This window comes from Mangifera indica, chromosome 2 (assembly GCF_011075055.1).
Source record: "Mangifera indica cultivar Alphonso chromosome 2, CATAS_Mindica_2.1, whole genome shotgun sequence".
In the NCBI taxonomy this organism is placed as follows: domain Eukaryota; kingdom Viridiplantae; phylum Streptophyta; class Magnoliopsida; order Sapindales; family Anacardiaceae; genus Mangifera; species Mangifera indica.
This window is the reverse complement of record NC_058138.1, coordinates 15,579,809-15,650,807: the sequence shown is the minus strand read 5'-3', so window position 1 is coordinate 15,650,807 and position 70,999 is coordinate 15,579,809. Positions and strand designations below refer to the sequence as shown.

General features: G+C 32.3%; 8 protein-coding genes, 1 long non-coding RNA gene and 2 pseudogenes across 12 annotated transcripts in view; 7 read left to right on the top strand and 4 right to left on the bottom strand.

Moving 5' to 3' along the window:
- LOC123203323 (dirigent protein 19-like) overlaps positions 1-632 on the top strand; it is a 744-nt gene extending 112 nt beyond the window's left edge. The window contains exon 1 of the mRNA XM_044619655.1: positions 1-632. This exon is cut by the window's left edge and continues 112 nt beyond it. Coding sequence (XP_044475590.1) covers positions 1-505 — 505 coding nt within the window. The 3' untranslated portion in view covers positions 506-632.
- Positions 633-5,712: 5,080 nt separating this feature from the next.
- On the top strand, positions 5,713-7,643 carry LOC123208602 (annotated as a pseudogene).
- Positions 7,644-13,184: 5,541 nt separating this feature from the next.
- On the top strand, positions 13,185-13,699 carry LOC123209467. The gene is made up of 2 exons (XR_006501070.1): positions 13,185-13,380; positions 13,487-13,699. It is a non-coding gene; the product is annotated as an uncharacterized LOC123209467 (long non-coding RNA).
- A 416-nt stretch (positions 13,700-14,115) lies between these two features.
- Positions 14,116-16,897, bottom strand: LOC123209550 (DNA (cytosine-5)-methyltransferase CMT3-like). The gene is made up of 10 exons (XM_044627645.1): positions 16,554-16,897; positions 16,409-16,477; positions 16,238-16,324; positions 16,071-16,158; positions 15,326-15,441; positions 15,120-15,224; positions 14,997-15,040; positions 14,846-14,915; positions 14,654-14,757; positions 14,116-14,440 (listed from the first exon to the last, which is right to left on the bottom strand). The coding sequence occupies exons 1-6, from the start codon at positions 16,773-16,775 to the stop codon at positions 15,138-15,140; spliced, it is 669 nt and encodes a 222-aa protein (XP_044483580.1). The 5' UTR covers positions 16,776-16,897; the 3' UTR covers positions 14,116-14,440; positions 14,654-14,757; positions 14,846-14,915; positions 14,997-15,040; positions 15,120-15,137.
- LOC123208601 (DNA (cytosine-5)-methyltransferase CMT3-like) lies at positions 14,269-15,025 on the bottom strand. The gene is made up of 4 exons (XM_044626135.1): positions 14,997-15,025; positions 14,846-14,915; positions 14,654-14,757; positions 14,269-14,440 (listed from the first exon to the last, which is right to left on the bottom strand). The coding sequence occupies exons 1-4, from the start codon at positions 15,023-15,025 to the stop codon at positions 14,269-14,271; spliced, it is 375 nt and encodes a 124-aa protein (XP_044482070.1).
- A 3,513-nt stretch (positions 16,898-20,410) lies between the features above and the next one.
- Positions 20,411-21,030, top strand: LOC123209551 (dirigent protein 19-like). The gene has a single exon (XM_044627646.1). It carries the CDS (start codon positions 20,424-20,426, stop codon positions 21,006-21,008), a length of 585 nt encoding a protein of 194 aa, XP_044483581.1. The 5' UTR covers positions 20,411-20,423; the 3' UTR covers positions 21,009-21,030.
- Positions 21,031-26,211: 5,181 nt separating this feature from the next.
- On the top strand, positions 26,212-28,170 carry LOC123208600 (annotated as a pseudogene).
- Positions 28,171-33,504: 5,334 nt separating this feature from the next.
- Positions 33,505-34,055, top strand: LOC123209552. Its single transcript, XM_044627648.1, has 2 exons — positions 33,505-33,692; positions 33,799-34,055. Exons 1-2 carry the CDS (start codon positions 33,558-33,560, stop codon positions 33,871-33,873), a joined length of 210 nt encoding a protein of 69 aa, XP_044483583.1. The 5' UTR covers positions 33,505-33,557; the 3' UTR covers positions 33,874-34,055.
- A 374-nt stretch (positions 34,056-34,429) lies between these two features.
- LOC123209549 (DNA (cytosine-5)-methyltransferase CMT3-like) lies at positions 34,430-42,184 on the bottom strand. The gene is made up of 21 exons (XM_044627644.1): positions 41,746-42,184; positions 40,638-40,675; positions 40,392-40,494; positions 39,194-39,301; positions 38,918-39,037; positions 38,735-38,834; positions 38,352-38,533; positions 38,135-38,200; positions 37,777-38,046; positions 37,464-37,522; positions 37,294-37,360; positions 36,866-37,195; positions 36,721-36,789; positions 36,548-36,634; positions 36,379-36,466; positions 35,634-35,749; positions 35,434-35,538; positions 35,311-35,354; positions 35,160-35,229; positions 34,968-35,071; positions 34,430-34,754 (listed from the first exon to the last, which is right to left on the bottom strand). Exons 1-21 carry the CDS (start codon positions 42,067-42,069, stop codon positions 34,583-34,585), a joined length of 2,622 nt encoding a protein of 873 aa, XP_044483579.1. The 5' UTR covers positions 42,070-42,184; the 3' UTR covers positions 34,430-34,582.
- Positions 42,185-49,985: 7,801 nt separating this feature from the next.
- Positions 49,986-57,645, top strand: LOC123208519 (casein kinase 1-like protein HD16). Of its 3 annotated transcripts, XR_006500797.1 has the most exons (18): positions 49,986-50,692; positions 51,412-51,540; positions 51,646-51,719; positions 51,834-51,903; positions 51,983-52,038; positions 53,020-53,091; positions 53,186-53,280; positions 53,368-53,434; positions 53,752-53,881; positions 54,016-54,234; positions 54,312-54,454; positions 55,125-55,299; positions 55,402-55,492; positions 55,877-56,034; positions 56,117-56,305; positions 56,798-56,970; positions 57,094-57,125; positions 57,398-57,645. XR_006500797.1 is itself a non-coding variant. In XM_044626053.1 (16 exons), exons 1-16 carry the CDS (start codon positions 50,273-50,275, stop codon positions 56,855-56,857), a joined length of 2,148 nt encoding a protein of 715 aa, XP_044481988.1. In that variant the 5' UTR covers positions 49,986-50,272; the 3' UTR covers positions 56,858-57,064. The 3 variants fall into 3 exon arrangements, 1 of the variants encoding a protein (XP_044481988.1); XR_006500796.1 differs by having other exon boundaries at positions 57,094-57,645; XM_044626053.1 differs by lacking the exons at positions 57,094-57,125; positions 57,398-57,645 and having other exon boundaries at positions 56,798-57,064.
- Positions 57,646-58,628: 983 nt separating this feature from the next.
- Positions 58,629-66,577, bottom strand: LOC123209602 (metal tolerance protein 4-like). Of its 2 annotated transcripts, XM_044627709.1 has the most exons (8): positions 66,265-66,577; positions 65,283-65,449; positions 64,679-64,877; positions 64,418-64,596; positions 64,173-64,323; positions 59,217-59,347; positions 58,917-59,108; positions 58,629-58,827 (listed from the first exon to the last, which is right to left on the bottom strand). In XM_044627709.1, exons 1-7 carry the CDS (start codon positions 66,473-66,475, stop codon positions 58,929-58,931), a joined length of 1,218 nt encoding a protein of 405 aa, XP_044483644.1. In that variant the 5' UTR covers positions 66,476-66,577; the 3' UTR covers positions 58,629-58,827; positions 58,917-58,928. The 2 variants fall into 2 exon arrangements, with proteins under 2 accessions (XP_044483644.1, XP_044483643.1); XM_044627708.1 differs by having other exon boundaries at positions 58,629-59,108.
- Between the last annotated feature and the right edge of the window lie 4,422 nt (positions 66,578-70,999).

The following is a 70,999-nucleotide window of genomic DNA, read 5'->3' as shown; positions in this document are numbered from 1 at the left end:
TGAGCACCATGGCTATGCAAATACCATAAACAAAAAAGTTCCTGATCTTTCTAAAGAAAAGCTTAGCCAATTTCGATTTTATTGGCATGACACTCTTTCTGGCTCTAAGCCTACTTCAATGCAAGTTATGCCACCGGTTTCTAATTATTCATCAACCACAACTTTTGGTTTGATGAACATGATCGACAATCCCCTGACTGAAGGTCCTCGTTTAAGCTCGAAACTGATTGGTAAAGCACAAGGGTTTTATGTTTCGACATCCCAAGAAGAAGTAGTCTTACTCATGGCGATGAATTTTGCTTTTGTTCAAGGTAAGTATAATGGTAGTACTATAACTGTGTTAGGGAGGAATCCCGTATTTTCAAAGATGAGAGAGATGCCGGTGATCGGAGGATCGGGACTTTTTAGATTTGCTAGAGGGTATGTCAAGCTTAAAACTTACAAAGTGGATAATAATACAAGAAATGCTATAGTTGAGTATAATTGTTATGTTCTACATTATTGAATTTGGTGGCCATCATCCTAAGGGGGCGTTTGGTTTCTGTATTTAAAGATTACCTTGGTAATCTATATTTTTTTTCCCTTATTTGGATTATCAGTAATAAAAAATTACAGTAATCTTCTATTATCAATGCTGACGTGACAGATAATATAGGTGGTAATTTGATTACCACTTTCACCTTAGGTATTTAAAGATTATCAAGGTAATCTTGATTTTATTATAATTATATTATAATTTATTAATTTTTTGAGACAAAAATAAATTTATTTTTAATTAATATGAAAAATAATATAAAAAATATTTAAAAATAATTATATTAAAGGGCATTTAAGTAAAATAATTTACTAGTAATCTTTTATTACCTTTAATCAAACATAATAATTATTTATACTTATCAAATTTTATCAAACATAGTAATTATTTATACCCAGTAATATTCTAAATAATCTATCTTGAAGGTAATTTTTCTGTTTTGGTAATAAAACATTACCCAAACCAAACGCCTCCTAAATGTCATTACTTTTGCTTACTTTTTTGGCTTTAATTGTTTCTCCAGTTATAATAATTTCATCCACTTTTATTATTGACCCATAACCTAAATATGGTTGTAATTGCTATCTGTGTGGCTTACTATCAATTTTGCCTGCTTATATTTGATTCCACAAATAATTGAGAAATTAACAAAGCCTCCCATACCTTTTAAAAAATTAGTAATTTAAAAAGGATATAAATTATAAAGCTATTAAAATTATTCTTTTAGTTCTAAGTATTATTTAAAAAAGGTTTAAGTGATAAATGTAGCATGTCAGTATTTGAATAAAATAAATAATTAAGTTAATTTTGATTATTTAATATAAAAATAAATCATAAATAAACCTTATATAATTGTATTAAGAAGAGAAGCATTTGTCATAAAGAATTTTTATAACATAAGGAAGAAAAAATCACAACTAAACTTCTTCCCTATTTTACAAAGTTAAAATCCTTTCAAATATTTGAAATGGTAAATGGAGCAAAAAGAAATATTTTAAAAATGATGCTCGAAATAGAAAAAAAATAGAAGAGAATATTTAAATATTAAGCAACTTAAACAAAATGTTTTATAAGGTAAAAAGCATCATCAAAATTGCTATAGTGGGAGGACACTATGTTTGAATACTAATTAATTAATAATAAGGTTTTATGTATTTAAAATGAGTATTAAATTAAGTATTAATGATAATATATTGTTATAAATTATTTTAAATTAAAAATAAAATAATATTTAATATATTATCATTAATATTTAAATTTAAATACGTAATATTATTTGTTAAAGAATAAAATAATAAAGGAAAAAGTTTTCCGTTAGTTAATCAGTCATGTAATTATGCATTTAAGAGGCTTACATGGAATGGAACAACAATTTCCATTCACACTCGAGGATTGTTCTCAACATATGGCACACCCACCCTCTAGTCCATGGGAAAACTCCATTTTGCCGTGCCTAGCCCACACAATGAAGCCAAGAGACATCCTAAAAATGTGCAAGGCAACAACCCAAAATTTCTAGATTCGAGTTGAGATGGTTGAAAGTTTTTTATATGCACTATAAAATTAAGTGTATATATCTAGATATATGGGGACTCTTTTAAAAGATAATTATTGCACACACCTGGATGGAAAGGTTAACTTAGCTCAGGTTTTAGCCAAGTGTCACGCAAGAACACCGTTTGAGCGACAAGTTTGTGATAGTCGGTATTAGAGACACATTCAAAGATGGTTAATTGGTGTTCTAGTCGATGTTAGATTCAAGTTTTAATCATGACCAATAAGGAGATGACAAGTTAATTTTGGTGAAATTATCCTGCACGAAGGAAGGGAATGGGAACCAAAGGCTTTAGAAGGTGGAAGAGAACGAAAGAAGAAGTCGAGAGGCACATTGACTGACATAAATGCAAGACTCACAAGGCCAAAGCTTGTAATGGTAGACAGAATTGACCAGTTTAGGGAGTTGTGTAAGACCAACGAGAAGCTTAAGAGCTACCAATAGGAGCTGCGGGAGGAGATGCAAGGGACTCTAGCTTAATGTCATTGTCGAATCATGTGACAACAAGAGGGTAAGGATCTCATGGACTCTCTGTTTGCTCATCTTAATACCTTTAGACAAGAGATTGTGACCTGACAAGATGAGGCCACAAGGCTGAATTTCACGTTGGGTGAGGTTAAAAGTGACCCGGGACTCTACAAAATGATAGTCACACAAGGGAGGCTTGTTGCCACATCCACATAACCAATTCCTTAATGAGGTCAAGGTTAACGAGCCAATGTTATATAAAGAAGATAGGAATGCCAAGGAAATCGAAAACTTCCTCTGATGTCTAGAGCAGTATTTTCAAGATGCTAAGATCGATGAGGATGCCAAAAAAATTAAAACCATGATACGTGCGTGTTACTTGGAGGACAACACCATGGTTCGGTGGTGAGGCGACATAAAGAGAGTGATAAAGGCAATAGCAGTATCTAAAGAATGTCGAGCAAGAGGCCAAGGCCAAGTTAAGACGTCTCACTCATGAGATTAGTTGAGGGATTATAGCAGAGAGTTGTAAGAGAGATTTCAGAGCTGTTGCTAGAGATTATATATTGGGGTATTCAAATTTTTGGCTTTATTTTAATTCATATATACATATATATCACTCATTTTAAACTCTAAATAAAAATACTACAACAATATTCTTTTTTCTTAAAATACCCTCTTAATACTATCCATACAAAGGGATTCTCTCTCTTTTCTTTACAATTTTGGAAAACATCTTGTATCAATGAAAAATAATTGAAGCATTGAGAAACTTCGAAAAATAATTGAATCATTTGGGATTGATGCGACACATGATAATTTTTAATAATTAAATTCAGAGAAAGAGGGTTGGCGTACACCAACCCTTCATTCCCACTCACTAATCACTTCCAGTTAAACCCCATACTCCAAATGATCTTCTAAATTAATGTTATACTATATTTGATTTTTCATATCACTTTGACAGAGATATTAATAACTATTTTACTATTTTAATTTTTAATTATTTTCATATTATATATTATATTATCATTTTACTGTTTTAATTATTTTTTATTGACACAAAATATTTTCTAAAATTACAGAGAAAAAAGAGAGAGAAACTCTCTGTATGAGTCACGTCAAAAGAAACATTTTAGAGAAATTGATAATTGTTATAGTATATTTGTTTAGAGTTTGAGATAAATGATATATATGTATATACGAATTAAAATAAAACTAAAAAATTGAATATTCCTTATATATTTTCCTGAAAAAGAAACACGCAATACACCTTTGAAGTCCGCATATGATGAAGGAATGCCTTTGGCAGAACAAGCTGACTGCTAATTGAGGAGCGAGACAAGCAAGAGTGACAGCAGAAGACTAATATGGATTCCTTGTAGATTTTGCGTGCAATCAAGGCCAAAGTGAAGGTGTCAAAGTCAAAGAAGAAGGGGTAATTTCTGCTGAATACAATCCTCTGACATTTTGCATGCGGTCAAGGCCAAGGCCAAAGGGAAATAATACGGAAAAAATAATAATAGCACATTAATTTCATTGTATCCTACCGCACTTAATCTTATTGAGCAATTCTTGGCTTCTTGCTATATGTATCAATTAAAGGCAATTACATTCACTAATTCTAATACATCAGCACAAGGCAAATTTTTATTTCCTATGAGAAATTTCATCAAGTCAAATTATATTTTTTATCAAAATTAATCACATCGAATTAACAAAAATATTGAATTTAACTATTTATATAATTTAATTTCAAAATATTATTAAAAAAATTAAATTCATATTTTCTTATATATATAATTTCTTTTATTATTACTCAAACTATTCCTTCGAAATGAGCACATAATATATTAGTTTATACATTCCAAACATTCAAACACTAATTTATATCTTATAATTTATAAAAATATTTAAATAAAATAATATATTAATATTTTCTAATTAATATCAATAAAATATAATAATTATTTATAATAAAATATTAATAAATATATTGATAATTTATATCCAAATATCGTCTTACAATATAAAGGGAAAATCAAATTTGATGCATTTAATTCATAATATTATAATACATATCATATATTCTTATCAGATTTATTACATTTAATTCATAATATGATAGTACAACTCATATATTTTTTATCTATCTTCTTACATTAATCTTGTTGGAGTAATGTTATGTATATCCATTTTTTGTACACAATTCATATACACAGTGATATATCATCATATAATTAGGTGATTTTAAAATATGTATCATCATATGATAAAGAAATATTCAATCACATGATAACACCTCATTTGTGTATATAAATTATGTATCAAAAATAGATATACATAGTTTTATTGAATCTTGTTGAGTAATTTCTGCTGAATGTATCCAGCAAAGGCAACTGCATTCACTGATTCCAATATATAATTTGCTGTAATGCCAAAGATACAGAAGGTTACTAAACATAAACTTATTCTATTAAGGCCAAAGGACTATTTCCCACCCAAACCATGTTGAACTTCCGAAGTTCCCTTATTAATTATGAAAATACCGTTTACCTACCTATGGTCGGTTAAATTTAACGAAACTCTAACCCCTGAAAATTTAATCTCATTTTCCTCCCTAAAAATTTAAAAACTAACATTTTTTTCCTAAGTTAAGTTTGAAAAGATCTCATTTTCCCCCCTTAGGGTTTAGTTTCAAAATCCGTTCACTTTCTCCGACGCTATCATCGGCCGTCTCTCTCTCCTGACAGTTTCTCTTCCACCGACGGCCCTTCTCAACTCCAGCCCAATCCATCCGGCGTTGAGAGACGTCCTCTAGGAAGAGAAATCGTTTTCCCAGACGACGAATACAAGATCGATCAATCTTGTCTTCGTTATCTGAGAAGATGATCGTCTTCCCAGATGAAGATAACTAGTCTTCCCAGAGGACGACGAGTCGTCTCGTCTTCGTTTGGGAAGACGATCGTCTTCCTAGACGCAATCTCGTCTTCGTCGTCTAGGAAGACAATTTCTTTTGGTGGAGTTGAGGCAGGCCGTTGGTGGAAGAGAAACCGTCGGGAGGGAGAGACAGCCGGCATGAAGGGGTTTGGAAACTAAACTTGCATCCTTTACTTTGTTTACTTTACTAAGTGAGGTGTTCTGGCCGGTTTCGATGTACCGGCCAGGTTGTAACCTTACTTTACTAAGCGAGTTGTTCTCTCGGCGACAGGTTGTAGCAGAGCAGATGTACTGGCCGGTTTCCATGATGCTATTGCTGATGGAGTTGACCTCTTATCAGTCTCATTAGGAGGGGCTGCATCCGGTTTCAGTGATGATCCCATTGCCATCGGCTCTTTTCATGCAATGGCTAAAGGTATATTGACTTTAAATTCTGCTGGCAATTCCGGTCCATATTCTGGGTCAACAGCAAGTGTAGCTCCATGGATGTTCTCAGTAGCTGCTGCCACAACCGATCGCCTTTTCATTGACAGAGTTGTTCTTGGAAATGGAACGGCGGTAGTGGTATGTATCATTATTCCTTCAATAGGTACATGTTCTGATTTTAAATCATGAATAATCTAATGATTTGTTAACCAAAATAGGGATTTTCAATTAATGGCTTCACTCAAAATGGAAAAAAATTTCCTCTGGTAATTGGAAATTAAGTCCCAGGCAATTGCGTTGGATCGGAGGAATTGTATGTTCCTCTTTAAAACTATATTAACTCATAACTTGGTGAGCAAATAATAAATATATTATAGTAGTTTGAAACGTTGTTGCTTTCCAGGACTTGTTCTCGCAGTTGTCTCGATAGAAATGCAGTAAAGGGAAAGATTGTTTTATGTGAACAGCCTGAAGGGACTATTGTAGCTCATCGAGCAGGTGCTGCAGGATCCATCATCCAAAAAGATGAAGCATCTGGCTCGGTTTTCTTTGTCGTTTCTTGGCCATCATCGTTACTGAGCATTAAGGATTACAACAGTATCATCTCCTACATAGATTCAACAAGGTATTGGTAACTTTAAGTAGCCGTTTCTGTGTATTTTTCTGTTTTATCACAGAAAATGATAAAATATTTGCATTTGGTCTTTCAGAAATCCTCGAGCGGAGATGCTAGAAGACTGAAAGCATCAAGGATTCTGATGCTCTTACTGTTGCTTATTTCTCTTCTCGTAGTCCAAATACTATAGTGCCTGAGATTCTAAAGGTATATGTTACTCTCTTCTTAAATATACGTTATCTCTTCAATGGATATTGATCAATTTACTTTTGTAATTTGGTGATAAAATGTCATTCAGCCTGATATAAGAGCTCCTGGCGTTGACATATTGGCTATAAAAGGCAAGCTAAATTCAATATAGTATCTGGAACCTCAATGGCATGCCCTCATGTTGCTGGTGTAGCTGCATATGTTAAAACATTTCATTCTACTTGGTCACCTTCCACCAGCAAATCTGCTATAATGACTACTGGTAATAATTTTTTATAGTAAATTGAATGTCCAGATGATTTTCTTAAGTTGAATGTTTCTAAATCAACAATTTTTTCTTCTGTCCCTAGCATGGCCAATGAATTTTACCAAGGATTCACTAGCTGAATTTTCATATGGATCCGGGTATGTCAATCCAATGAAAGCTATCAATCCAGGACTTGTATACGATGCTTCTGGAGAAGACTACATAAGAATGCTCTGCAGTATAGGTTATAGTTCGGAAAAACTTACTTGTTACAAGAGATATCACCACTTGTCCTGAAGGCTCAGAAAAGACATCACCAAAGGATCTCAATTACCCTTCATTGGCATCCCAAGTTTCAGCAGACAAGCCTTTCATGATCAACTTTCATAGAACAGTCACAAATGTTGGTCGTCCAAACTCCACATATAAAGTGCATATCTTTTCATGGTCTAGAATTAGAATCAAAGTAGTACCTGAAGTTCTCTTCTTAAAGTCATTAAGCGAGAAGAAATCTTTCAAGGTGACTGTAACTGGTACAGGTGTTTCGTTGAGTGTAGATTTATTATCTGTATCTATTGTGTGGTCTGATGGGAAGCACAGGGTGAGAAGTCCAATTGTTCTCACCCCCACGGAGGTTTCAATATGAAGTTGTTAGTGGCTCAAGAAGGATGATGAACTGATACTGAGAAAACTACTTTAATCTTTGTGTTTGCCCTTATATATTAATCACAATTATCATTGCATTGACCTTGGGTTGTATATCATCACCATTCATCACAAGGATGCATTAATCCCTTGTGATTTATTCTTTGTATTTGTCCTTATATATTAATCACAATTATCATTAATGATTCTGATATTTCAACCAAAAATACAAGCCAATGTCATAGCATCACTTATGAAACTCAAGGCGAGAGATGATATTCCTTCCTTGTTTTATATCTCTATGCAACCAGAAACATTGATGGTTTGTTGAAAGAATTTGAAGAAATGTTCAAACAAACAATGGCATTACCTCTTAATGGAGACTTTGATCATGAGATTCACTTGTAGCCCGATGTAGCTCCGGCCAATGTCAAGTTATATAGATGCCCTTATTTCCAAATGGGTGAGATTGAAAAGTTGGTTTCAGATGCTTCAATCATGTATTGTTAGTTCAAGTCCATTTTCGTCTACAGTTTTGTGAGTTAAAAAAAATGACAGGATCTGGAGATTTTGAATAGATTATAGAGATTTGAATAATATCACAATTAAAGATAGATTATCTATTCATATTATTGATGTATTATTGGATGAATTATAAGGTGAGAAGTATTTTTTTAAGCTAGTTTTGTGAGCTAGCTATCCTCAAATCTAAGTTAAATCTTTCGATAAGCATAAGATAATATTTAAAAAACATTAAGGTTATTATAAGTTCTTAATCATATTCTTCAATTTAATGTATCTGTATCTCAAAAAACTATGAATGTGTTCTGATAACGTCTTATATCTCAAAAATATAAACATTGTATAAAAAGACCTTTCACACTTAACATCAATAAAAGTGACGAGCCAACTATAAGAGGATCATAAATCCTCATTAACACTCTAACCTTGTTAGCTCTTGGTTTAGATCCTTAACTCTATTTATCAATTAAAAGCATTTTAAAGCACTAGCAACTATGACGAGCTCTTTCTAGACTACGCTCTGGGCAAACACTTGTAATCCCCAAAGCTTACAAATCTAATAATGCTTTGACATCAACTAATAATGGGAGAAGTAGTCATGCCTACCCAACTCCAACGACATCAACACATGACCACTAGAATGTCCATCAGGCCTCATCAAAGAAGGTGGCCAATAGTGCCTCAATGTTTATTCTTGCTCAAGTAACAAGTTCTGCTCCTTGCATTCCTAGTCTAACTTATCAACTATGGTAGCAAACCGTTTTGTTGTTTATTTACAACATGCGAGATACTGAGTAGATGTTATTCATCAAGTAATCAAACTTGTAAACCAAATGTGCACGATTGATTCATCCTTGTGATTAATGGTGATGATATACAAACCATCTTATTGAAATTGAATTATCTAATTAGACAAGTATTACCAATTGATTTAATTATCTAATATGCCTTGTAATATTCATTTTTTTTTTTTGTGTTTTCAATTATATTCAAAGAGAAAGAAACACGAGATTGTAAATGTTGTCTGTTCACAATATGCTAAACACAATTTCAATTTCAAGTGTGCAAAGTATGTGAAGAGGTTCTTCAAAAATGAAAAAGATGGAATATTTTTCCATGCACAGGCCACCACTTGACCTAATAGAAATCTTACACGTAAAAGACATAGGAATATGCAAATCCCATTCATCTCTTACCAAAATTGAGTCATAAAGCCAAGAAAAAAACAAACATTGAACTATCATGTAGAATCTAGAGATAACTTTCCCAATAATATATGTTCCCCTTTTGCTTTATCTCTTTGTTTATTTTTCACTAAATTCTAGCTTTTTCTCCATTGTTCTTCTCATCTTTCTATGGCACTGTCAATGGCCGGTGACACAAGGCACTTTCCCATTTGTTAATATCTTTCCAGCTACAAATCTAGACAACTAAATATTCTCAGTTCCTGGGAATTATCCTGAAGGATCTTCAAAAAGGAGAACACCATTGGCCAAATAAAGACAGCGAAAGGCATATTTAAACATTCTTTCTATTTCTTTATGGAATCACTTTAAACATATATTTGATATATATCATTATATGATTAAATAATTTTAAATTAAAAATAAAATAATATTTAATCACATAATAATATATATAAATATATATTCATTTATATACTCAAAATAAATACACATAATATCACTCTTTTGATAAAAGTAATTTTCAAATTATACATGCATCTGATTTTCATTTTATCAAAGAGTTGTTTAGATTAACATAAAAATTATAATTAACCATAATAATGCAAACAACCATGGAGAAAACCCACTAACTGTTTCATCTATTTTTAGAAGGAGCCATACTACATATTTTAATTTGTTTTAGCAAATTCAAAGCTTTATTATTATTATTATTATTTTCAAAGTTAACAAGTTAAATCCTATATGATGATGCTCTTAGGGCTGGATTCGAGCCGAGCCGAGCTCGGCTCGCAGCCAGCTCGGGCTCGGCTCGGCTTTTTAAGGGCTGGCTCGAGTTCGGCTCGAGCTCGACTCGAGCCGAATTCGGCTCGGCTCGAGTTCGGCTCGTTTTCAGCTCGGCTCGGTAACGGCTCGGCTCGGCTCGTTTTTTATATCAAAACGACACCGTTTTGTATATATATATGGATTAAAACGACGCCGTTTTGTATAAAAAAATTTTAAAAAAAATATACCGAGCCAACCCGAGCCAGCTCGGGCTCGGCTCGAGCTCGATCGAGCCGGGCTGAGCCCGGCTCGTTTCGGGCTCGAACCGAGCCGAGCCGAGCTCGAGCTCGAGCTGGCTCGGCTCGAATCCAGCCCTAGATGCTCTAGTAATTCCTAGTAGTATTTTTTGTTCCACTAAAAGACTAAAAATAGAAAAAGAATAGGGCTACCTCTTTCATGTTTACTGAATCTTTTAGAATGTTGCTTCTAATCCTTTCCTTTTGTTTTTTTCTTTCCTGTGAACCAAGTCTCTTCATTATCACCAAGTGCTCTCTCACTTTTTAAAGCCAATGTGGGGTAGCAAAGAGCATCCTCTATATATATAAATAAAATAAATGTCTACATAACATAAGAAACAAACTAAAATATTAAATAACCCTTTAATGGGGAGAGAGATTGAAGCAGCCCTATATAATCCACCATCACTCACATTATTTGTCTAAAACAAACAAGGCTATTACAGAAAACCTCAAGCTCAAATCTTCTTCTTCTTTTCTTCTTCAATATCTTCAACCATGGCGAGGTACCAAAACTATTCATATTTAGAATATCTCAAGTACTTCTCCCTTCCTCACCATCTCTTCTTCTTCATCCTGATTCTCTTCTTCGTCCTCGGCCTCTCCTGGTACATCAACTACCAGTCAAAACTTGAGGAAATGGTCAACCAAGTCAAGCTATTTCTCATGCTCTCCCCTCTGCTTCTCCTGCTTCTGCTTCACTGTTTATCTGGAGGGCTGCCCTTCTTTCTTCCCCTTCCTACAGAAAAAGACTCTCTTCACCGAGCCGGGGGCTCTCCCTGGGGCGTTGCGGCGCTGCTTGTGTTCCTTTTCTTCATGATTTCTCATCAGTCTTCTCTGCATGAGCGATGGTTCCCACTAATCACTAAATGATGACTGTAAAAATTATGTTAATTAATTACTAATATTTGTAAAGAAGTATCCTGATATTGCTGTGATTAACTATTGTTGTAGTTTGCCTGTACTTTTAATTACTAGACACTACAGAATATGTCATGTTATTATAATAGAAATGAGATATATGGTTATTTTGATTGATAGCGTTTGAGATACTGTCAAAGGGGGATTAAAGCAGTTGATGCCCATCAGGAAATGTTCCCTGCGATATTACCGCCTTATTGTCCTTCTCTTTTACCAAACAATAAAATTATATGTATATATTTATATATATTATTATATGATTAAGTGATTTTAAATATAAAATAATACTCAATTATATAGTAACACATATAAATGTATACACATTTGTATATATAAAATAGGTGCATACAATATTATCCTTTACAAAAAGACAATAATAACTCAATAATTACATCATTATCTGACTTGGATTTAAAGATGACATGAAAATTTTTAATATACATATGATGTTTCTAAGATATAAATGTTTATTAGAAAGAGTACTTAAGAAAGTAAAACATGTATGAAAAATCTTGAAAAACCCAACACATCCCACTTGAACTTGTTGATTTCTAATGTAATCCTCTTTCACAACAAGTTGTTCCACCTTTGTAGTGACATGACCTGTTTAAATAGTTTTGTTGTTCCACCTTTGCAGTGACATAATCTCTTTAAATTGTTTTGAATTTTTATTCAAACTGCCTTTTTCTACAAATATATGAAAATTTCTTAAAAGAAATAACTAAATGAATAAAATTTGAATCTTTTTACAAATTACTTTCACTAATTTTTGACAATTAGCGTAATAAGCTGCTAATTGGATAAAATATGTTAATTGTCCAAAATCAATAAAAATTTTTGAAACCTTGTCCAATTCAACTGACCTCAATTTTTACTCGCTTCAATCACAATTTTATTCACTTATAACTAAAGGGCACAACAATAATTTCCATCAAAATATACTATAGATTTTAAAAACCTAACTTTGTTAAAACACATTCAAGTATATGTTGATGAAAACATTGAATGTAAATAATACACCGATACAAAGAATGAATCAATGCTAGAGTGAAGCATAATATGGTCTGTTTTTGCGATACCTTTTTTTTTTGGCCAAAATATTAGATAGTGATTGAGATGAATTTTCAAAATTGTATGAGAAAAAATAAGTGAAAATCGACTTTATATGTAGGGTATTTCCGTCAAAACTTTAAGGAAGCGTTTGGTTAAAGGGTTTAAAAGATTATTATAATAATCTAGTTCTTATTACTTACATTATTTTATTTAATTTATAAGTAATAAAATATTTCGGTAATTTTCTATTATCAATAGTGATGTGATAGGTAATATAAGAGATAATCTGATTACCTCATTTACCTTAAGTATTAAAATATTATTAGGACAATATTGATTTTATTATAATTATATCTTTATTTATTAATTTTTTAAATTAAAAATATTCTTATTTTCAATTAATATAATAAATAACATAAAAAATATTTTAAAATAATATACTAATATTCTTTTATTACCTTTAACCAAATACAATAATTATTTATACTTACTCATTTTTATCAAATTTTATCAAATAAAGTAATCATTTATACCGAATAATCTTTATGATAATTTATCTTCAAAATAATCTTTTAATTTTAATGATAAAATATTCTTTAAACCAAACACCCCCTAATATTTTAACTACAATTGTATAGGCCATAAGTTGTTCGTTATTTTTTACTCATCCCTCAAAAATAGTTATTGTATTAATTATCCTAAAAAAATTAGATAAAACACATTTACTTTAACCTCACTAAAATTGGATTGGAGGATGTCTCCACTTAAACAGGCCGGGTCAGCACATTTTAGCCCGGCCCGTCTACTTTTATATTGTTTTGATTATTCAGATTGACGAACAATTTGTATTGTGAAGAGAAAAATGAAAGCTTCAGAGACATCAATCAAAAGTAGCGGCAATAGCGTTCAAAGCCAGGGCCAAGCTTCGAAGATTCAAAATGAGAAACCCCATTTTAAACCTGCTCAAGATGACACAAAACCTCCATTTCAAGATCCGGTAACTTGTCTCTCTCTTCTCTACTTCCCTTTTTGTATGTTGGGTTTAGTATATTTATGTGGTCGATGCTCTGTTTTTGTTTTGTTTTGTTTTGTGTTAATGGTAGATACTTAGATCAGATCCCATTGAAACAGAGGAAGCTGTGCTGAAATTGCCGCCTTTTTCTATTAAAAGATTGTGATCTTTTAGTGCCCATGATCTAATATCGATGGAATTTTTTTCTTTATTTGTTTGGATTTTTCATGGATTATTTATGGTTCTGTTTTTGACTTGATTCGTGTTAAATTATGCAATGATGTAATGTGATTCTGCTACTCAATTTATTTTTTCTATGGCTAGATTCAAGCAGATTCAAATTTGAATGCATCTCAAACTAATTTAAACTCAACTTGTTTGAAGAGAGGTAAACTCAAATTGAATTTTAAACTAGACTAGATACTATAGCAAAGAAAGGAAAAAGTGACCTAAAATGACATCTTTAAGGACAAAAACCCTAACATTTACAGAGTTGAATATTAATTTATCCCTATATTTTATTAAATTTTTTTTTTCATCCTTAATTTATATTAATTTCAGAATTAATAATTATATAAAATAAAATAAAAATGTAGTCATCGAGTGGCTAATGGAGAAATGCTACAAATTTAGCAATGGGTTGGTCATTGGTGACTCAATCGCAAGCCCGACGAACTAGCGGAGATGATTACAAAGATAAAACATGCATGACTTCAATGATTAAGTTAACTTGGTTCATATTCAATAGAGTTTTTGTGAACATAGATGATGTTGGCGCAAATAATGAAGTAGGGAAAGAATACTAAATATTGTACAATTACAGTTACAAATATGAATTGCTCTAAAATTATCCGTGTGTTCTGAGTACAACACTTAAGCATTATCTACAGATGATGCAGAGGCAAGTCGTTCTAAGATGTTTGGGAATTTCTGAGGTATTGTAAATAAAGGTTCATGAGTTGCCGATCCTTGAATAGCTAGACTTAATCCATATCCTAACGCTCGAGCCACCGGCACAGCCACTGCATTTCCTACTTGAACATACCTAATACAAAACCAACAAAACAAGATCATAATCCATGCTCTTAGACTCTGGCTCATGGTTTTTCTTAGTTACATTGATTCAACCTGAGGAAATGATCAAGCTTTGAGAAATAGCTAATGTCTAATGGTATTGCAGATATACAAATGTGAATTTCATACATGATTCCTAACTTACTGAATATTAACTACTAAACTTATATTTACATAAACGTACCTTTCTTTGATAGGTCCACAAAGCTTGTAATAGTCGGGAAAACCTTGCAGCCTTGCATTTTCACGAACTGTAAGCACCCGGTCTTGTTCTGGGTGTAAAATGGCCTATAAAAGAAGTGCTGGTTTGATCAAAACAATGCGTTTGTCTAAGCAAATATGAATATGCTTAAACAGAAGCAACGGTATATTTTACCTGATTGTGCGGTTCTGCTCTGGTAACTACTGTTGGCACTGTCTCATCCCACCAAAGACGAGCAAAAGGTCTAAATTAAGTTTAGAAGGATTGTCAGAATCTGCTATATAATTAAACTGAAACATTATATGTAAAATTATAAATCACTTACTTAGATGATGTTCCATCCACAAAGGTCATTGCATAATTAGGGACCTGTTTGCCGAGAACATTATTAAGATTCCACAAGCAAAGTATAACAAGGGTTTTAAGAAAATAAGATAACAAATATTACCAGAGGCTTTCCGGAATCCTAATATATCCTCTCGACGTCAGGATCCCATTCAACTTTATTATCTGGACGAACACGAACTCCAGGTAAGTCTCTAAAATTTGCCCCCTGGTTAATAAAAGATGAAAGATTAGCAAACACTAAAATCCTAGGACCTCAATCAATTGTTACCTATATTTTGTTGACTTGAAATGCATGCACATGCATACCTTTCGTTTTGGAATCCTACAAACACGCTGATAATCATCCGTGTTCAACTCTAGCGAACGATGATCGAAAAGCAAGTGTTTACTTCGTTTTGAGTCTGATGAAGAACCGATCATTTCTGCAAGATGGTCATATACTTAGAATACATCTATTTTCCTTGCCAAAGTAAATGCAAAAAGGTTGCAGAGACTAGAAACGTAATTAGTGTAACAAATTGATCATTTATTTGATTAGCTCGAAAAAAGAAACGAATACTGAATAGTTATGGTGGCTGCAGTATGTGAAAGTTCTTAAGCAACATATAAATTATATTTACTAGAATAGCTGCGTTCTGTGATATGCATAAAAGCAACAAAAACCATCATAAGGTAACTTCGAAAGGCAGCAATAGGATATATAGTCAATAGATAGGACACCAAGAAACATTAATAAAAAATTGTATAACAGATGATCATTTATTTTGTTTTACTCGCAAAAGAAACAACAAATACTGAAGATAGTTATGATGGCTGCTGGGCGTGAAAGTTCTGTAACAAAATTAAATTACATTAACTGTAATTGCTTCACTCAGTGATATCCATAAATGATTCAAAGACAATCATAGGGTAACTTGCTAATGCGGCAATAGGATAAATAATCAACTGTATGATACCAAGAAACACCAATATGATTTCCAGAAGCATGCAAGGGCTAGAAGAGTTAAACAGTTTCATGGATTATTAAATGGATTAAGCAACTAGATCTTACCATCTTTGCTTAATCTGATGAACCTTTGAAACTCAGTCTCAGGATCCTTGTCATATGGCATCTCATCATGAGATTCGTTATTTCCAACCTAATGTTTGATAAAAATATTAGATGTGAATAAGAAATGTAAAAATTATTTAAGAAAACAATAAGATGCTTAAACATACTGCTGGAAGGTCAGAAATTGCATCCTTCAGCAAAAGTTTCTTCTCTAGTTCCACTGAATGGCCCTCATCATATGCCACTGTGTTTCTCTACATCCATCAAGCATGGTTTAGTACAAATCTTCAATGAATTACAAGAAAAATTGTATATAGAAAAAAGAAGATATATGATACCTCAAACTCAGTAGGAATAACTCCTCTTAGAACAACATCGTGGGTTGGGAGTGCATACTGAGGTAAAGTCTGCAAAAAAGCAAATGTATCATTGCATAAAATCCATTGCACAACAATAATGCAGAGTAAAAATCCATTAGATCACCTCTGTTGGTTGAGCTCCCCACAAGAAAACTCGCATCCGAAATTGGGGAAGCCCATATGCTCCTGCCGCCATCATTCCTAAACGGGCTTGGTAATTCATTTGAATGAGCCGACCCAGGGCATATCGTCCAAGATATCCTTTAGCAAACTTCACAAGGTCAACTACATTCTCCATCAAAACAAATCTTGGCTTTAGATATTCGACAATGTCCATAAACACCATTAATTGTTTATTTTTTTCATCAGCCAAAGGATTATTCTTGTCCCTGAAACGGTTAAAGCCACTAACACCTTGGCATGGAGGCCCTCCACAAATTATATCCACATCTCCTTATACATTCAAAAAAATTGAACAGATTAAGAACTATTCTATACAGACCATCAAGATTGAGCTAAAAAGGAAATCTCGGGTAAAAATTAAAAGCTTACCGGCAAGGGCAGAACCTTTGATCTGTATCCATGACAAACGAATTCTTTTATCTTTTCTCTACAATTACTGTTAAGGAAAAAATTGGTAGTAAACAATTGTTATTGAGCTATAAACTACTAAGCATGTGTGCACAACATGCTACAGGGAAAACAATATATTATCAACATACCTCAACCCTTGAATTGGTTCCCAAGAATCTTCATCAGGTCCATAATTTTTCCAACGAACCTGCAGACAAAAAAGAAGAAAGTAAAATATAAGAGTTTAGATTCACAAATGTATAGTAAGGAAAATATATCTATGTTCTGGTTGTTAATGATGATATGGTGCAAAGAATCATGCAAGAAATGGTATATCAGTTGCATGTTCAATTAGTAATAATAAAATCAACATCAGAAAAAACAAGCAGCAGTTTACCGCCAATAAAGAATTATAAACTTCAAATGCATATGACCTAGTTTTAATATCATAGTTCATATACCTTAAAGTATAATCCACGTTCGCCCTTCTCCTTTGGATCACCATAGCAGATGACTAGAATTTTCTCAACCTCAAAAACCTCAGGATCATCTTCCTCATCAGCCTCACTATTGTCATCATCTTCATCTTCTTCTTCACCTCCATCATCCACCATACCAAAATAATCAAATTGTTGCTGTGAATCTTTACTTTTGACCAAGGAAAAATTAATGCATAGTTAATCATATAATGATAAATCATTTATTTAATTAAATTATATACAAAAATATATATATACGTAATATTGTTTGTTTCTCGTTATTACAAACTTCTAACTATACTCAAACGCTAATCTAGCTAAAATGTGTATACAAAACTAAAAAGGTCAAAGGACTTATTCTCACCTAAAGTATGTTACATTCTTAAATTTTCATCCCTTAATTTTGAAAATCTCATTTACCCACCAATGGATGATTAAAGTTAACGAAAACCTAACTCTTTAAATTTTTTTTTTCTCATTTTCTCCTTCTAAACATTAAAAACTAATCATTTTCCCTCTAGGGTTTAGTTTTCAAATTTTGACATCATCTCTAACGCCATTGCTAGCAACCTCTCTCTTTAGCAATCTCTCTCCTTTTATTTGAATCATTGATTGACGTTAATTGAAGAAGAGATCTTTGTCTTTATCTAAGAAGATGAATTGTTGTCGGTCGGAAGTCCAGGTGAGATGAGAGAGATTGTCAAAGGGAGAAGAAGCGTTGGGAGGGAGAGACTGCCAACGATGACACTGGAGTTTGGAAACTAAAGCCTAAGGGGAGAAATGTCATTTTTTAAAAACTTGGCTTAGGAAAGAAATTGTTAGTTTTTATGATTTAAGGGTGGAAAAAAGATAAAATTTAAGTTTATTTTTATATTACAAATGAAATGATAATTTTCCCTTTAAAACTAATTGATTTAATTGTCGATAGGTAAGTAAATAGAATTTTCAAAATTAAGAGATAGAAATTTGAAAAAACAATATTCTTTGAGTGAAAATAAATCCTTTGGCCAACTGAAAATGAAAATTAAATCAAAAAAATAAAATAAAAATGGTAAAGAGAAATGAGAAAGTCCAAGATTGTTTCTTAAGATTAGAAGCCAAGATTGCATCTGGAAGATTATGATTTTGGAGGACTCAAAAGAAGGTAGTGTGACATCGTTGGTACATAAAATAATTTAGACATTCTGTCAATGACAATAGGCAATCTTCTTGGTGGCAAGTGTCTAGCCACCTCGCTATTCATTTCTAGACTTGTTTAATTCAGTTTAAAAGATTTATTATAATTATAATTGTAATTTGTAAACATAATATCACATTTATTCAAATAATTAATGATAAATTTAATCCATTTTTATTCTATTCCCAACACTTTAGTCCACTAATACAATAACAAATTTAGTTCAATAATGCAATGTGTCAAACTCAGTCTTAAAAGTTGACTTGGGCCCTCCACGGGTCTTCCCTGAACTTTTCCACCGCACTAACCAGCTTTATTAAAGTTTGATTCACGGCATCAGATAGTGTCGTAGGCCACCAAACATTATTGTTAAAAGGCCAAACGACTATATCCCACCCAAACTATGTGGAACTGTCCAAGTTTCTCCTATTAACTATAGAAATATTATTTCTCTACTCTTAAACAGTTAAAATTAATGGTAATAAGGATAAAATCATCATTTTATATTTAATGTTAAAAATAAACTTAAATATAATTTCATATGCCCTGCCCTAAATTTAAAAAACTAACTTTTCTCCACTAAGTCAAGTTTAAAAAGATCACATTTCCCCCCTAAGGTTTAGTTTCCAAACCCCTTCACTTTCTCCGATGCCATCACTGGTCATCTCTCCCTCCCGATGGTTTCTCTTCCACCGACGATCCCCCTCAACTCCACCCCAACCCATCCGACGCTGACAGACGACATCTGGGAAGAGAAATCGTCTTCCCAGAAGACGTCTCTCAGCATCAAATGGGTTGGGATGGAGTTGAGGGGGGCCATCGGTGGAAGAGAAACTGTCAGGAGGGAGAGACGGTCGGCGATGACGCCGAAAAAAGTGAAAGGGTTTGGAAACTAAACCCTAAGGGGGGAAATGTGATCTTTTCAAACTTAGCTTAGAGAAAAAATGTTAATTTTTAAACTTTTAGGGGAGAAAATGAGATTAAATTTTCAGGGGTTAGAGTTCTGTTAAATTTAACCGGTCATAGGTGGGTAAACAGTATTTCTATAATTAATGGAAAGAACTTTGACAATTCAACATAGTTTGGATGAAAAATATTCCTTTGGCCTTGTTAAAAAAAAATGTAGTGCCAGACGAAGATGGTGTGCTTTCCAATGCACTAATTAGAAAAATAAACAAATTTTATTAATTTATTCATATATTCTAACGTAATAATTTATAATTAGATAAAGTTATTTTTTATTTTTTATTTCAAAATCACCTAATAAGATATTATCATATCAAATGATACGAATAAATTAAGAAAATTTATTTGTATATATATCTTAATGTGTTTGTTGATAAATTTTTTAAGATTTAGATATTTATTTGCCGCATCTTTACCATTTCTATAAAATTAAAATCAAAGCTTATTATTAATATTAATCTAATAATAATATTTGCAATCTTTTTTTTTTATATAATTTATGATGAAAGGACATTTCTTAAGTTTCGCTAAATAATTAACTTTAAAGGGAATATACTTGAATATTGTAAGTTTGAGTAGTATTCAAACATCTAGAACATAATAATCTAAAGATTTCCATCAAAATTGAGTTGGTGACTATAGTGACAGAGAATTATATTATTATCATCATTATTTTCTTACAATAAAGTTGCTGTTGCTTTAAGATATTTCCACCTTACTAATATTATATATAAGCACAAACAACTGAGTACTTTCAGAATTTCACTATAATCAATTAATCCTCTGTGTGACACTCTTCATGGCTAATTTTCTTCCAATTTTCTCTCCCCATTTCATTATTATCTTCATCTTCTCAATCTCCATAATTTTAATCTCTAGTGAGCACCATGGCTATGCAAAAACCCTTAACAAAAAAGTTCATGATCTCTCAAAAGAAAAGCTTAGCCAATTTCAATTTTATTGGCATGACACTCTTTCTGGCTCAAAGCCTACTTCAATGCAAGTTATGCCACCGGTTTCAAATTATTCATCAACCACAGCTTTTGGTTTGATGAACATGATCGACAATCCCCTAACCGAAGGTCCTCGTTTAAGCTCGAAACTGATTGGTAAAGCACAAGGGTTTTATGTTTCGACATCGCAAGAAGAAGTAGTGTTACTCATGGCGATGAATTTTGCTTTTGTTCAAGGTAAGTATAATGGTAGTACTATAACTGTGTTAGGGAGGAATCCCGTATTTTCAAAGATGAGAGAGATGCCAGTGATCGGAGGATCGGGACTTTTTAGATTTGCTAGAGGGTATGTCAAGCTTAAAACTTACAAAGTGGATAATAATACAAGAAATGCTATAGTTGAGTATAATTGTTATGTTCTGCATTATTGAATTTGGTGGCCATCATCCTAAGGGGCGTTTGGTTTCTGTATTTAAAGATTACCTTGGTAATCTATCTTTTATTCCCTTATTTGATTTATCAGTAATAAAAAATTACAGTAATCTTCTATTATCAATGCTGACATGACAGATAATATAGGTGGTAATCTGATTATCACTTTCACCTTAGGTATTTAAAGATTATCAATGTAATCTTGATTTTATTATAATTATATTATAATTTATTAATTTTTTGAGACAAAAATAAATTTATTTTTAATTAATATGAAAAATAATATAAAAAATATTTAAAAATAATTATATTCAAGGGCATTTAAGTAAAATAATTTACTAGTAATATTTTATTACGTTTAATCAAACATAATAATTATTTATACTTATCAAATTTTATCAAACATAGTAATTATTTATACCCAGTAATATTCTAAGTAATCTATCTTAAAGGTAATTTTTCTGTTTTGCTAATAAAACATTACCCAAACCAAACGCCCCCTAAATGTGATTACTTTTGCTTACTTTTTTGGCTTTAATTGTTTCTCCAGTTATAATAATTTCATCCACTTTTATTATTGACCCATAACCTAAATATGGTTGTAATTGCTATCTGTGTGGCTTAATATCAATTTTGCCTGCTTATATTTGATTCCACAAATAATTGAGAAATTAACAAAGCCTCCCATACCTTTTAAAAAATTAGTAATTTAAAAAGGATATAAATTATAAAGCTATTAAAATTATTCTTTTAGTTCTAAGTATTATTTAAAAAAGGTTTAAGTGATAAATGTAGGATGTCAGTATTTGAACAAAATAAATAATTAAGTTAATTTTGATAATTTAATATAAAATAAATCATAAATAAACCTTATATAATTGTATTAAGAAGAGAAGCATTTGTCATAAAGAATTTTTATAACATAAGGAAGAAAAAATCACAAGTAAACATCTTCCCTATTTTACAAAGTTAAAATCCTTTCAAATATTTGAAATGGTAAATGGAGCAAAAATAAATATTTTAAAAATGATGTTCGAAATAGAAAAAAATAGAAGAGAATATTTAAATATTAAGCAACTTAAACAAAATGTTTTATAAGGTAAAAAGCATCATCAAAATTGCTATAGTGGGAGGACACTATGTTTGAATACTAATTAATTAATAATAAGGTTTTATGTATTTAAAATGAGTATTAAATTAAGTATTAATGATAATATATTGTTATAAATTATTTTAAATTAAAAATAAAATAATATTTAATATATTATCATTAATATTTAAATTTAAATACGTAATATTATTTGTTAAAGAATAAAATAATAAAGGAAAAAGTTTTCCGTTAGTTAATCAGTCATGTAATTATGCATTTAAGAGGCTTACATGGAATGGAACAACAATTTCCATTCACACTTGAGGATTGTTCTGAACATATGGCACACCCACCCTCTAGTCCATGGGAAAACTCCATTTTGCCGTGCCTAGCCCACACAATGAAGCCAAGAGACATCCTAAAAATGTGCAAGGCAACAACCAAAAATTTCTAGACTGGTTTCTAATGTAAAAATCTTTATATAGAAGATTCGAGTTGAGATGGTTGAGAGTTTTTTATATGCACTATAAAGTTAAGTGTATATATCTAGATATATGGAGACTCTTTTAAAAGATAATTATTGCACACACCTGGATGGAAAGGTTAACTTAGCTCAGGTTTTAGCCAAGTGTCACGCAAGAACACTGTTTGAGCGACAAGTTTGTGATAGTCGGTATTAGAGACACATTCAAAGGTGGTTAATTGGTATTCTAGTCGAGGTTAGATTCAAGTTTTAATCATGACCAACAAGGAGATGGCAAGTTAATTTTGGTGAAATTATCCTGCACGAAGGAAGGGAATGGGAACCAAAGGCTTTAGAAGGTGGAAGAGAACGAAAGAAGAAGTCGAGAGGCACATTGACTGACATAAATGCAAGACTCACAAGGCCAAAGCTTGTAATGGTAGACAGAATTGACCAGTTTAGGGAGTTGTGTAAGACCAACGAGAAGCTTAAGAGCTACCAATAGGAGCTGCGGGAGGAGATGCAAGGGACTCTAGCTTAATGTCATTGTCGAATCATGTGACAACAAGAGGGTAAGGATCTCATGGACTCTCTGTTTGCTCATCTTAATACCTTTAGACAAGAGATTGTGACCTGACAAGATGAGGCCACAAGGCTGAATTTCAAGTTGGGTGAGGTTAAAAGTGACCCGGGACTCTACAAAATGATAGTCACACAAGGGAGGCTTGTTGCCACATCCACATAACCAATTCCTTAATGAGGTCAAGGTTAACGAGCCAATGTTATATAAAGAAGATAGGAATGCCAAGGAAATCGAAAACTTCCTCTGATGTCTAGAGCAGTATTTTCAAGATGCTAAGATCGATGAGGATGCCAAAAAAATTAAAACCATGATACGTGCGTGTTACTTGGAGGACAACACCATGGTTCGGTGGTGAGGCGACATAAAGAGAGTGATAAAGGCAATAGCAGTATCTAAAGAATGTCGAGCAAGAGGCCAAGGCCAAGTTAAGACGTCTCACTCATGAGATTAGTTGAGGGATTATAGCAGAGAGTTGTAAGAGAGATTTCAGAGCTGTTGCTAGAGATTATATATTGGGGTATTCAAATTTTTGGCTTTATTTTAATTCATATATACATATATATCACTCATTTTAAACTCTAAATAAAAATACTACAACAATATTCTTTTTTCTTAAAATACCCTCTTAATACTATCCATACAAAGGGATTCTCTCTCTTTTCTTTACAATTTTGGAAAACATCTTGTATCAATGAAAAATAATTGAAGCATTGAGAAACTTCGAAAAATAATTGAATCATTTGGGATTGATGCGACACATGATAATTTTTAATAATTAAATTCAGAGAAAGAGGGTTGGCGTACACCAACCCTTCATTCCCACTCACTAATCACTTCCAGTTAAACCCCATACTCCAAATGATCTTCTAAATTAATGTTATACTATATTTGATTTTTCATATCACTTTGACAGAGATATTAATAACTATTTTACTATTTTAATTTTTAATTATTTTCATATTATATATTATATTATCATTTTACTGTTTTAATTATTTTTTATTGACACAAAATATTTTCTAAAATTACAGAGAAAAAAGAGAGAGAAACTCTCTGTATGAGTCACGTCAAAAGAAACATTTTAGAGAAATTGATAATTATTGTAGTATATTTGTTTAGAGTTTGAGATAAATTATATATATGTATATACAAATTAAAATAAAACTAAAAATTTGAATATTCCTTATATATTTTCCTGAAAAAGAAACACGCAATACACCTTTGAAGTGTTTTCTTTGTGATAGTCCACATATGATGAAGGAATGCCTTTGGCAGAACAAGCTGACTGCTAATTGAGGAGCGAGACGAGCAAGAGTGACAGCAGAAGACTAATATGGATTCCTTGTATATTTTGCGTGCAATCAAGGCCAAAGTGAAGGTGTCAAAGTCAAAGAAGAAGGGGTAATTTCTGCTGAATACAATCCTCTTTCATTTTGCATGCGGTCAAGGCCAAGGCCAAAGGGAAATAATACGGAAAAAATAATAATAGCACATTAATTTCATTGTATCCTACCGCACTTATTCTTATTGAGCAATTCTTGGCTTCTTGCTATATGTATCAATTAAAGGCAATTACATTCACTAATTCCAATACATCAGCACAAGGCAAATTTTTATTTCCTATGAGAAATTTCATCAAGTCAAATTATATTTTTTATCAAAATTAATCATATCGAATTAAAAAAAATCTTGAATTTAACTATTTATATAATTTAATTTCAAAATATTATTAGAAAAATTAAATTCATATTTTCTTATATATAAAATTTCTTTTATTATTACTCAAACTATTCCTCCGAAATGAGCACATAATATGTTAGTTTATACATTCCAAACATTCAAACACTAATTTATATCTTATAATTTATAAAAATATTTAAATAAAATAATATATTAATATTTTCTAATTAATATCAATAAAATATAATAATTATTTATAATAAAATATTAATAAATATATTGATAATTTATATCCAAATATCGTCTTACAATATAAAGGGAAAATCAAATTTGATGCATTTAATTCATAATATAATAATACATATCATATATTCTTATCAGATTTATTACATTTAATTCATAATATGATAGTACATCTCATATATTTTTATCTATCTTCTTACATTAATCTTGTTGGAGCAATGTTATGTGTATTTATTTTTTGTACACAATTCATGTACACAGTGATATGTCATCATATAATTAGGTGATTTTAAAATATGTATCATCATATGATAAAGAAACATTCAATCACATGATAACACCTCATCTGTGTATATAAATTATGTATCAAAAATAGATAGACATAGTTTTATTGAATCTTGTTGAGTAATTTCTGCTGAATGTATCCAGCAAAGGCAACTGCATTCACTGATTCCAATATATAATTTGCTGTAATGCCAAAGATACAGAAGGTTACTAAACATAAACTTATTCTATTAAGGCCAAAGGACTATTTCCCGCCCAAACCATGTTGAACTTCCAAAGTTCCCCCTATTAATTATGAAAATATCGTTTACCTACTCATGCTCGGTTAAATTTAACGAAACCCTAACCCCTGAAAATTTAATCTCATTTTCCTCCCTAAAAGTTTAAAAACTAACATTTTTTCTCTAAGCTAAGTTTGAAAAGATTTCATTTCCCCCTCTAGGGTTTAGTTTCAAAATCCGTTCACTTTCTCCGACGCTATCATCGACCGTCTCTCTCTCCTGACGGTTTCTCTTCCACTGACGGCCCTCCTCAACTCCAGCCCAATCCATCCGACGTTGAGAGATGTCTTCTAGGAAGAGAAATCGTTTTCCCAGACGACGAATACGAGATCGATCAATCTCGTCTTTGTCGTCTGAGAAGATGATCGTCTTCCCAAATGAAGATGACTCGTCTTCCTAGACGTGATCTCGTTTTCGTCGTCTAGGAAGACAATTTCTCTTGGTGGAGTTGAGGCAGGCCGTTGGTGGAAGAGAAACCGTCGAGAGGGAGAGACAACCGGCATGAAGGGGTTTGGAAACTAAACTTGCATCCTTTACTTTGTTTACTTTACTAAGTGAGGTGTTCTGGCCGGTTTCGATGTACTGGCCAGGTTGTAACCTTACTTTACTAAGCGAGGTGTTCTCTCGGCGACAGGTTGTAGCAGAGCAGATGTACTGGCCGGTTTCGATGATGCTATGCCGATGGAGTTGACCTCTTATCAGTCTCATTAGGAGGGGCTGCATCCGGTTTCAGTGATGATCCCATTGCCATCGGCTCTTTTCATGCAATGGCTAAAGGTATATTGACTTTAAATTCTGCTGGCAATTCCGGTCCATATTCTGGGTCAACAGCAAGTGTAGCTCCATGGATGTTCTCAGTAGCTGCTGCCACAACCGATCGCCTTTTCATTGACAGAGTTGTTCTTGGAAATGGAACGGCGGTAGTGGTATGTATCATTATTCCTTCAATACGTACATGTTCTGATTTTAAATCATGAATAATCTAATGATTTGTTAACCAAAATAGGGATTTTCAATTAATGGCTTCACTCAAAATGGAAAAAAATTTCCTCTGGTAATTGGAAATTAAGTCCCAGGCAATTGCGTTGGATCGGAGGAATTGTATGTTCCTCTTTAAAACTATATTAACTCATAACTTGGTGAGCAAATAATAAATATATTATAGTAGTTTGAAACGTTGTTGCTTTCCGGGACTTGTTCTCGCAGTTGTCTCGATAGGAATGCAGTAAAGGGAAAGATTGTTTTATGTGAACAGCCTGAAGGGACTATTGTAGCTCATCGAGCAGGTGCTGCAGGATCCATCATCCAAAAAGATGAAGCATCTGGCTCGGTTTTCTTTGTCGTTTCTTGGCCATCATCGTTAGTGAGCATTAAGGATTACAACAGTATCATCTCCTACATAGATTCAACAAGGTATTGGTAACTTTAAGTAGCCGTTTCTGGGTATTTTTCTGTTTTATCACAGAAAATGATAAAATATTTGCATTTGGTCTTTCAGAAATCCTCGAGCGGAGATGCTAAAGACTGAAAGCATCAAGGATTCTGATGCTCCTACTGTTGCTTATTTCTCTTCTCGTAGTCCAAATACTATAGTGCCTGAGATTCTAAAGGTATATGTTACTCTCTTCTTAAATATACGTTATCTCTTCAATGGATATTGATCAATTTACTTTTGTAATTTGGTGATAAAATGTCATTCAGCCTGATATAAGAGCTCCTGGCGTTGACATATTGGCTATCAAAGGCAAGCTAAATTCAATATAGTATCTGGAACCTCAATGGCATGCCCTCATGTTGCTGGTGTAGCTGCATATGTTAAAACATTTCATTCTACTTGGTCACCTTCCACCAGCAAATCTGCTATAATGACTACTGGTAATAATTTTTTATAGTAAATTGAATGTCCAGATGATTTTCTTAAGTTGAATGTTTCTAAATCAACAATTTTTTCTTCTGTCCCTAGCATGGCCAATGAATGAAACCAAGGATTCACTAGCTGAATTTTCATATGGATCCGGGTATGTCAATCCAATGAAAGCTATCAATCCAGGACTTGTATACGATGCTTCTGGAGAAGACTACATAAGAATGCTCTGCAGTATAGGTTATAGTTCGGAAAAACTTAGACTTGTTACAAGAGATATCACCACTTGTCCTGAAGGCTCAGAAAAGACATCACCAAAGGATCTCAATTACCCTTCATTGGCATCCCAAGTTTCAGCAGACAAGCCTTTCATGATCAACTTTCATAGAACAGTCACAAATGTTGGTCTTCCAAACTCCACATATAAAGTGCATATCTTTTCATAGTCCAGAATTAGAATCAAAGTAGTACCTGAAGTTCTCTCCTTAAAGTCATTAAGCGAGAAGAAATCTTTCAAGGTGATTGTAACTGGTACAGGTGTTTCGTTGAGTGTTGATTTATTATCTGTATCTATTGTGTGGTCTGATGGGAAGCACAGGGTGAGAAGTCCAATTGTTCTCACCCCCACGGAGGTTTCAATATGAAGTTGTTAGTGGCTCAAGAAGGATGATGAACTGATACTGAGAAAACTACTTTATTCTTTGTATTTGTCCTTATATATTAATCACAATTATCATTGCATTGACCTTGGGTTGTATATCATCACCATTAATCACAAGGATGCATTAATTCCTTGTGATTTATTCTTTGTATTTGTCCTTATATATTAATCACAATTATCATTAATGATTCTGATATTTCAACCAAAAATACAAGCCAATGTCATAGCATCACTTACGAAACTGAAGGCGAGAGATGATATTGCTTCCTTGTTTTATATCTCTATGCAACCAGAAACATTGATGGTTTGTTGAAAGAATTTGAAGAAATGTTCAAAGAAACAATGGCATTACCTCTTCATGGAGACTTTGATCATGAGATTCACTTGTAGCCCGATGTAGCTCCGGCCAATGTCAAGTTATATAGATGCCCTTATTTCCAAATGGGTGAGATTGAAAAGTTGGTTTCAGATGCTTCAATCATGTATTGTTGGTTCAAGTCCATTTTCGTCTACAGTTTTGTGAGTTAAAAAAAATGACAGGATCTGGAGATTTTGAATAGATTATACAGATTTGAATAATATCACACTTAAAGAAAGATTATCTATTCATATTACTGATGTATTATTGCATGAATTATGAGGTGAGAAGTATTTTTTTAAACTAGTTTTGTGAGCTAGTTATCCTCGAATCTGAGTTAAATCTTCCGATAAGCATATAATAATATTTAAAACATATTAAGGTTATTATGAGTTCTTAGTCGTGTCCTTCAATTTAATATATTTATATCTCAAAAAACTATGAATGTGTTCTGATAACATTTTATAAAAAATGATATCAAAAGACTTTAAACAATCTAAACGAACTCTCCATCGCTTAACTCAAGTGAGGTATCATTCTTAAACCTCAAAATGAACTCCCAACTACTCAATCAACATAAAATTTTGTTCATTTGTTAAACATTATGTCAAAAGAGCTCAAATCTAGGAGGGAAACAATTGCAAAAACATAAACATTGTATAAAAAGACCTCTCACACTTAACATCAATAAAAGTGACGAGCCAACTATCAAAGGATCATAAATCCTCATTAACACTCTAACCTTGTTAGCTCTTGGTTTAGATCCTTAGCTCTATTTATCAATTAAAAGCATTTTAAAGCACTAGAAACTATGACGGGCTCTTTCTAGACTACGCTCTGGGTAAACACTTGTAATCCCCAAAGCTTACAAATCTAATAGTGTTTTGACCTCAACTAATAATGGGAGAAGTAGTCATGCCTACCCAACTCCAACGACATCAACACATGACCACTTGAATGCCCATCGGGCCTCAACAAAGAAGGTGGCCAATAGTGCCTCAATGTTTATTCTTGCTCAAGTAACAAGTTATGCTCCTTGCATTCCTAGTCTAACTTATCAACTATTGTAGCAAACCGTTTTGTTGTTTATTTACAACATGCGAGATACTGAGTAGATGTTATTCATCAAGTAATCAAACTTGTAAACCAAATGTGCACGATTGATTCATCCTTGTGATTAATGGTGATGATATACAAACCATCTTGTTGAAATTGAATTATCTAATTAGACAAGTATTACGAATTGATTTAATTATCTAATATGCCTTGTAATATTCAATTTATTTTTATTTTATTTTTGTGTGTTTTCAATTATATTTAAAGAGAAAGAAACACGAGATTGTAAATGTTGTCTGTTCACAATATGCTAAACACAATTTCAATTTCAACTATTCTTATAATTATAAAATATGCTAAACAGAATTTCAATTTCAAGTTTGCAAAGTATGTGAAGAGGTTCTTCAAAAATGAAAAAGATGGAATATTTTTCCATGCACAGGCCACCACTTGACCTAATAGAAATCTTGCACGTAAAAGACATTGGAATATGCAAATCCCATTCATCTCTGACCAAAATTGAGTCATAAAGCCAAGAAAAAAACAAACATTGAACTATCATGTAGAATCTAGAGATAACTTTCCCAATAATATATGTTCCCCTTTTGCTTTATCTCTTTGTTTATTTTTCACTAAATTCTAGCTTTTTCTCCATTGTTCTTCTCATCTTTCTATGGCACTGTCAATGGCCGGTGACAGAAGGCACTTTCCCATTTGTTAATATCTTTCCAGCTACAAATCTAGACAACTAAATATTCTCAGTTCCTGGGAATTATCCTGAAGGATCTTCAAAAAGGAGAAGACCTTGGCCAAATAAAGACAGCGAAAGGCATATTTAAACATTCTTTCTATTTCTTTATGGAATCACTTTAAATATATATTTGATATATATCATCATATGATTAAATAATTTTAAATTAAAAATAAAATAATATTTAATCACATGATAATACATATAAATATATATTTATTAATATACTCAAAATAAATACATGCATCTGATTTTCATTTTATCAAAGAGTTGTTTAGATTAACATAAAAATTATTGATTTTATGTATATTATAATTAACCATAATAATGCAAACAACCATTGAGAACACCCACTAACTGTTTCATCTATTTTTAGAAGGAGCCATACTACATATTTTAATTTGTTTTAGCAAATTCAAAGCTTTATTATTATTTTTTTTTTCAAAGTTAACAAGTTAAATCCTATATGATGATGCTCTAGTAATTCCTAGTAGTATTTTTTGTTCCACTAAAAGACTACAAATAGAAAAAGAATAGGGCTACCTCTTTCATGTTTACTGAATCTTTTAGAATGTTGCTTCTAATCCTTTCCTTTTGTTTTTTTCTTTCCTGTGAACCAAGTCTCTTCATTATCACTAAGTGCTCTCTCACTTTTTAAAGCCAATGTGGGGTAGCAAATAGCATCCTCTCTCTATATATATAAATAAAATAAATGTCTACATAACATAAGAAACAAACTAAAATATTAAATAACACTTTAATGGGGAGAGAGATTGAAGCAGCCCTATATAATCCACCATCACTCACATAATTTCTCTAAAACAAACAAGGCTATTACAGAAAGCCTCAAGCTCAAATCTTCTTCTTCTTTTCTCCTTCAATATCTTCAACCATGGCCAGGTACCAAAACTATTCATATTTAGAATATCTCAAGTACTTCTCCCTTCCTCACCATCTCTTCTTCTTCATCCTGATTCTCTTCTTCGTCCTCGGCCTCTCCTGGTACATCAACTACGAGTCAAAACTCGAGGAAATGGTCAACCAAGTCAAGCTATTTCTCATGCTCTCCCCTCTGCTTCTCCTGCTTCTGCTTCACTGTTTATCTGGAGGGCTGCCCTTCTTTCTTCCCCTTCCTACAGAAAAAGACTCTCTTCACCGAGCCGGGGGCTCTCCCTGGGGCGTTGCGGCGCTGCTTGTGTTCCTTTTCTTCATGATTTCTCATCAGTCTTCTCTGCATGAGCGATGGTTCCCACTAATCACTAAATGATGACTGTAAAAATTATGTTAATTAATTACTAATATTTGTAAAGAAGTATCCAGATATTGCTGTGATTAACGATTGTTGTAGTTTACCTGTACTTTTAATTACTAGATACTACAGAATATGTCATGTTATTATAATAGAAATGAGATATATAGTTATTTTGATTGATAGCGTTTGAGAGACTGTCAAAGGGGGATTAAAGCAGTTGATGCCCATCAGGAAATGTTCCCTGCGATATTACTGCCTTATTGTCCTCCTCTTTTACCAAACAATAAATTTATATATATATATTATTATGTGATTGAATGTTTTGAATATAAAATAATATTTAATCATATAGTGACACATATAAATATATACACATTTGTATATCTAAAATAGGTACATACAATATTACCCTTTACGAAAAAACAATAATCACTTGAGAACTCAACAATTACATCATTAGCTGACGTGGATTTAAATGTGATATGAAAATTTTTAGTTATTCTTAGAACACATATGATATTTCTAAGATATAAATGTTTATTAGAAAGAGTACTTAAGAAAGTAAAACATGTATGAAAAATCTTGAAAAACCCAACACATCCCACTTGAACTTGTTGATTTCTAATGTAATCCTCTTTCACAACAAGTTGTTCCACCTTTGTAGTGACATGATCTGTTTAAATAGTTTTGTTGTTCCACCTTTGCAGTGACATAATCTCTTTAAATTGTTTTCAATTTTTATTCAAACTGCCTTTTTCTACAAATATATGAAAATTTCTTAAAAGAAATAACTAAATGAATAAAATTTGAATCTTTTTACAAATTACTTTCACTAATTTTTGACAATTAGCGTAATAAGCTAATTCGATAAAATATGTTAATTGTCCAAAATCAATAAAAATTTTTGAAACCTTGTCCAATTCAACTGACCTCAATTTTTACTCTCTTCAATCACAATTTTATTCACTTATAACTAAAGAGCACAACAATAATTTCCACCGGAATATACAATAGACCTTAAAAACCTAACTTTGTTAAATCACTTTCAAATATATGTTGATGACAACACCGAATGTAAAGAATACACCCATACGAAGAATGAATCAATGCTAGAGTAAAGCATAATATGGTCGGTTTGTGTGATACTTTTTTTTTTGGCCAAAATATTAGATAGTGATTGAGATGAATTTTCAAAATTGTATGAGAAGAAATAAGTGAAAATCGACTTTATATGTAGGGTATTTCCGTCAAAACTTTAAGGAAGCGTTTGGTTAAAGGGTTTAAAAGATTGTTATAATAATCTAGTTCTTATTACTTACATTATTTTATTTAATTTATAAGTAATAAAATATTTCAGTAATTTTTTATTATCAATAGTGATGTGATAAGTAATATAAGAGGTAATCTGATTACCTCATTTACCTTAAGTATTAAAATATTATTAGGATAATATTGATTTTATTATAATTATATCTTTATTTATTAATTTTTTAAATTAAAATTATTCTTATTTTTAATTAATATAATAAATAACATAAAAAATATTTTAAAATAATATACTAATATTCTTTTATTACCTTTAATCAAATACAATAATTATTTATACTTACTCATTTTTATCAATTTTTATCAAATAAAGTAATCATTTATACCGAATAATCTTTATGATAATTTATCTTCAAAATAATCTTTTAATTTTAATGATAAAATATTCTTTAAACCAAACACCCCCCAATATTTTAACTACGATTGTATAGGCCATAAGTTGTTCGTTATTTTTTACTCATCCCTCAAAAATAGTTATTGTATTAATTATCCTAAAAAAATTAGATAAAACACATTTACTTTAACCTCACTAAAATTGGATTGGATGATGTCTCCACTTAAACAGGCCGGGTCAGCACATTTTAGCCCGGCCCGTCTACTTTTATATTGTTTTGATTTTTCAGATTGACGAACAATTTGTATTGTGAAGAGAAAAATGAAAGCTTCAGAGACATCAATCAAAAGTAGCGGCAATAGCGTTCAAAGCCAAGGCCAAGCTTCGAAGATTCAAAATGAGAAACCCCATTTTAAACCTGCTCAAGATGACACAAAACCTCCATTTCAAGATCCGGTAATTTGTCTCTCTCTTCTCTACTTCCCTTTTTGTATGTTGGGTTTAGTATATTTATGTGGTCGATGCTCTGTTTTTGTTTTGTTTTGTTTTGTGTTGATGGTAGATACTTAGATCCGATCCCATTGAAACAGAGGAAGCTGTGCTGAAATTGCCGCCTTTTTCTATTAAAAGATTGTGATCTTTTAGTGCCCATGATCTAATATCGATGGAATTTTTTTCTTTATTTGTTTAGATTTTTCATGGATTATTTATGGTTCTGTTTTGGACTTGATTCGTGTTGAATTATGCAATGATGTAATGTGATTCTGCTACTCAATTTATTTTTTTTCTATGGCTAGATTCAAGCAGATTCAAACTTGATTGCATCTCAAACTAATTTAAACTCAACTTGTTTGAAGAGAGGTAAACTCAAATTGAATTTTAAACTAGACTAGATACTATAGCAAAGAAAGGAAAAAGTGACCTAAAATGACATCTTTAAGGACAAAAACCCTAACATTTACAGAGTTGAATATTAATTTATCCCTATATTTTATTAAATTTTTTTTTTCATCCTTAATTTATATTAATTTCAGAATTAATAATTATATAAAATAAAATAAAAATGTAGTCATCGAGTGGCTAATGGAGAAATGCTACAAATTTAGCAATGGGTTGGCCATTGGTGTCTGGATCGCAAGCCCGACGAACTGGCGGAGATGATTACAAAGATAAAACATGCATGACCTCAATGATTAAGTTAACTTGGTTCATATTCAATAGAGTTTTTGTGAACATAGATGATGTTGGCGCAAATAATGAAGTAGGGAAAGAATACTAAATATTGTACAATTACAGTTACAAATATGAATTGCTCTAAAATTATCCGTGTGTTCTGAGTACAACACTTAAGCATTATCTTCAGATGATGCAGAGGCAAGTCGTTCTAAGATGTTTGGGAATTTCTGAGGTAATGTAAATAAAGGTTCATGAGTTGCCGATCCTTGAATAGCTAGACTTAATCCGCATCCTAACGCTCGAGCCACCGGCACAGCCACTGCATTTCCTACTTGAACGTACCTAATACAAAACCAACAAAACAAGGTCATAATCCATGCTCTTAGACTCTGGCTCATGGTTTTTCTTAGTTACATTGATTCATCCTGAGGAAATGATCAAGCTTTGAGAAATAGCTAATGTCTAATGGTATTGCAGACATACAAATGTGAATTTCAGACATGACTCCTAACTTACTGAATATTAACTACTAAACTTATATTTACATAAACGTACCTTTCTTTGATAGGTCCACATAGCTTGTAATAGTCGGGAAAACCTTGCAGCCTTGCATTTTCACGAACTGTAAGCACCCGGTCTTGTTCTGGGTGTAAAATGGCCTATAAAAGAAGTGCTGGTTTGATCAAAACAATGCGTTTGTCTAAGCAAATATGAATATGCTTAAACAGAAGCAACGGTATATTTTACCTGATTGTGCGGTTCTGCTCTGGTAACTACTGTTGGCACTGTCTCATCCCACCAAAGACGAGCAAAAGGTCTAAATTAAGTTTAGAAGGATTGTCAGAATCTGCTATATAATTAAACTGAAACATTATATGTAAAATTGTAAATCACTTACTTAGATGATGTTCCATCCACAAAGGTCATTGCATAATTAGGGACCTGTTTGCCGAGAACATTATTAAGATTCCACAAGCAAAGTATAACAAGGGTTTTAAGAAAATAAGAAAACAAATATTACCAGAGGCTTTCCAGAATCCAAATATATCCTCTCGACGTCAGGATCCCATTCAACTTTATTATCTGGACGAACACGAACTCCAGGTAAGTCTCTAAAATTTGCCCCCTGGTTAATAAAAGATGAAAGATTAGCAAACACTAAAATCCTAGGACCTCAATCAATTGTTACCTATATTTTGTTGACCTGAAATGCATGCACACCTTTCGTTTTGGAATCCTACAAACACGCTGATAATCATCCGTGTTCAACTCTAGCGAACGATGATCGAAAAGCAAGTGTTTACTTCGTTTTGAGTCTGATGAAGAACCAATCATTTCTGCAAGATGGTCATTTACTTAGAATACATCTATTTTCCTTGCCAAGGTAAATGCAAAAAAGTTGCAGAGACTAGAAACGTAATTAGTGTACCAAATTGATCATTTATTTGATTAGCTCAAAAAAAGAAACGAATACAGAATAGTTATGGTGGCTGCAGTATGTGAAAGTTCTTAAGCAACATACAAATTATATTTACTAGAATAGCTGCGTTCTGTGATATCCTTAAAAGCAACAAAAACCATCATAAGGTAACTTCGAAAGGCAGCAATAGGATATATAATCAATAGATAGGACACCAAGAAACATCAATAAAAAATTGTATAACAGATGATCATTTATTTTGTTTTACTCGCAAAAGAAACAACAAATACTGAAGATAGTTATGATGGCTGCTGGGCGTGAAAGTTCTGTAACAAAATTAAATTACATTAACTGTAATTGCTTCACTCTGTGATATCCATAAATGATTCAAAGACAATCATAGGGTAACTTGCTAATGCGGCAATAGGATAAATAATCAACTGTATGATACCAAGAAACACCAATATGATTTCCAGAAGCATGCAAGAGCTAGAAGAGTTAAACAGTTTCATGGATTATTAAATGGATTAAGCAACTAGATCTTACCATCTTTGCTTAATCTGATGAACCTTTGAAACTCAGTCTCAGGATCCTTGTCATATGGCATCTCATCATGAGATTCGTTATTTCCAACCTAATGTTTGATAAAAAAATATTAGATGTGAATAAGAAATGTAAAAATTATTTAAGAAAACAATAAGATGCTTAAACATACTGCTGGAAGGTCAGAAATTGCATCCTTCAACAAAAGTTTCTTCTCTAGTTCCACTGAATGGCCCTCATCATATGCCACTGTGTTTCTCTACATCCATCAAACATGGTTTAGTACAAATCTTCAATGAATTACAAGAAAAATAGTATATAGAAAAAAGAGAGGATATATTATACCTCAAACTCAGTAGGAATAACTCCTCTTAGAACAACATCATGGGTTGGGAGTGCATACTGAGGTAAAGTCTGCAAAAAAGCAAATGTGTCATTGCATAAAATCCATTGCACAACAATAATGCAGAGTAAAAATCCATTAGATCACCTCTGTTGGTTGAGCTCCCCACAAGAAAACTCGCATCCGAAATTGGGGAAGCCCATATGCTCCTGCCGCCATCATTCCTAAACGGGCTTGGTAATTCATTTGAATGAGCCGACCCAGGGCATATCGTCCAAGATATCCTTTAGCAAACTTCACAAGGTCAACTACATTCTCCATCAAAACAAATCTTGGCTTTAGATATTCAACAATGTCCATAAACACCATTAATTGTTTATTTTTTTCATCAGCCAAAGGATTATTCTTGTCCCTAAAACGGTTAAAGCCACTAACACCTTGGCATGGAGGCCCTCCACAAATTACATCCACATCTCCCTATACATTCAAAAAAATTAAACAGATTAAGAACTATTCTAAACAGACCATCAAGATTGAGCTAAAAAGGAAATCTCGAGTAAAAATTAAAAGCTTACCGGCAAGGGCAGAACCTTTGATCTGTATCCATGACAAACGAATTCTTTTATCTTTTCTCTACAACTACTGTTAAGGAAAAAATTGGTTGTAAACAATTGTTTTTGAGCTATAAACTACTAAGCATGTGTGCACAATATGATACAGGGAAAACAATATATTATCAACATACCTCAACCCTTGAATTGGTTCCCAAGAATCTTCATCAGGTCCATAATTTTTCCAACTAACCTGCAGACAGAAAAGAAGAAAGTAAAATATAAGAGTTTAGATTCACAAATGTATAGTAAGGAAAAATTATCTACGTTCTGGTTGTTAATGATGATATGATGCGAAGAATCATGCGAGAAATGGTATATCAGTTTCATGTTCAATTAGTAATAATAAAATCAACATTAGAAAAAACAAGCAACAACTTACCGCCAATAAAGAATTATAAACTTCAAATGCATATGACCTAGTTTTTAATATCATAATTCATATACCTTAAAGTATAATCCACGTTCGCCCTTCTCCTTTGGATCACCATAGCAGATGGCTAGAATTTTCTCAACCTCAAAAACCTCAGGATCATCTTCCTCATCTGCCTCACTATTGTCATCATCTTCATCTTCTTCTTCACCTCCATCATCCACCATACCAAAATAATCAAATTGTTGCTGTGAATCTTTACTTTTGACCAAGGAAAAATTAATGCATAGTTTTTCCCACTCCTTTAAAAGCGTGAGAAAATCTTCAGCAGCTTCATTCCTCACCTATCCATAAAGTATTCATAAAAGAATTCTTCAAGGATACAAATAACAACACAAAAGATATAAAAATAGAAAACGACATTGATGTTACCTCTGTCTCTGGATGGTTCAACTTGAGACTTTTACAAGCATGTTCATTGAGGTCAACAGCCCATCTCTGTAGAAAATAAATAAAAAGGGAAAATAACTCAATTAGAAGAAACTAAACGAATCTTGAGCAAATATGCACAATTACTGTTGGTTATGCTTGATTATGCCGAGGAAAAGCTTGTTATGTTAGAATTTTGTGAAGAAAAAGATAAACTTACTGTAATAAGATTTAAGCCATTCATATTTGCACCGAGGCACAAGCCAGTTGACATAGCACCACATCCAGAATATAGATCTAACAATGTCACCTCTGGCTTTGTATGGTCTATAACATCACACCCATTGGCATCAACTTCACTAGAAATAGTAGAGGAAGTCTCGCTGCCAGCTCTCCTATTTTCTGCGAGTTAAACACCACTGTGACAATTAGATGATGATGTAGATTACTCAACATTTTTTTCAACACGCACAAAATATATTTTAGAAAAATGTGTTAAGTTGATGAATTTGGAGAATGAAGGGCATTAAGTCCAGATATCAAGCTTCATTAAAGTATCAAACCAAGCTCAACACATAACAAAGATTTAAGAGATTAAACAACCTGGTGGCAAGTTACAAAACGTGGAGTAAGGCAATAAATACAACATGTCGCAATAGTAATCACAGGTTGGTATTGCCCTTTTTTTTGCCTCTAAGTCAACCTGAGAAGTTAAGCTTAACAATTAACAAGAATTGCAACTAAATAAAAACCAAGAACATTGAAACTAGTATACTGCAAACATACATTTAAAGGAACCCGAGCAATAGTTAGTTTTTTCACAAGACACTCCAGTGGATTATCATTCTGAATCTCCGAGAGAAAAACACGGTTTTTCTCAATAAGATAGGCATTGCTTTGAATGACCTGGAGAGACAGAAAAAGTAAATGATTACTACTTTTTTTTTGGTTTTTTTTAATCATTTTGCTATGAAAGAAAGAATAATTGTATTAAGAGAAAAAGAAGATGCAAAAGGAAAACAAACAGCATTTTAATATCTACATTCTCCTAATATATCTTACTGTGTCACAAGCTCTATAATACCACTGAGCAGTAAAATATAGTGTTCCATCAACTGCCTCAAACATCTCAACAATTTTACAGATAAAATCTTCTTCCCCATCTCCTGCCTACAAACAAGGAAAATGATAAAATAAAAACCAGATCAAAAGCCTCATGTACCAGTATGAAAAATCTAGTAAAAGATTGGGGAATAATTTATCATAACGCCTGTTTAGCTAGGATCACAATAAAAACACCACGTAGGTGCAAGAGTAAAGCTAAATCTCATGAGTCCTAATGCTTGTATAATTTAGGAGTTTTTAAATAAAGAAAATGCATTTTCAAATCTGAAACTCAAATTGTAATTGAGTCCAAGATGAATAAAATCATTCTTGGCTAAACATATGTTACTATAATCAGAGCAGATAAGTTACAGTCCCTTGGAGGGTTGAATGTCATGACTGAAGGCATAGTGTCGGCACAGAATCTAAATATGGTATATGTGATATCCCACAAACACTGCAGAACATGTTGAGTAGGGAAACTTGAAAAAGAAGAAAAACTTTTGTAATCGCTGCCCAAAGAATAAAATTTCCTAGTTGACAACAATTATTTATGATAAAATCAATTCAAATTCACACCAAATAAGTTTTCAATTTCCATTCATCAGTAATATTTTATTTAACATGTTAAAACAATAATGTTAGCATTATAAGATATCACAACTTTGTATCTTGAATGATGTAATAATATATTTTACAATATCACATAACTGATTTAATGATGGGATAGTAAATTGAAATTTTTCAAACCAAAAGCAATAATACTTAGCAAACAAATTTGAGATACTTAGCAATAATTCTTCAAAATATAAATTGTCCATGACATATCCAAGTAAACAGAGGTACTTCAACCTTAGTCTCATAGGTTTGTCTGAAATATCAAGCAAGCATGGCAAATCCACTTTAAAAATATATAAATAAACTAAAATACAAGAATGAAGTAGCTTAAAGAAACAACAACCAAAGAACAAGGAAGAAACGCTGAAAAATTACTTTTGATGCATGTACAAAGCACATATATGCATATCAAGTTTACATACAAGAAGGGTTTGTTTATCAATCATTGTTTTCAAATTAAAGTACACATAACAATTTTGTACCCCAATGTCATCCTGGGAAAATGTCTAAAAAAATAAGCATAAATAGATAAACTCACTTTTACAAGAGCATCATCATAAAGATCATAGATAACACATCCATCAACCTCTGCTTGTGTATAATGACACCGTGCTTGAATTAATTCTTCAGAATCATCATCCCTGCACAGGCAAACACATGAAGGATCAAACAGGAGATGACACAAAAAGTTCTTAAGAAAAAAAGAAACTCTAAAAGCACAATGATCATATTGAAATTGGGAGTAAGAGAGAGTAATCTCATAACATAAAATTCTAAAACTTACTCCTTCACATTCTTCGAAAAAGATTTCTGCCTTCCCTTCTGAAAACAGGAAAGTTGAACACAATTAAAATTCAAAATAAGCGACATAACTAGAGAAGCTATTATTTTAGAATGCTGAAAGTTATGACTTCATTTTGATTTCTTCTAGTGATAACACACTAAAGGAAACCAAAACTGAAATGCATAAATATGCATATCAGTTTTATTTCTCTTTCCTGCTCTCAAAAAATGCTTAATCTTCCAAGACTTCTTTGATTTGCAGTTCACCTACAAATTTATAATTTTAATCATAAATGATACACAAACAAGAAGACTACTAAATCAAAATTACAATCGCTACTACCTAATTCCAATTCATTTAGCTTGAAATTTATGCCCATTTCCCTTTTATATGCTTCTAAACTTTAATTAAACCTCCTTAAATCCTAGATTACCATAAGAAGGCTCATTGAACATATCAAATTTCTTAAGTAGCAACAATCCAACTTCGCATACTTAAAAATGACAACGGACCATTTTGGGACCAAATATGTTTTTAAATTTTAATTAAACCTCCTTCAACCCTAGATTACCATAAAAAGACTCACTGATCATATCAACATTGTTGAGAATTTCCATTCCCTCTAGACAAGGAAATTTTCTCTCTATTTCCCGTCTCCATCACATAGAAAATTTTCCTACACTTTCCCCTCTCATCCCCGCATGTTAAAAAAATAATAGAATATTTATAAGGTGTAAAAACATAACTATAATAATTCAAAATTATTAAAAATAATTTTATGTATAAGAATTTAGATATATGCAAAAGAGGGGATGAATCATGAAGAAGATGAGCCGGGGAGAGAATGGGTCGGGATAAATTTATACAAGTCCTCGCCTATGATTTTAATTGTCCTCATCCCATCTTTTTCGGGAATCCCCTCCCTCCTCATTCAAAGAGGGTCTGATTTTGCAAACCAATTAACATCTTTACGAGTATGCATTCCAACACACATCAAAACATCAAATTTTACAGCAGTACGGCTCTTTTTTCCTAGTTCAAACAACAAATTTTACATGCCTTCGACATGTATAAAATCAAGGATTTTAACTTCCCACTTCAAATTTACCTTATCTTCGTAGCGTTTCGGCCACCTTTGCCTGGCCTCCTTATCCGGAATCGGATCTCCAATAAAACGAGCTTCAGGCTCCTCATTGTCGCCACCTCTCTTGTCCTCGAGAACCGCTAATTTCTTTCCAGAACCAGCCGCCATCCCCGAACTCGCCTGGTGTTTATTCACCTCAGTAACCGAATCCGAACTTTTCGAACTCACGCCGACATCTCCATCGTCAATGCGAGTTTCGTGTTCTGACTCTGGCTTCTGTGCCAACCGCGTTCTCCTCTTCGCAGTCGCCTCGGCAGCAGAGCAGGTGGACTTTCGCTTGCTAGGCATGGCGTTCTAAGGAGATACAACGGCGGCGGAGCAGGGTTCAACAACAGGGCAAGGAGGATTCAACGGCGGCGTTTTGGTGAGATAAAAGAGAACAAGAGGAGAGTTTGAGAAGGCGTGGGAGTTGAAATAGTAAATTATTTTAGGGAAAGATGAAAATATGCGTGCGTGAAATTGGGCGGGAAAGAGGAGGGGGAACGTTTTTATTAAATTGATTTTAAATTTTCACTAAAGTCCGCCTTTTTTCTTGAACTATGTTTAAATTTTTTATTTTGTGATATTTTTATTTTTGTCCTATTTTTATCCTTAGATTCCTTGTTATTTTTTTAACCAAAAAAATATTTTTAAATAATATACTAATAAAGAAAAATAATTAATAAGCGTAAATAATATTATATATTCAAATAATATATATAATTTTTATACATAAATAATGATAAATATTATTTTATTTTTAATTTAAAATCATTCAATTACACAATGATATATCATGTTTTGAGTATAAAATTAAATATATTATTTCTATAAATAATACTACTCAATAAATACATAATAAAATTTTATTTGATGGATATAAAATATTTGTTTGTATGAATTAATTATCATATTCAATACTATAAAATTATGTGTAAATTCTTATAGTTGGAAAACAATAATTTTTTATTTTATTTGAATCAATTTTATTGAAAAAGAACATTTGAGTAATTTTTTATTTTAATTATATTATTTATATTTTTTCTTTATTATTTTTATATATTTTCTTTTTAACTTTTCTCATATACTTCCTATCAACACAAGCTCTTGTGTCATTGTGAAACCACAACATCCCTCTTCCCTTTTTATTATTTCTCTTCTCTTATCACAAGTCCATAGCTTCTCCTATCTTTTACTTCCTCACCAATATAAATTTCTTATAACCACCAAAGTGCAACTTTCTCATCTTGTCACCAACACCCACCACACACACATTACAGTTGTCATCATCAACCATGATTATTAATCTTGTTCTTCCATCATCATACTCACTGTCACAAATTACAAACCAGCCACCCTCCTTTTACATACAACCAATCGAGGAACTAACTCTTATTGTAAGTGGTCTCAATAATGTCTATGATTGTTTGGTCTCATTTGAATTCAAATCGATGCTTGAGAATTTTTTGGCTTATTGGAGGTGGTTTTACATAGTATATGTGGGTAACCTCTTGATGGAAAAAAAATGGGGGTTGAGGATTGCTTGGTATTGCATCACTTTAATGTGATTATGATTGGAGTCACATCGAAATGGTGATCATGAACAACTAATAAACAATTGTTAAGCTATCTCTATTGGACCTTTGATCATGGAGTTGTTCCCTATTACCACTCATCCTTATATCTATATGTTCTCAGATATTAATTAAACTTGTAACAAATATGATTTCCCTTACCAATTTGTATCTTGTCTACCAAGATCGTATTGACTTATTCCTCTACTAAGGTTGAATATTGATTAGTTGCAATCATTGTGTTAAGCTTAGTTAGATTTGTTCTTTTCTTAGTGAACTTAGTATTTCTCTTTCACAACAACTGATGATCTACTATAATAATATTAATGTTATGAATATGTGTAACAATTCGACCTTTCACTCTCATATGAAACATGTGGCTTTAGTTAATCATTTCATTCATGAACAAGTTTGAAGTTACGTTCTTCAAGTGACTCTTGTCTCTTTTATTGATCCTTAGTGGTTGTTTTCACTAATCCGCTCATGTATGCTTAGTTTCAATTCATTACAAAAAATATTGGACTTTCCTCCCAGAGTTCTATCTTGTAGGGGCATGATAAAGGAAATTTTTAAAATTAAGATTTCTCATTTACTTTAATTAAGATTTGAATTTCTAAAATCAAGATTTTTCATTACCTTTAATTTAGATTTCTCATTTCTTTTTATTTTTGCGTTATACTTATGAACAAATTAAAGTTGTATATCATATATTTTGTTGTATCAAATATGTTTATACTTTATTGTAATTATTTTATTATGAGTTTAATTAAAATAAAAGTGAATTTCTAAAATTATTTTTGAATTAGGATTTCTTAAATATTGAATTTGCATATAAACCCCACCTTTTCATCTTATATATATGAAAGACTACCATAAAGGTAGGGGATCAAGAGAAAAAGGTATATCATGTATAGCCTCTTGCATAGTGACCTTGTTTTTCTCTCTTTAAGTAGTCATCCTATTGCATGCTAATATTTATATCAAACAAAAAACGAAAAAATGGATGACAAATCCCTACTTACTTGAACTTGCAACAATGATGCAATTTTCATGTGGCAATTAGCTTTTCAAGCAACTAATATTTTCTCTTAAAGACCTGTAAAGATCCATGAAACTTTCTCTTTTCACTCTGAAATTTTGGTGAATTGAAAGTGTTATGTCTCTTGGTCAAAGCTTCAATCTCTTCATACTTTTCATCAAATAATGTCGCGCATGGTCATGCAACTCTTATGCACGATCATCCAAGCAGTTTCAATTTTCTTTATTGTGCCTCTTGTCCTAATAATTGATTGCATACATGACTGTGCACTTCTCATGCATGGTCATATATGGAGACCAATTACAAAATTATCCTTCCATCGTTTGTACAGGTGTGCACTCTTACCATATGCAACCATACATCATCTCAAATACAAAATTTTAAGTATAATCAATAATCAAGACATACTAGATAATCGCAATAACCCTCAAGTTGATTGAATTACAATTCATTAATCTCAATTAAACAATAATAATCAATCAAAGTTTGTTTATTTTTATACCAAACACCTCTTTAAATAGTTCTAAAAAAACCATAAAATTGAAAATAATCAAAAAGGAAAAGAACAACTAAAATAACACCCCAAGATGGGAAAGCTCTAAAGCAACTAAAATTTTTTCAGACTTGATGGAATGCGTGTCTTTGGACTCCTAGTCGTTCAATATGGAACAACCTCATTCAACTTCTCATGCAACAAACATGGATATAATGACCATGGAAACAACCATTAGAGTGTCTTATTCTATTATGGAACGATCCAAAACTTCATAAAACAATCAATGAACAATTGGTGTAATAATCTCATTTCAATTATCAAAGTTTGGACTACACGTTTGTAGCTTATGGAATGCTTATTCCACTATTCCTGTATCAAAAAGCAAAATTTGCAAATTCCAAGAAAAGATTAAAGAAACACAAACAAAAAAAATGTAGTATTTATTGAATAAAAGAAGATTTAAAATTTCCTCCGATACCAATTAAAATTTTTTTATGTGATATGAGTTTGGTAAGTTTAGTTTAGATTAAGCTAATAAAATTGTTCTTACTACTTTCTCATGTAACACTCAGAAAAGCATGAACAAGGTGCAAAAAGTAAAGGAAACACAACAATTTTCACATGGTTCAAATAATATTCTCTTTAGTTATTTTTATGGGACCAAGTTTAGCTTAATAAAATTACTAAACAATAAATCCATCTGTTAGATACACAAATGAAATTAACAAAGTAAACACTCCTTATTTACTAAATTAATTTCTTAACTCATTTACTTTCAATAGCTATTACCCATACTTGAAATACATAATATCTTACTTGACTGCTCAAACTCTTCTTGAATGTTCAAGTTAAAATACCTTTAAGCACTTGGTCTTGAAATTATTTTAAGCCCTAATTATAAAGTCGTATCCCACAATATAAACAAAGACACTAACTTGCCAAACAAAGAACAAAAAATACAAAGAAAATTAATGCATTATTCCTCTATGCAAAAAGATTTATAGAATCATAACAAAAATAAGGTGGTAAAATCAATGACAAAAAATGGAGAATTTCATATTTATAAATCTCTCAAAAGATACTAGATTAAATACCCAACAATAATGAATCAAATAGTGACACTTGCAAGAATAAAAATAATACATCTTAACAACAAACTCACAAAATTTTTTTTTCGTAAGTAACAACCCACAAAATTGTATACATACAAAAGAAGTTTGTTGTTCTTAAATGAAAAAAAATGTCTAGGTGTCCACACTGATGCAATTATATGTACATGTATAGTAAAATGATTCTATGTACATTATAAATGAATTGTGAACACAAATATTCATAGTTTGTCAAATACTTGCAATGTGGATCAAGAAATTCATAACAAAATGTATTTCAAAGGTAGTTTATTGATGGACTTCAATTAAATTTGGTGTAATGTGATTAAACATGTAATTGTTATAAATTTAATGACAAATTATAAACAATGAGGGAGTGAGTGATTTTTCCCAATCCTTATGAATTAATTAAATTTGAAAAATATTTGATATGCCCCAAGAAAAGTGTAATATCTCTGGTTCAATAGTCTAATCTATTGTTAAAATATTATCCATTTTAGATACACAGTTCTGTATAGATTTGTTTTTGAGTTTTACAAATTAAAAAGCGTCTTGATAGTTTGAAGAGATCATAGATTATTTAATTAGTTTTATCTTAGTATCTCTAAGCGATAGGGGGTGTGCACTCAAACTTAATATCTCTTTTGTATTTTGTTGGTGTGAGATTTGCTTAAAAGTGTCACATTCACCACTCCTTACAAGACTTAGTGTCCTCACTGAGGTTTTTGCCTTACAATTGTTCAAGAGGACACACTAAGTGACTCTTATACTATTTATAATTTTTTTTAATCTAATAATCTAACCCACTATCAAGATATTGCCTACTTTGGACATATAGTTCATCATGATTTTGTTTTTGGGCTTTATAACTCAAAACATATATTGATAGCTTAAAAAGTTCACATGCTACTTAACTAGTCTTACTTTAGCATCCCCAAGTGATGTGAGATGCGTGTATAAACCTAACATTTCTCTTGTGTTTTATCGATGTAAGATTTTCTTAAGGGTGTCACATCCACTCACAATAGCACTCTATCGCAAAAGTCCTACCTTTAAGGATGAGTGCTACTAATTCAATATCATGCATGTGAATCAACATCTATATACATTAGGTATTTAAAAAAAAAAAAAAAGTTGAGCATCCTCAAATCAGATGATTAATAAAAATAATAATAAAAGTTAAAATCTCATAATTATTGGCAATTATTATAGAATAGAATCCAAATCATAATATGCACTAACTAAATCCATAATCAAATTCATATAATCATATAATCATTATCATAGAGTCAATATGATCCTAGTGAATCCTTCAACTGCATGTCACTTCATCATTGATAAGTCGTCTCATTGTTGTTTGTCCCTATAAAATCAAATGAAGGGGAATGAGTGAAAACACTCAGTAAATAAGAATGATCTACCTTACAATTTAAACACTCAAATCTATCATTTTCCTTATTTAACTCAAGTTATCTTTATTTCGATCTAAGATTGCTTAGAACTCAATCGAATGAAAGGGAATTTGAATACCCATTCTAGTGACCAATCTCTAAGGTTCTTTAGTCTTAGTTTCCTTATCTTTTTGCCAATTGATGGACTTGTGATCCTTACTTCTTAATCAATAGACTTTTTATGTCTTGGTAAATCCTAGCTAATTGACAGACACACAATCTTGACAATTCTCCCCTTATATCATGGCACCAATTGACGAATTATACCATATCTATAGGTATACCTAGTTTATGGGTACTTCTTCAAGTCAGCCAATAATCTCATCATCTATATTCTATAGATATCGTCTTATCTTATTTCTCTCGGGATAACCGAATCCTTATCAATACCAAATCAGTCGAAATTTTCTTGAACTTAACCCTAGTCCAATATGACTCTATCTGGGTTTCTCAATCTTATCTAGGTGTCTCATTCATGTATTAATCCTTAAAAAACACCTCGACACCTCATCAAAGCTCAAATCATATTTGAAAATCAATTACAAATCATTTGTGTATGACCCGTATATAACCAAGTCACAAACATACAATTTTCTCTAGGTACAATCATGCACTTGACCACATATGAGTGTACATTACATAATACATGAACAATACTACCACAAAGTCATGGGTGTACACTCATACTGTAGGCATGCACAGTTAAACTCAACATCTCATGAGCGTACATGCATAAAAGGGGACGAATGGGCGTGCATGCTTTAGGTGCATGAGCGTACATCTCTTGGATATTGTTCATCATCTTTCACCTCATTCTAAAGTTTTTGTAACCCTAATCAGTGATGCATGTTTGCACTTCATCAGTGTACAAGCATATATGACGTTGGGATACTCATCTAAGACATGAACATGCATGTATGTTTCACTACACATTCGTCTACTGATGAAATCAATTTTTAGAAAAGGGTTGTATAAGCATACATGCAAATGTGCATGAGTGCATCACAATCATACATGATGTTTTACAATAAAAAATTTCGAAAATCTTGGCTAGGTTTTCATAATCGATTTAATCATACTTTCAATCAACACCTATTTATCATTTACACATTATCAAGAAACTATTTTTACAACCTAAAGTCAATCGAATACTTTCTTCAAGCAATTCTTATACAACACGACAAGATTCAAATATTCTTCTATGATTTTAAATACACACTTCACTATTGGTAGTCAGTGGAAATCTTAAATAATCAGAAGATTAAACAATAAGAATTAGGAAGATCATCCCACTTACCTAGACTCCAAACTGTTGAGTTTGATGTCATTGGTTCTCTTTCTTCTCTTCCCTTATTCGCTTGCTGAAATCTCTCTTCTTTTGATTGTCAGAAGTTTCACTTCTTGCAAATGATTGCTCTCTTTGGTTTTCAAGTATGGTTTTCAAAGAAAGGGAGAAGGGATATATAATACCTTTATTTGTTATTTCTGTTTACTAAAATAATCAAATAGATTTAAAAAAATAAAGAACTTTCCATGCAATTAGATAAGTAAGATGCATACAGAGATTGAAGTCGCTCCAAATTCATTATGATATCTTCAAACTTTTTGAGGGTCAATTTTAATGCAATATATTATAACTCAATTGAAAATTCTTGTAAGCAACACAAATATGTATTTGCATTTAAATATACAAACTAAACATAGATATTTTTTTTACCATATTTAAGTTTTTTTTAGTATTTTGATAGAAAGTCTTGATTATAATTCATTTGTGAATATAATAAAAAAGACAAAAAAAATGCATGAGAAAAAATTTTCTAAATCAATCTTAAAATTGCGATTATTTTAAATTAATCTCAAATATGATTTATTAAAAATATTTTTTATATTTATTTGTAAATTAATTCTATATTGATCGACAACAATTATATGACAATTATTATAACTATCATATAAAAATACAAACTTATTTAATATTACCTCGATTGAAAAGATATGTTATAGTTTTATTATAATTATTAAAAAAATATAATTTTAATTAATATTTACCGATCAAAAAGGTATGTTATAATTTTATGGTAATTATTAAAAAAATGTAACTTTAATTAATATCATATCGATTGAAAAGATATGTTATAATTTTATGGTAATTATAAAATAATTACACTTCTATTAATATTATACCAATCGAAAAATGGTAATTTAAAAAAAAAAGTGATAAAAAAACTATCTTGTGATCTTACAGCCATTATTATTATACAAATTATGAAGAATACAACCTCATAAGGTCGGATTTTAACTTAGAAAAAATATAATTTAGTCTGATATGAGTTCATATTGAACCTTACCTTCAATGTTAAAAATAATACCAAAATAGTTAAGATTTAAAATCCAAATGAAACCAACAATGATCCTCAAAATGAAATAGTTGCCTTAGACTTAATGGGCCCAACAAAATGCTGACATGGCATAACATCAGTATGACATTTGACAATCTTCACAAGCAGGGCCCCACACGTTAATACAAAATATCGCACTCTCCTTATTATCAACAAACCAAAAAACAAAGCAGGAACGTTTCTCAGGCCTCTCTCTCTCTCTAAAACTCTCTCTCTCTTCGATTATCGAAACCCTAACCCTAGCACCGATCCTCAAATCTAACACAATTCTCACTTGGGAAACGCCGATTCAGCTGCCGTTTCGCTTGATTATCGGAGAGGATAGCCATCCATCCGAGAGGTGTTTCTTTTTTGAAGCCATGAACAAGATTTTGATAGAGCTTATATTATGATGATAAGACGTCTAGGGTCGTGTTTTAATTGCATGGGGATTGACTTTGAGAAATGCCTGAGCTTCGTAAAGGGGTACGCCGAGGCCGAGCTGGTACTTTAGCTGCTACTGCTCCTCCTGCTGGTGCTCCTGCGACCAACCCCACCGTCGGACGGAACCGCGTGAAGACACGCGCTGCGATCGCGAGGGAGGAGGCGGCGGCTCAGAGGGAGAGGCCGAGGACGAGGTTAGCTGCGAAGAAATTGGAGCAGCAGGAACATCATCATCAAGAAGAGAAGGACAATCACCAACAACAACAGGTGATTGTGATATCGGAGAAGGATAATAGTCAATTGGAAAGAAAGGTAGAAAAGGGAAAACAAGGAATAAATAATAACAACAACAAAAAGATGGGCGATGATAGTGGTGGGTTGAGTGCTAATAAGGCTGTTGGCCAAGAAGAGGAGGGCAGCACGGCGCCATTTCCCGAGAGGGTATGCTTCTTGTTCGGTTCTGTAATTGGTTGTTTACGTGATTTTGTGAATTGGGTCGGCGTTATTACTATTGTTCTCTAATTGATATTGTTAAGGAAAAATTCGATCTTCCGTGTGTTGGGCTTCGAAAACTGAAAATTTGTGGATATGTAGTTGGTTAATGTGTGTAGATGGTGTTGGATTTTGGTATATTGTGCCTTGCATTTTCTTATTTGGGTGTTTTATTTGCAGGGTAAAATGTTATAAATTCCAATTAGTGGTATCTGCGTTCTTGTTGGTGTTTCATCCAAACTTTAGTTTTATTGTGGTTTAGTTTGAAGTTTTATTTATTTATTTCTGGCATTTCATCCTCATAAGTTTTTGAGGTATGTTTTGGATGGTATTTTGTCATTTGAAGGTTTCCAATGTGATTATGACAGTTTTCTCTGGTCAGAAGTGCTGCTCTTTCATTTTGTTTTGGAACAATTTATCGTGTTTCAGTGTCCTGATGTGGTTTGTAATTAAAATGGTTATCCACTGTTGGTTTTACAGATGAGATCTTGTTGTTTGTCATGGATCAGTGTAAGAATTAGATGATTCTTGGAACGTTTTGGTTCTGTCATGTCATCATATTTCAGATTGGAGTATTTTGATTCGTCTTCTATCTTTTGGGTTCTCATATTTTGCAAATATGTTAATGTTACTAGTTTTGTTAATCTTTATTTATTCCTTTTTTCAAGGTTCAAGTAGGAGGCTCACCTGTATATAAGATCGAGCGGAAGTTAGGTAAAGGTGGATTTGGTCAGGTATTTGTTGGTCGTCGTGTTCATGGTGGAACTGATCGCACATCAGGTCCTGGGGCCATGGAGGTAAAAGAAGTGTTAAGTGTTCTTTTCCATGTGAAGTAGATGATATTGGGATTTTTCTGTGTATATGATAAATCTGGTCTTCTTTCATTCTACTTATGTTTTTAGGTAGCACTGAAATTTGAGCACAGAAACAGCAAAGGCTGTAACTATGGCCCACCATATGAATGGCAAGTTTACAAGTAGGTGCCCTTTCCCCCTTGATCTTTTTATAGGATTTTTGATGTCAAGTTTTCACTAACTTCTAAATTGAGTTTACGTTCATTTCATTCTTATATTTGAAATTTTATGAACAGTACTCTTGGAGGTAGTCATGGAGTGCCGAAAGTACACTACAAAGGAAAGCAAGGAGACTATTATGTAATGGTATGAAACAACGCCATATCCTTTTATTCTGCATAATAACTTACTGCCATTTGTTTGACTTTTGTCCACAAATTTGCAGGTTATGGACATGTTAGGGCCTAGCCTATGGGATGTATGGAATAATTCGGGGCAGGCGTGAGTATCCATGCTTTTATGTTTAATTCCTTGTCCCTTTTCTTACATATATATGTGTGATCTGCTGTTGTTTGCTAGTGATCTTGAAATGTCATTTTTGGGTCCCATGAATCAATAAGTTGGCATGGTATTGTGGGATTTTGATAGGCTTATGCCCCATGGTTTTTCTTGCAAAATTGCGGAAGGTATTCAGGGCTCAACTTTGAGGCTTGCTATACTTAAGGCTTTCACCTCAGAATTTGGTGCTGTAATGAATATAAGTGTTCATGTAATTGAAGCTTATAGTCAATATTTATGTCAGTCATGAAAGCAGGTGTCTTGTGCTCTGCATATTTTCTGTCATAGTGTTTTTGTTAGAATATGAGATGATTTAATCTAGGGTTTCTATATCTTTCCGCAACTAAATCCCTTTTGGTAATATACTAGTGGAAATTTCTTTTAAATTTACACGACTAACAACCAATAGAATTTTCTTGAAAGTTCTATATCTATAAGATCTACCTCAATAAACTATCCTTTTATAAGCTCTAGTTGAAGATGTTGTACCAAATGGACCTTATGTGTATTCTTGTGCTCGCAAGTCTTTGTTTCTTGTTTGTTTGTGCAAACCAATTTGAATGAATCATTTGCTCTTATAGATTCAAGTGTAAAGGATTATATAGTTGATTATATTCAGAGTGCAACTAGTAGAATTTGAGCAAAAAAAAAAAAAACTGCTTGGTACTAGTCTGATATTATTTTATCGGGCAGGATACCTTATTTAGTCAGAATTGGAAGGGCAGGTGTACTAATATTCTAGTCTTTTCTATTGCCCATTCAGGAATTTTATGTCTTAGTTACTGTTTCTTCTCCATTTTCCTATTATACCATTTATTAATTTCAAAATTAGATATTTTAGACATCTTGCTTGTTTTTTAACTGGACTTTTTTCTTAGACTCCTTGTACTCATAAGCTTTGTTTCTTATTAATTTTGTATGTAGGATGAGCTCTGAGATGGTGGCTTGTATTGCAGTTGAAGCTTTGTCAATCCTAGAGAAAATGCACTCCCGCGGGTAAGTGATTTTTTTCACAGTTTTCTAAGAATAGGAATTTGGTGAAGATTTCATATACTAGTTGCCATTCTGTTTTAACCCTGTTTGATATCAGTTACGTACATGGAGATGTAAAGCCAGAGAACTTTTTACTTGGTCAGCCTAATACAGCTCAAGAGAAAAAGTTATTTCTTGTTGACCTTGGATTAGGCAAGTGAAATTTAATTTATGCTTATATTGCTCTTTATTTTGTCTTTTAAGCTCTTTTCTTACTGCTATAAATGCCTGATATTGCAGCAACAAAATGGAGAGACAGTGGTACTGGGCATCATGTTGAATATGATCAGCGTCCTGACATGTTTAGGTGAGTTAATTCTTGTTTAGTTGGGTTCTATTCTTTGGCCCTCCCCTAAACCTTTTGATGCTTTTGGGATAAATACAGAGAGGTTATGTGTTATTATTTTGAAAGCCACATCCTACTAATAGATGAGAAAAATGGGTCTGCACCAAGATTTACTTGAGAAGCTTGTTCATTAACTCTAGGCTTTGATGTAATGAGCTGGAACTTCAATACTGTTGTTAAGCCTTTACCTATTAGCTTCATTTTTTAAGATAACTGAACTTCGGATGAGCTTGTTCTCTATGATTGTTTCTGATTCTTTTGCTGTTTAATTTTTCCAGAGGTACTGTTCGATATGCTAGTGTTCATGCCCACTTGGGAAGAACTGCCAGTAGAAGAGATGATCTTGAATCCCTTGCATATACTCTCATCTTCTTACATAAAGGCAGGCTACCCTGGCAAGGCTATCAGGTACTAGTTATACAATACACAGCTGACTGAAAAATGAAAATTAGTATATATTTTGTTGAATGCTGTATCAAGTTTTATTTTTTTATTATAAATCACAGCTCTATATTCATGTTTCTTTTCTTCTACTCTGTTAGGGTGATAATAAATCATTCCTAGTTTGCAAAAAGAAGATGGCAACATCCCCAGAAATGCTCTGCTGCTTCTGCCCCCCACCTCTCAAACAATTTCTTGAGATTGTGGTAAACATGAAATTCGATGAGGAGCCCATCTATTCCAAACTAATATCATTATTTGAGGGTTTGCTTGGACCAAATCCAGCTGTACGGCCAATAAATACTGAGGGTGCTCAGAAGGTAATCTTCTTAATCTATACACATACTTGAGTTGTTGCTTATTGCGGGCTATAATTGGAACTCATCTGCTGTTGTAGATTATCTATCAAGTTGGCCAAAAACGGGGAAGATTGAATGTTGAGGAAGAAGACGATGGACAACCCAGGAAGAAGGTTCGACTAGGAGTTCCTGCTACACAGTGGATTTCTGTTTACAATGCTAGGCTTCCAATGAAGCAGAGGTAGAGCTTGTACTATATTTTTATATGTTAATTGCTTTGGCTATTTTTCTATTCTGCGTTCTGAATAATGGTGAGGTTTCAGAGCAAAGTATGTCTGGAATAGGATTTGGTCAATTTTAGGCCCAGTTTGTGATCTCTTGATTTTATAAGTGAGACAGCTAACAAGAAATAATAGTTTGGGATCAAAATAATAAGATAATTCTATGTCATAAGTTGTAACAGCTTCATTAATCTATCCCCTGTGATGAATTGCTTCCAGATAATGTTAGATCTTGATTTTTGCGCCATCTTGTGAACAAATTGAACCCTAGTTTGATTATATACATTGTAATTAGTTAACTACAGTCAAAGTTCAATTTCCTAGCAAAGAAAGATTTTCAAACTGATGGATATTATAGTAAGCGTGTCATGTGAAGGAAGAGCTCTGGTGTGCACCATGAAGCTTGATGTCTCACTGTATGGGCTGTATGCTTTGCAGGGTGCTTTCTGGATTGCCAATTTGGCTGAAGGTTGAACAACAATATAGACCATAATTGGCAATCTAATTTGAAGGCTTTTCTATTGAATATAGTTTACCATGTCTGGCAATTTAATTTGAAAACTATTCTATTGAATGAAATTTATTTATCATGCTGTTGCCTGATTACCTGTTTATTTGTTTTTATATTAGGTACCATTATAATGTTGCTGATGCAAGGTTGGCACAACATATTGAGAGAGGAATGGCTGATGGCCTGCTTATTAGTTGTGTGGCATCTTGTTCTAATCTTTGGGCGTTAATTATGGATGCTGGAACTGGTTTTACTAGCCAAGTTTATGAGCTGTCACCTTTCTTCTTACACAAGGTGAAATACTTTTGTTTCTCATAGTTATTCTTTCTTACATAACAATTCAATATCCAATGAAATTTGCACAACAATTAACAACTTTCTGTTCACAATTTGCAGGAATGGATCATGGAACAGTGGGAAAAGAACTTCTATATCAGTTCTATTGCTGGTGCTAACAACGGAAGTTCTCTTGTAGTAATGTCCAAAGGTGTGGTTTGAGTTGTTTATCTTATCTATTGATATACTTTGTTGCATGGAGAAAATGTGCCTACATAGTCTGCTGATGTATGTTTATCTTTGTTTATATTCAATGTAGTTTAGTAGTTTGTTTTTAGAAAAAAAAAAAATTGTTGCTTGGAAACGAAAGGAATTATTTTTATTGTCTTAGCAATTGAATTTACTAACACCAAGTTTTTTCCTTGTCGGATTGGACATTTTTAATAGTTCCTTCCAGATTGGCTATGGTTTTCTGGACAAATTTAGTGTTTTTCTGGGTTACATGATATAAATTTTGTAGGCGCACAGAGATATAACAATTACAAGATATCTATTTCAGCCTATTTCTTACATAGTTATGACATAATTTGTTTAGGCACACAGTATACTCAACAGTCTTATAAAGTGAGTGACTCCTTCCCCTTCAAGTGGATAAATAAGAAGTGGCGAGAAGGGTTTCATGTTACCTCAATGGCAACTGCTGGAACCCGATGGGGTGTTGTTATGTCTCGTAATGCTGGCTTTAGTGAACAGGTTAAATATCAGTTGTCTTGTTCTCTTTTTTTACTCTGGAATAGCTCTATATCACTCTCTAATTTGTGCTGGGCTTCCTTAGGTTGTGGAGCTAGATTTTCTCTATCCAAGTGAGGGTATACACAGACGATGGGATAGTGGTTATCGAATTACATCAACTGCTGCAACTTGCGATCAAGCAGCTCTTATCTTAAGTGTTCCCAGGCGCAAACCTGGTGATGAAACTCAAGAAACTTTACGTACTTCTCAATTCCCAAGTACACATGTTAAGGTAAAATAAACTTCTCAGTATTCCATGCTAATACTTGATGGTGTCTTCTTCAAATCAGTCTTAAAGGTGTTTATTTTATTAGTTACAGTAGAAAGAATCAAGATCCATCTCAGCTGCAGAACAGGAATTCTCATTTTCTGGCATCGCACAATTTCTGTACTTGCTACTTTAATTTAATTGTTCTTTATGTGATTGGTTCTAGCATATTCTCTCTAGTGAATATTTGAGAATCTGGACTAGGAACCCTGAATAGAGGATTTTGGTTGAAATTATGGATTCTTTACAGCAAAAATCATGTTTCAGATTTAAAAAAAAAAGATCTGCATCCGAAGATTTTCATTTCACTAGTTTATCTCGGTGGTCTGTTGAAATTGTGATTGGTGTTTAATTCTTTTCATGGAATCTATAATAAGCCTTAGATACAAAAATTATTTTCATAAATTTGCATTGAGAATGTATGTTAATGCGATGTGTTCTGCCTTTTATGTGCAGGAAAAATGGGCGAAGAATCTGTATCTTGCCTGTCTTTGCTACGGGCGGACTGTGTCTTAAAATCACCTATTGAAAGTGGTTGGAGGGGAAATTTATGTTTAGAAAGATTAGAAAAAGTGGCAGATGGTGGTGATCCCTTATTCCCCTCCAATCTTGCTCAAGCTGAAAAAAATGTTAGTAGGTGATTCAACTGAGAATTTTCATTCACATGTAATGTTATATTGTTATATACTTTTTTTTTATCCAACAAGTTTCTTTTTGTTTGAATCTTGAATTACCTTTTTTTTATATTATAGATAATGCCCAGAATTCAAAATAAAACGTGAAGGTAATTCTTCTTGTGCATAATTTTTATGGATTTTGGCTTCGAAAGTTATTTTTGTCCAATAATAATAAATGGGTGTATATAAAGTCTGATTGGCAAACTATAGCCAATTAAACTCAAGTCAATTGGGGTTTGAAAACGAGAGTTGCAATCCAGAAATTTTTGGCCTCCTGGAGAGGGTTTAAGGTTTATTCATTGGGGTTGTTTTGTTATTTGCTCATAAGGTACAAATACATTTGATTTGATCAGAAAGGGTTGCATTTGTGTCACTACAGGAATGCTCGGTTTAAATCTTTGATCCTTGGTTGTTCCAAATGGAACATGATCGATCCTTTGGTCATTCAATGTTTTATTTAAAACCCTGGACATGGAACACCTATTTCATTGCAAGAAGAAGTTTGTGTTTGTGTGGATCTTGAGAGAATGCACGTTTATTTTACTTGGAATGTTTGTTTTCAGTCCATGTATCAGGTGTCAAACCTGAAATATTATTTCAGTATTATTTATTTTTGTTCAAATTAAATGTCTTTTATTCGTAATTCAATTTAGGAATTGACTTGTCTGAACAGAACAAGTTACCATGAAACAAAAGAAGGCTCATAACAAATTAAATGTCTTTCAAGTTACTTATTTTCATTGATAGAACGATCATAATTTATATCAAAATGGGCAATCTTTGAATAAAATGGGTGTTTTATATTATTAATCATATAATAATATATTGTGATTTTTACTAATTATTTGTATGTGTAATGCTATTATATGAAATGTGCTAAGGTAGAAAATCAAATCTTAATTATCTCATAATAGGTTTGTAAATTGTATTGCCTTTTATTATCACGGATGCTAAGAGATCTAAATGGGGCCTAGATGAATAAAAACTATTTTTGTTAGATATGCTATTGGGATTTTGTTATTGGTTAACTCTTATTAACTTTTTAATAAAATTATGAGTATTCACTTTGAGTACATATTTGATGTGTGTTATTAACTGATCGAGTGATTTTGAATGAAAATAAAATAATATTTAATAACATAATAATACAATATATATGTAATCATTTATATATTAAAAAATATATACACGTAACATTGTTTTTAAGTTTTATATATTTACCTGTTTATTTTTGTTTTTCTCATTTTTTATTTCTTTTAAGCAAATATGGTTTCATTTACTTGCTAATGCAAAGTGTAGTATGCTAAGTTTGAACAAAATGAGACCATGTGAAAAATGCAATGAGATGTCAGGTTTCAACTTTGAGAAAACAGTATGCAATACACTTATGCATACTGTAGCTGTCTTGCCAAAGAAAAATGCTATGTGTCTCCATTTTTTAGTACACATATGATATATAATTATGTGATTAAGTGTTATTTTATTCCTAATTTAAAATCACACACAGATGTATATTTATGTGGGTATTTAAAATAATATGCATAGTTTTGTTGCTTGCGAAAAAATGTGAGAGTTGTAACATATTGGAATCATTCATCAGACAAACCATCTCTTCGTAAAGAATCTCTAGGATATTAAGTACTAAAAGAGAACCTTCAACAAGCAAGAAAAACTTTCCATCTCATTTGGTTCAGAAGTAAAGAACGAAGATTCCCTGTAACATTACATATATAATTAAAACCTTGATGTTCAATGTATTTACCTCCGCTCATCGTCTCTTCTTGTAAACCTTCTTCATCCACGGGGAACCTCTCAGCAACAAAATTTGATTCATTTTACTAATATGATTGACAGAAGAGAAGAAAAGCTTGTGGAAGTGATGGCAATGAGGGAGATACTAGAAATCAAGGCTAAGTGTTGCTGCTGGGAAGCCTGTTGTGGACGGTGTGCTCTGGCTTGTGTTCACATTCATAATCAAGATGAACAAATGCTCTTTCAACTTCTGGGAGTTTCTCAATCTTGTTCTGCAGGGTTTCTCCGATAGTGTGCGCTTCTTTTAAAGGTAATTCTTCAGGGAGCTCAATGTCAACCTTTTCCAAGAGAATTAATAGAGAAAAACAGAGAAAGATTCATTAGACATAATCAATAAAACCTAAGGAATGCAAGGTATGAGCTGCAAGATTAACCATATAACCAACCTCAACGAAAAAAAGTACGCCAAAAGTGTAGGCACGAACTGTGTCGATACGCTTGACTTTTGGGTGCCTTAAGACGAGATAAGTTAATTTCTGTAAGATTTCAGGAGAGGCCGATTCTCCCACAAGCGAAACTGCATCCATAAAGAAGCATAGTTTAAATGCAATAACAGGAAGCTAAGCGATTTCTTGTAGGGAGCTTCATGAGCTCATTATACTTGAGTAAACAATTAGAAAAAAAAAAAAAAAAAACACTACTAGTCAGTCATAGAACGAGGGAGAGTATAAAATGGGTGCTTCGAAAATGAACCAAAAGAAACTGAACAACTCAACCCAACATGGTAAAGCCTTCTAGAAATCTTAAGTATTCATTAAGAAATATTATAAAATTTGTTAAAACCCCTATAAATTATCAAACAGAACAAAATTTGTCAAAAAAGTTACAGATATAGTAAAAAAAATTTAAATGTTACTAAAAACACTAACACTGTCAAAAAATTCTAAAAGCCACCCAAAAAGCACAAACATTGCTAGAAAAGCTTTGTCATCACCAAAAATGTCACATACATTACAAAAATAGCACACAAAGTGTCGATATACCCTTGAAGACCTTTGTCAATGTCAAAAAGTGTCGATCTAACCATATAGCTCCTCATTATCATTGAAAACATGAAGGTAGCTCTATATAATCTTTTATCATTGAAAGTGTCAATCTATCTCTATATCACTTTGTCATCGTCAGAAACACAAATATAACTTTCAGAAAGAATCAATTTATCTTTCTTGTCGAAAAAATGCAGATCTACTTGTCTCTTCAATCTATCCTTAAAGATGTACAATGATAGCACGTGAAAGGAGGTCTTTGGTATAAATAAGTATGGTCTACTACTTCTATGTATCAATCTAACAAACTGTGGTCTCATAATCTTTTGGATTTGAACAATCCATCAGCAAACATAGGTTAGATGGAAAAAAAAAATGCTCTTTTCAATGGTTCCAATCGTCCTCTTAATAATCCGTAAAAAAGGAATAATGAGATATATCACCAGTGAGGATAAATGACTTAATATTAGAGATCTAACATATGTCATGTGGGAGCTCAATAATTCTATGATCATGGCTTGGTTAATTAATCTTGAAAAACTGTTTGGGATATTATCAAGGAAAATTACTTTAATCTTGAGAATGCCTATCAGGTCTTTTGAGATAAAAAACCAAGTAAAACATATGTGATAGAGCAATTCAGATGTGACTAGATATTACAATGCATTACAAAAACTCTAGCAGGAGCTTGACATGTTCTCTAAAGCCAATTGAGAAGATCTAGAAGAGAATGTGAAGTTCAGGAGGCACCTTGAGAAGAAGCACTTGTATGATTTTCTTATAGGTCTTAATAAAGACCTAGACGAAGTGTGAGGAAGAATTATAGGCCTAAGATTGTTCCCATCCATTGTTAGGACTCATATATGCTTATGACAGGAAGAAAAGAAAAAAAGAGGCCAAGACACAAGGCAGTAGTTGGGAGATGACAGATGACAACCAACAAATTAACGAAAGAGCAACAAACCAACACTCATCAAGTGAAGGCATAACAAGCAAGCAGCGCAGGATGGAAGAATGGTTGACCGAAGTTTTCATGAGTGAAATTAAGGAGGAAATTTAGATGGAGATGTGCTTGTTTGGGGCAAACTCATCAAAGATACCCTCTATGGTTCTCAAAAGCCTTGTTAATTCAGCTCCCCTTCCTCAGTTGTTGAATCATACCATCACCCGATTTTTACCTTAATATCTCACTTTCTTTACTCCAATATTTGTTGTCAGTGTGACTACGAGACCTACATTCGTGACATCAATGTGCGTCGATACTCTATTTTACGAATTGGCATGGTGAGGGGGGGAACGAAACATGTGGAGATGTCAGTGGAATCAGAGCTTGCAAAATCTGAAATGAGAAATATTACAAGTGAGGTTCGTGTTCAATATTTCAATTGTACCTCCCAAGAAAGCATCCTTCTTCTAGGGCAACTACACATAATTTTCCATTTTATTGGCTTTTATCCCACCACATTTGGATTTGGTGCAAGGAAAAGTATTCTATTCAATGATATAATAATTATAAGACAAGCAAAGTTAATTGGGATTTATCCTAAGGCGATAGGAATTTGTGTTTGGGAAAGAAAGTACTCAACACCAGTTTTACCATTTTTGTCCTGGGATGATACGTTCAAGTTTATTAATGATTTATGGTTACAACATGGTAATGGTTTGCAATCAATCTTTGAACAATGAGATTCTTTATTCCAGGCTAACAACGTTGAGAATGAGCCTTTGGTTGAAGCTAAGTTCTAGATGAAAGTTATCCAAATGGTTGTTGAGAGTGCAAAAGTTGTTGGAGCTAGTGTTAGGCACGGAAGCAGTGGTGATAAGATGCCAGTGTTCGAGAATTGTGGGACGAATATGACCAAGTTACTGAAAGAAAATAAATTGGGTCCTGTTATTAGAAGACTTTCATAGACACATGTATTCTGAATTTGGGGTTGTCGAACTAAGAAAAATCAATTTCCCACAGGAGAATTTGTTTGTGTGATGAAATGGGAAACTTCAGTGCAGAGGCATGATCTAAGATTCCGAAAACGTATGCAATATATAGAAAACAAAGAAGTAATGGAGTCTGAAGTTGATCCAAAGTGGGATTTTAGTGTTATTTTTGCTTACCAAATGCCTCCCATAGTGCCGAAAGGAGATGATGCTTTAGAGAAAAAATTGAAGAAATTGAGACATGTTTTTCCCTTATTCACCTTGAGTACAAGGTAGTTCTCGTTCGGCGAGATATTGTTATGACTCATATATGCTTATGGCAGGAAGAAAAGAAGAAAAGAGACCAAGACACAGGGCAACAACTGGGAGATGATAGATGACAACCAACAAATTAATGGAAGAGTAACAAACCAATACTCATCAAATGAAGGCAGAGCAAGCAAACAACACAGGGTGGAACAAACTGTGGGGACCATTGGGACTTCTAGAGTTGAGTTGGCAGAGCATAATTGAAAGGCAATTTGGAAGAGGAGTGCAATGAAATAGGCTTGGAGAGAGAAAAGCAAATTAGAGAAGAATTTTGAAAAAAGGAAGAGATTTGAGGGAGAGAAACTAGCTTCTCAAAAGCTGGCTTATAGATTATATTTTGGTTGTTGATTTTTCTGTTATTCTCTTAAACTTTTGTGAATGTTTTGTAGATGATGCTAGTTTGAGTTCCACTCCAAAACCTCATCAGTTTCTTGGCCGTTTGAGAGCAGCAGCAACTTTAGTTGAGTCAGTCTACTCTAGGTCTGTATCATCTATCAACAAAACATTATCAAAAGTGCAATAATAAGAAGATAAATTATGTTATATGCTTAGACGACTGGTGATACAACCATTGTTACAAAACTGGACACGCTTGTGACACTTGGGAAATTCATAGAAACCAACAAATTGGAAGTTGTGGGATTTGAATAAGAGTAGGAGTTTTCAAGCTTATGCCAAGAAAAAATCCTAGAGAACAAGGACCAACAATAAGACAATGGGTGTATTCTCTAACAAGGCTCAAATAGAATAACTTCAAAAGATTTTGAACCAATCAATAAGTACTGGTTCAAATCTAGCAAACTACACTCTTATTTACAAAGGGGCTACTCTTCATATTCAGACTCCGCATACATGGATCTTTTTGACTCAAGGGCATCTAATCACATAACAGTTAATCCATCGTTGTTTTACTCACACTTCTCATATCTCGAGAATTATCGAGTTAAAATAGCCAATGGTACTTTCTCCTTGATAGTTGGTAAAGGCTTAATTTGCCTATCAAATACTATTATTTTCCACTCAGTATTGCATGTCTCAAACATGCAATTTCGTGTCCCTTAGTAAATTGACTTAGGAACTTAAATGTATTGTTAAATTTTCTACAACTAAGTGTGAAATCTAGGAGCAGGAATGGAGGATGATGATCAATAATGCTAGGGAGATGGTTGACTCAAATTCTTTATGGATGACGTAAGTGTGGAGAAACAAAATTATGCAACCAAGAAAGAAACTTTTTATATTTTCACTAATAATAAAATAATGCTATGACACCATAGGTAAGACCACCCCAATTAATATAAGCTTAAACATTTTTTAAACAAATCTTTTTAAGAATAAAAGCCCAAGTTTTCTCTCTTGTGAAGTTTGTCAATTAGCAAATCATACTTGCACCTCATTTCATGTTAAATTGTATACAAAATCTCATTCATTCTCACTAATTCATAATGATATTTGGGGCCTATATGACATAAAAATATTTTCAATACACGGTGGTTTATTACCTTTATCAATAACCATACTAAAATCTATTGGGTTTATCTTCTCAAAGACTATTGGGTTTATCTCTTCAAAGAAAAATCTGAGATGGTAAAAACATTCTATTCAATGGACAAACAAAACAGTTTCAAATTGCCGTTAAAAGTCTTGAAAACTAACAATGTAAAAAAAATACTTTCATTCAATTCTTGGGGTTTATCTAACAACTCATTGAATTATCCATCAAAGTTCCTATTAACAAAATGGTGTCGAGGAAAGGAAAAATTGACACCTCTTTAAGGTAGCTAAAGCTCTAATGTTTAATATACACGTTCCAAAATATCTGATAATGAAGCAGTTCTAACTGCCTCGTATCTCATGAATAGAATGCTCTCAAGAGTCATTACGTTCCACTCACCAATTTTGATTCTCCAAAAAGTATGTCCCATCTTTCGGTTTTGTGTTTACAACTTCGTAAATATCCATGGTCAAATCCATTCAAAACTGGATTCAAAGCCGTATAAGTGTCTTTTTGTTGAATTTATAGGGGTAAGACAGAACATTCTTTTTATCTCCTTTTGAAGTTACATGGATCGACAAATTATTAGATCAAAGAGAATTGACTGAAGAAGGTACCTGCATTTTCCATGACAGTTTCAGACCAATTTGAAATTGTGTAAACAGCAAGGAGAATGGCACCAGCAGGGTCAATCCACCAGTAGAATCTATCACCAAGAACAGCTGCAAGCAATCCTACTACATTTGTTATCACATCAAAATAATGATCCTGGCCATCAAATATAAACAAGTTAAAACTACTGATTCAAAGAGAAGGAAGATTCCAAAATGCTACTAATATTGAAAAGGTAGAGCCAAAAAACCTTTGCATAGGCGCGGACAATCTTGTTTCCAGAGTTTTTGCAGTATAGCCACAGGGCTAATTTTACCACTGTAGCACCAAGCATAATTGAGTACAGCCATTCCAATTGCACCTTGCTCATCTTTTCAGATGCTTTGTCTTTAATGAGCTTTTCTACAGCCTCGACCAAAATCTGGAAACCTACAATTTCATTTTTATTTAAGGAAATCTATGCCAGAGGCTTTGAATAGTTCATGATTTTGCTCAAGAGAAGTTGACATACCAAGAGTAGCCATTACGGCAGCAAAGATGATTATGCCTACGGGCTGCACCCTCAATTTTCCAATAGGGTACTTGTAAATATTAATGTTTTTCATTGCCAAATGAGTGAACCAAAGTATGCCGCCAGCCATGAGATCAAGCAAAGAATCCAGTGTTGATGCAGCAATGGCGATGGATCCACTCTTTATAGTGGCATAGATCTGCAAATCATGCATATTGTTATATCAACACATCAAATCTGCCCACTGAATTATACAAACCAATATAACATGGCAATTCGACTTTTTGAGGCTTTAACATTTCCTTTCCCTTCTGTTCTTCTTGAAAATTTTAATTTTAACAACCATTAAGGAGCAAGGACATTTCAAAAGTTAATGTACCTTAAAGAATGATCAGAAAAAAGGGTCCATTCAACAGTTGGAAAATCAGTCTCTTCCTCCAAAATGTAATTGGCAGAAATATCTTCTATATAATTTAACAGGACTACTTTTAAATTTCTTTTTCCAGAGCAATACAAATCTAACCAAAGAGGAACAAGTTATGATTCATCATAAAAAATATCCGTTTAACATGTCTCCAAAAGGGTGATTGCTGTGATAAGTTACCTTACATGCCAGCAGAACAACATTTGCATAATTAGAGATTTTCATTGCTCTTTCAGCTGCGGCTTCCCCATGATTTTCCTCGATCAAGTCATCGGATCCAATCAAAGAATCAACTTCCTCAAAGGATTTCAGGGTCTCAAATTGTTTTTCATAGTATTCCTTCTCTCCTGCAAAAATACAACTTGTCAATTGCAAGCAATAGTATTCAGGAATCTCTAAACGCGCTACCCACTTCACGATAACACTCTGTAACATCATTCAACCACTTTGTTTTCATATCTGAAATATTGTCAAGGAAGAGAAAATCAGTTCAAATTTTCCCATTTCTCTTTCGAGCTTAAAGAAGAAGAAGAAAAAGAACCCATATCCATTGAAGTAATTGCTTGTTTTAGGCTTAATTAAGAAAACAACCCACTATTGCAGCCCTCAATCAAATCAAACATTTATAAAATTTTCAAACCAAACACAAAATGAGACATTTCTTACAGATTCCATCTAAATAAGCTACACCCTTTTATCAAAATCAATAATATCAAAAACAGAAAATGTTGGTGAAACAAATTGAAATTTCTTGTTTGATAGGAAATATGAGATTAGATAAATAAAAAAATAAAACAAAGAATTTTCACTTGCTTAGCACCATAAGGATATAAAAAATCACAAATTTACTAGATTAAACACAAACCTCTTTTTTTAAAAAAAAAAAACAAAACAAAACAAACTCGATTAAAAAATTTTTGTATAATGCACTCCTCTTATGCAAAACTCAATAAAGCATGCCCATACGGACATACCGATTGACACCATAAAAGCATCTATATATACAAATATAGACGTACTTATAAGAACATTCATTGACATACATGTGTACATCATGTATGCATGCATGTACCACATCGCCGAAAAAACAAAAAATATATATATATATTGCCACCATTTTCTCCCTTTTGGTTCATTTTCCCACCAACCAAACACTACCCACCTGCACTTAAGCCTCTGGTTTTGGACGTGTCGATGTCAAAGGGAGCGTCCTTATCAACTCCACACAGTACCTTTTCCGGTAACCGGGAAACAAACTCAGTTCTGAGCGTGCTGACCGAGTTTCGTCGACTCAGTAATCCGCTCCGCTTTCTCTCCCCATTCTGCTTCTTCAAAAATGGCGTGTTTGCGTCCGAACACCCTTGGCCCTCCATTCTTCACGGCGTGGATCCGCTCTCTATCTCTGAGTCTCTCTTTGTGGCTTGAGATTTTCAGGGATGAAGAATTTGTTTTCGTTTTTAAAAGCCGAAAATGGTTGTGAAATGAAATGATTATCATATGGAAGTTTGGCAGTTTCTCATTCTGGCAGTTTCCTTGCCAATTGAAGTAATGAAGTGATAAATTTGATGTAGCCTTAAATTTTAATTTTTATTATTTATTATTAAATTTCTGAAAGAGGATAATTAAATAAATAAAATGTCCTCATATTAAGTGAACGAGAAAAAACAAATTATTTATTAATTTTGATATATATTATATTTATAAATAATTTTTTTTGGTATTTTTAATGAGATCTAAAAATATATGTTAAGATAATTAAATATTTATTAATTTTTAATTATGGATTTTGCGTCATTGTACTTTTAACTTTTCGGCTTGTCCTTTCTTACCTTGTAATGATTGTTATTGAATTTGATTAATAGAATTATAAGACAAAGACAACACGAAAGTTAGATTATTTCATTTAAGGCCAAATCACTATATCCCACCCAAGTTTAGATATATTTTTACAATCACATTTTCAGTGTTTAAAATATTTAAAATTTCATTTATGACATAATTATTATTAAAAATAAAAATAAAAATTTTATTTTACTAATAATATTTAAAAAATATAATTTATTATATTTTCTCTCTTAAGTTTTAAAAATTAACAATTTTACTTATATCTAAAATTTTCTAATTTTAAAGAGTCATATTTTTCTCTCAAATTTTTTTCACCTCTCTTGCCATCATCTTCGAAGACAACGACCTCCTCTCTCCATCCTAAACCATTGGTTGAAACATGTAAAAAAATTGGAAACAGAGAGATTTGGAATCGACGAAGAGATCCAAAGCCCAAATCTCTTTGTCGACGAAAAGATCTGGAATCCCTTCACCTAGGTCTCTTTGTCGACGAAGAAAGTGGTCAAAGAGGAAGAAAAAAATTCTAAGGTTTTGGTGAGAGAGGAAAATGTGACTTTTCAAAGTTTAAAAACTTTAAGAGGGGTGAAAAATAGTTTTTAAAACTTAAGAGAGAAAAATATAATAAATTTTATATTTTTTAATATTATTAATAAAATAAAAATTTTACCTCTATTTCTAACAAAAAATTTTAACCACAATTGATCAATAGATGAAACTTTAGATTTTTTAAACCTTATATGTATGACTTTGAGAACACACCTAAATTTGGATGGAAAATAATCCTTCGGCCTTCATTTAAATTATTCCATTTTTCCATTATCCTATCATATTTAACAATATTTAGGTGGAGATTGGTTAAGGTAATATTATTCTGATATTGATATTATTTTGTTCAATAAAATTATATATATTTATTTTAAATACATAAAGAAGTATATATTTAATATGTATTATTATATAATTAAATAATTTTAAATTAAAAATAAAATAATAATTAATCACATGATGATATATATATATAAGTGTATACTTATTTATATATTCAAAGTAGATATACATAATATTGGTCTATTTTGTTTGGTTATAATAAAATATTGACAATTTTTTTATTAATAATAGTAAAATAGTAAATAATATAAGAAATAATTTGATAATAATTTTTACCTTAAATATTTAAATATTACCAAAATACTCTTGATTTTTTTAATACTCAATCCTTATTTATTAATTTTTAAGACAAAAATACTTTCATATCTTAATTTTTTTAATTACATCAAATCAAAAACAAAATTATTTATACTTATTAATTTTTATTATATTTAGTAATATATATTTTTTATTTTTGGTAATAAAAGATTAATCAAACCAAATGCATAAAAGGTTTCTATTATTATATAAGATTTCAACAATCTCAATAGTTGGGTGTTCAAATTATTTGATAATCAAACTAATTTTTAAATAAAAAATTGAATTAAAAAATAAGTTATTTAAAAATTTGGTTCAAATACTAATTCAAGTATTAAAAAAATTTGATTTTTCAGTTCAAATAAAAAATAATTTGATTTGGTTTATATTTTTTTCTAAATTGAAAATTTAATTTAAATCACAATATCATCAAATTGGTTCATCTAAGTGATTTTAAACAACCAAACTAGACAATATTGTTTGAGTTAAATTTTATTAAGATAATAAAAAATTTACTCTTTTTTTTATAATTAAATAAAATTTAATTAAATTTATTTATGTAATATAAATAAATTTTTTCTGATAAATTTTATAATAAAATTATATATATCTATTTTGAGTACACTTATACGTGTTATCATATAATTGAATAATTTTGAATTAAAGATAAAATTAATATAAAATCATATGATGACATATAAATGAATATTTATTTATATACTTACAATGAGTACATATAATAATATTATTTAAAATTTTTATTTCAATATATGAATAAAAATGGTGTTAAAAATTTATATATATAAAATTAAACACAAATGAAAGACAATTGAAGTGTAGAAATAATTGAGAGAAAGTAATATTAAAGTGAAGAATTCACTGCCCACATTAAATGAGGGTGGGCAAGCATCATGTCATTGGTGGGAAAATCCACCACATGTTACGACAACATATAATTAATTTTGGGAAATGATGTAGCTTCCTTTGAGGTTGCTATTTTTGTTTCCAGAAACAAAAATTTCCACAACAGAGTCTGCAAAATTAAATGAATTAAATAAATGCCTCAACCACTCAAAACTTGAATTTAATTTCCGAAACATGGGAAACACATTTAACTTTTGTTATTTTGAAAATAATTATTTTTGAATATTCAATTTTTTATTTAGATAATAAGGTAATATGTAATTAAATATTAATTTATCATGATATTTAGATATATTTAATAAAAAAGATTATCATTGAGTATTATTTTATTTTTAATTTAAAATTATCTAATTATATGATAATATATATAAATGTATACTAATTTATCTTTTTAAAATAAATATGTATAATTTTAATATTATAATTTATATATTCTCTTGATATAAAATAATACCACTTTGATCTCTGCAGTGATTTCATTACTAGCTATAGAAAATTTTATTAATTAAATATATAGATCCTTTTAATAATTTTTATAATATTTAGGGATTAGGGATGTTCTAAGTTAACAGACCAATAACCGAACTGAATTGGGAGAAGGACTATTTCCCACCCATATTTTGATGCTATCTCAAAATGACACCCACGGCAGATGAAAATCCAGTTTTTCCACTTATGAGCTGTTAAAATGGATGATATCTGTTTGCATAAAGGTAAAATGTCTATTTTACCCTTGTTAGATGAAATGACAAAAATACCCCTCAATTTAATTTCTCAAAATTGATGTGGGGGTTTTACCATTCACCCCCCTTAGGTTTTAGAAACTAACATTTTTACCTTACCTAAAGTTTTTAAACTTTAAAAACTAACATTTTCACCCCCAAATCTAGGGTTTCCATATTTTTTAAAATACAGCCGCCCCCCATAACTTTCAAAACTAGCATTTCACCCCCATTCTTCAACTTCATCTCCCGACGTCTTCTCCGGCCTCCTCCTTCTCCTGGTGCGACGGCGGTGGTGCGACGAAGAGACGGAGATCTCTTCGTCGCACATCGCTCGTTGTCCAGATCTGAGAGATCGGTTTCAAACTTCGCTCATCGTCCAGATCTGGGAGATTGCTCGACGAAGGTTTCTCTTCTTCTCTCTTCGTGGCTCGTCGCATCTGGAAGATGCGACGACGAAGGACGACGAAGCGTCGTCCTTCGTCTGTTCTTCCAGATCTGGACGACGCTTCGTCGTCTAGATCTGGGCAACGAAGGGTAGTCCTTCGTCGTCCTTTGTAGTCGGAGATGAGAGATCGATCGAATGCGTCGGCCGTCGATGGTGGCCGGAGAAGGAGCAAACCCCAGGGGTGAAATCTAAACTTTTCAAACTTTGGGGATAGGTTAGTTATTAGTTTTTAAAACTTGGAGGGGGGAAACGGTAAAATTTAAAAGTTTTAAGGTTTTAAATAGCAAATAACGATTTTGCCCTTGTCCCTAACTGAAAAATTGGACGACAGTTTGGTTACGGGTGAGAAAACTGGATTTTTATCTGCCGTGTGTGGCAATGTGAGAACGCATCAAAATATGGGTGGGAAATAGTTCTTCTCCCAACTGAATTATATGATTGAAGAGGTTGTTGATTCTTTTTACGTCAAAATCAAAAGGACACCAGACAAGGCTGTCTTAACGAAGGTTTCCAGCACCTAAACTTTCAAACATAGGAAGTGGATGGACTTGTAAGTGAGATCATGTGGATCTTCGCTAAACTTGCCGAACATGGTTATAGCTAGACACGTCAATTGGGCCGGGCCAAATGGAGGCCCGGTCCGAAGCACGAATAAAGGCCCGGGCACGATAAAGCCCGGCCCGGCACTGTAGAGTGCCGGGCTGGGCCCATGGGACTACCGGGCCGGGCCTAGGGCTTTAATATTAGGCCCATGGGCTGACCCGGCCCGGTAC

Bases quoted from the DNA above. Each gene is read 5' to 3' on its own strand.
- LOC123209552 (XM_044627648.1), top strand. From the start codon at position 33,558: ATGAAAGCTTCAGAGACATCAATCAAAAGTAGCGGCAATAGCGTTCAA. The intron at 33,693-33,798 runs GTAATTTGTCTC...TGTTGATGGTAG, and splicing joins AACCTCCATTTCAAGATCCG to ATACTTAGATCCGATCCCAT.
- LOC123209550 (XM_044627645.1), bottom strand. From the start codon at position 16,775: ATGGTGTTTATGGACATTGTCGAATATCTAAAGCCAAGATTTGTTTTG. The intron at 16,325-16,408 runs GTATCATATATC...TGATGGATGTAG, and splicing joins TTATTCCTACTGAGTTTGAG to AGAAACACAGTGGCATATGA. The intron at 15,442-16,070 runs GTAAGATCTAGT...ACCATCTTGCAG, and splicing joins CATCAGATTAAGCAAAGATG to AAATGATCGGTTCTTCATCA.
- LOC123208601 (XM_044626135.1), bottom strand. From the start codon at position 15,025: ATGACCTTTGTGGATGGAACATCATCTAA. The intron at 14,758-14,845 runs GTAAAATATACC...CTTCTTTTATAG, and splicing joins GAGCAGAACCGCACAATCAG to GCCATTTTACACCCAGAACA. The intron at 14,441-14,653 runs GTACGTTTATGT...GTTTTGTATTAG, and splicing joins TGTGGACCTATCAAAGAAAG to GTATGTTCAAGTAGGAAATG.
- LOC123209551 (XM_044627646.1), top strand. From the start codon at position 20,424: ATGGCTAATTTTCTTCCAATTTTCTCTCCCCATTTCATTATTATCTTC.
- LOC123208519 (XM_044626053.1), top strand. From the start codon at position 50,273: ATGCCTGAGCTTCGTAAAGGGGTACGCCGAGGCCGAGCTGGTACTTTA. The intron at 51,720-51,833 runs GTAGGTGCCCTT...TTTTATGAACAG, and splicing joins TATGAATGGCAAGTTTACAA to TACTCTTGGAGGTAGTCATG. The intron at 56,035-56,116 runs GTTAAATATCAG...GGGCTTCCTTAG, and splicing joins ATGCTGGCTTTAGTGAACAG to GTTGTGGAGCTAGATTTTCT.
- LOC123209549 (XM_044627644.1), bottom strand. From the start codon at position 42,069: ATGCCTAGCAAGCGAAAGTCCACCTGCTCTGCTGCCGAGGCGACTGCG. The intron at 38,534-38,734 runs GTTGTTTAATCT...TTTAACTCGCAG, and splicing joins GTTTTGTAACTTGCCACCAG to AAAATAGGAGAGCTGGCAGC. The intron at 35,072-35,159 runs GTAAAATATACC...CTTCTTTTATAG, and splicing joins GAGCAGAACCGCACAATCAG to GCCATTTTACACCCAGAACA.
- LOC123209602 (XM_044627708.1), bottom strand. From the start codon at position 66,475: ATGGAGGGCCAAGGGTGTTCGGACGCAAACACGCCATTTTTGAAGAAG. The intron at 64,878-65,282 runs GTAACTTATCAC...CATGATTTGCAG, and splicing joins TTGTTCTGCTGGCATGTAAG to ATCTATGCCACTATAAAGAG. The intron at 59,109-59,216 runs GTTGGTTATATG...CTCTTGGAAAAG, and splicing joins GCGTACTTTTTTTCGTTGAG to GTTGACATTGAGCTCCCTGA.